A 56,474-nucleotide genomic window follows, 5' to 3' on the forward strand; every position below is an offset into this window, starting at 1 on the left:
ATTCATGCTCACGGGTTGGAATAATTAATGTTAAAATTACAACGCCACCCAAACAATTTACAGAGTCAGTGCAATCCCTATCAAAATACCAACGTCGTTCTTCACAGAAATAGAAAAAAAAAAAAAAAATCCTACAATCTGTATGGAACCACGAAAAACCCCAAATAGCCAAAGCGCATTATCGCTTCTTGATTGAAAACTCGCAGGCAGTTGCGGTTTTTCACCCGCGCAGAGATTGGCCGCTTCCCGCACATCAGGAAATCCTGCCGGCCTGAGGGACCCGCCCCGCCCTCCTGCCCAGGCGCCCGCTGGGTGGTTCCTGGCGGGCCCGACTCCGCCCGCCTCCCCACTCACTAGGAACTGATACCCCGCGCCGCGCCGACATCTCTATTCCCGCCTCTCCGACCAGGTCTCACCTCGCTCCTGGGCAGCTGCGCGGAGAATTGGGGTAGGTGTCTGGCTTTCGGAGCGGTTCCCACACGCGGGATTCGCATTATCTGCTCCTGAGCCCAGGAAAAGGGCTGGAACCTGCGAAAGGGAAGCCCAGTGAAGTGCTCAGCGCACCTGTTGTCCAGACCTTTCCCTGGGGCTGCCCTTCTTCACTTGGTCTCTGGCGGGGCGTCCCTAAGGGCAGGGACTTGGCTGCACCTGGCTGTGTGCCCTGTGGGTCCAGGCGCAGGGAGGAGAGGCCCGGGCGAATGGGCGAGGAGCTGGGGGGTGAAAGTCCTGCCTGGGCTCCACTCCTCCTGTCGGAGCTGGAAGTAGGTGCAGACAATGAGGCCTCCCACCCTGGTGAAGTTTCCGCTGGGCGCTGGAGGGGGCTGTGAGGCCTGGGACCTCCAGGAATAACAAGAGCAACAGTATTTATTTGTCGGTGCCGAAACATATGCTCTCAGTATTCAGAATTTGTACTTGGCATTCCTCCTCCTTTAAAAGAAACCAGGAGAGGCGTTGATGGTATGTTTTTGGACTGGAAAAAAATCAAAATGAGGAAGATAGTGTTGCCAGAAAGCAAGAATGTCGGGATGGTGTAAAAAGAAAGTAACCAATTTAAAGAGATTCCCAGTAGATAAGTAGAGAGAATTTGCTCAAGAACGAAAACCAGCATGTGTTAATTGAAATACATGTTACTACAAAGCCAAGAAAGAGTCGTTGAGTAAATTCAGATAAAACAAGTAAGATGGGTCGGGCGCGGTAGCTCACGCCTATAACCCCAGCACTTGGGGGGGGCGGATCACGAGGTCCGGAGTTCGAGACCAGCCTGACTAATATGGTGAAACCTAGTCTCTACTGAAAATACAAAAATTAGCCGGGCGTGATGACGTGGGGTAGTCCCAGCTACTCAGGAGGCTGAGGCAGAAGAATCGCTTGAACCTGGGAGGCAGAGGTTGCAGTGAGCCAAGATTGCACCACTGCACTCCAGCCTGGGGGACAAAGCGTGACTCCGTCTCAAAAAAAAAAAAAAGAGCAAGATGAGTTTAAAGGAAGCAAGACATAATTTCAGTGATGTTTACAAGAAATGCTGTGTGATGCATGTGATGATTCATATACGACTGCTGTGTAGGAATTGTGACTATAGGCACGTAGGTTGACAGGCACAGTGGTTATAAACCAACCTGAAGGCCTAAGTATTAAACCAGGAGACCTTGAAAGCCAACTTGTGTGATAGAACTCTGTGTTATGCAAACCAGATGCATGAAAACCTCAAATAGTATTTCATTTCAAGGAAAGGCATTTGGCAAAAAAAAAAGGAAATTTAATGGTTGTCTTTGCGAAATCCCAATATAGGACCAAATCACAAAACAGTCCTTACATTTATTTGGCTCTAAAAATATTGTTTGGCTATAAAAATAAATAGCAGTATGACCTGAAAAGTAGCAGTGTCAGGTCAGTCAGACCCCATGTCCTAATCATCAATCTGGCAGCCCCATCCTATTGTTTTTGTGAATAGGAGATGGTCTGTTATTAATTTAACCCCAGAAAAGTATTAAAATAAGCATTACCACCACCCTAGGAAATATAAAAAGATAGAGCGAAGATAAAGTAAATAAAACCCACAGTATTACTAGTGGTGTGCTAGAAATAAGTTTTATAATCATTGTTGTACAGTTGTATGTATTTTAAAACATGTTTGAAAGTCTTAGGAGAATCTAGTTTACCAGAATTATAAATGTTGATTTATTCAGTTTATTATTGTACAAATGCTTATATTAATGATATGTTGTTAACTTCGTAAGTTTGTTCTTTAAAGTGATTACAACTTTAAAACATCTGATACATTAAGCTTTATCATCAATGCTTAAATGTTTAAAATAACCTATTTGCTGTGTTAGCAGTGTGCTTTAAAGTTTAAGGAAAACAATTTGTTTACCAAATTAACAAGAAATTCATTGATCATTGACTAAATAAGGTATAATAGTAGAAAAAGTTGTTCTCTGTTTATGAAAATTCTGCTTTGGGAATGAAAATCTTCACAGACTAAATGAACCTGCACTCACTAGCAGAGGGGAAACTGTGGGAGATGAGAAACGGGACTGGTAAATTACCCATATGTGGTCGAGCATATGAAGAAGTTACTGAAAGGGCTTGAGTGATCTGTAGAATATTTGGTGGGAGGGGAATTTGCCATAGATTTTTAAAAAATGAAAACGAAAAAAGGGGGGAAAGCAATAGTAACATAAGGAAAAACAGACACGTAAAAAAAGAAATGCATCCATTATTCATTCATTGGCTTAGCAGTGAATACTATTTAGTCACAAGAAAGCAAACACTTGGAGAGAGGAAGTGAAGTGTGGTAAGTGATAAAAGAAAATTAATTATCAGCCCTAAATTAGGAAGGCAATTTATAATGTCAAAAATTGTGGGGTTAAAAATAGTTGTATACACAATTATTTCTAAATATGAAAGTAAATACCAAGAGAAAGGGTGCACTGAGGTTTATTGTTTCTGGGGAGGTGGGAGTAGTGGGAAGACACTGGTTGATTTGTGTAAGATCTTGCCTAGTGTTATCTCACTTTTCAACTAAGTGCAAGTCCATTAATTTCATAAAAGCAAAATTACCAAATGACACTACAACAAATATAGGCACATTGTAGGGAAAGTAGAAAAGGATATAAATAAAATTAGAATTACCCATTATCCAGAAATATGTGATGTTCAGTGTTCCCTGTAGTCTTTTTATCTATGAATTATACTTATGTGTAACTTTATTCTTAATTTATACTTAATATTTTCTCATGGCATTACTGTGATTTTTAATGTCTCCATTTATATTCCGTCATGGATGTGACAGAATCTAACTGGTTCTCTGTTGCTGGGTATTTAAATATTTTCTCTGTAGCATATAGAGTGCTTCAGTAGTCATCTTTCTGCATACTGTTTTTATCAGTACTTGTGAGCTTTATCTTTAGTGAAATTCTTTAAAATGGAATTTTTTATCCTGAAGGTATAAATATTTTCATGGCATTTTCTTTTTACTACCCTTCTACCTTCCCTGTGTTCCTTCCTTCGTTTATAAAAACATAGTTCTAAGTTACATTCTGAAAATACTGGTGTCCTAATTTACATAATCACATATGGAATATAGGAAGGAATACCTATTTTACCAGTATTGGAAATCAATAGTTTTTCTACTTACAAATTTCATGTTTTAAGCAAGTATCTTTTTTGCTTTCTGCTGCTTCTTTTGTTGGAAGTCCTCATACCGTGGTGATTAAGAGGTGCCCTAGAACCACAAAGACCTGGTTTCTAATGCCTGCTCTTCTGTTTGTAGTTGAGTGATCTCAGGGGAAACAGACTTAAAAAGTGAAGGCTCAATTTCTTTGCTTGTAAAGTGCAGACATTTACTCACAGCACCTACCTCATCAGCTTGTATGGATTAAATGACATCTTGTAAGAAAAGCCCTCGTACAGTTTTTGTGTGTGTACCTATTTGTTCAATGAAAACAAGTATCCATTTAACTAGTAATAGATAGAGTGAAAAGTAAATACACATGTAAGCCTATATTAATGTAATATTGTTTAAAAATCCATTGTTTCAGGCTCACTGTCATGGATGCTCTATCAGAAGGAAATGGCACATTTGCATTAAACCTTTTGAAAAAGCTAGGGGAAAACAGCTCCCCTAATCTGAAAATTTGTCCCTAATCTGAACAAGTGCCTAATTTGAAAACTTGAAATCTAAAATGCTCTAAAATCGGAAACTTTTTGAGTACCATCTTGATGTATGATTTGCAAGTCATTTCAAAGATTTTAGTTTTCACTGAGTCAGAAGGGTTTTCAGTTGAGGAACGATGTGACTTGTATTTTAACAGTAGCCCTCGGGCTCCTGGGCTGAGAACAATCATGGAGAGGATAAGGGAAGAAATAGGGCAATCTCTTGGGAGTTTACTGCACCATCCAGGACTAGGATGATAGCAGTGGAGGAAGGAAGTATGGGTTAGATTTTGGTTACATTTTAAAGATGGGGCTGATATAATTTATAATGGGTCAGATATGTGTTGGAGAGAAAGACGGGAGTCAAGGTTAGCTACAGGATGGCGTCCACATCAACTGAGACGGAAGATGAGAGATGGAGCAGATTTGGAATGGATTGTGAGGGACTCAGTGTTACATGTTGAATTGGAGGTTTCTTTTATACGTTATATGTTCAGGTGCAGATATCGCGTAGGCAGCAAAATTGATGAGTCTAGACTACAGGGGTGAGTTCCAGGGCAGAGGTGCAAATTTGGTTTCATATTTCAATTCAAGAGACTAAATGAAATTATAGGGGAGAAAAAAGTCTTTTTCCTCTATCTTCCCAGGATCACTGGCTAGGACCTTATAGTGTAACAAAAGAGAATTTACAAGAGAAAAGCAAACAGAAATTGATCAACCTGTGTGTCACACATACACTTGGGAGACCTCAGTTATGAGTAACTCAAATGGGTGGTTAGAATTGGTGGTGTATTTACCTAATTTAGGATGGGAAAGGGAGGGGGAAAAGGGAACTTAGGAAAAAGAAATGACATTTTTAAGAGAAAAATGGATCCTTTAGGGTAGAATGGATAGCTGATATAATAGTCGAGTCGTAATGTCTGGCTGAGTGTATACAGAGTTCTCAGCTTTGAGAAAATTAAAGTTGTTCCCAAAAAGCAAATTTATGACAATTGAGGGCTTCTGAGTCCTTTTGGGAGGCTCTGCTTTTAGGCAGATAACATATTTCAGGAACTCAAATGCCTTCACCTCAAAATAATTCTTAAACAAAAGTAGCATATTTTGGAGTGATATATTCTGATTCTTTTGAAGTCCACCAAGAAAAGTAAAGTAAGGATTGAACCATGGACACCCCAGGGTTTGGAAAGTGAGGCAACAATCAAGGGCCAGTAAAGGCAGAGGCCAATATGGGAATCTAGAGACTGAGGGAAGAAAGTGTTTCCAAGGGCAGAGAGTGACCAGCTCTGTTGATGTATGTACAGTGTATTAATGGTTGTGTTTCAAGTTAATTTTTACCTGTTTCTTTTATAGAACAAAGAAAAGCCTGTGCAAATGATGTTTAAGAAATAAACTTTTCAAATGACCTATGCAAAAGAAATATTAAACAAAATTCTACTGCTTCCTTATGTTGGAAAGGAGCTGAATATGCTTCCAGATGAAAACACTGATTTGAAAATGGTAATGAGTGTCCAAAGTATGCATTTTCTCATAGTAAATGCTCTCACAAGCTTTTAGGAAAAAAAACCTTTGAAAATTTGGTTTTACCAATGTTTTCTTGACATATTTGGTCACATGCCTTTTTCTCTTTTCATGGTTATATCCAGCGGGATGTTGTTCTAAGTGCTGAACACAATGTAGAAAATTCTTGGCCTGGCGCGGTGGCTCACACCTATAATCCCAGGGCTTTGGGAGGCCAAGGCAGGTGGATCACGAGGTCAAGAGATCGAGACAATCCTGGCCAACATGGTGAAACCCTATCTCTACTAAAAATACAAAAAGTACCAGGCGTGGTGACATGCACCTGTAGTCCCAACTACTAGGGAGGCTGAGGCAGGGGAATCACTTGAACCCAGGAAGTGGATGTTGCAGTGAGCTGAGATCATGCCACTGCACTCCAGCCTGGCAACAGAGCAAGACTCCGTCAAATTAAAAACAAAAGAAAGAAAGAAGAAAAAAAGAAAAGAAAATACTCTTATTCCAGAAAAGACTCAGGTTGGGGCCAAATCAGGTCAGCCCTCAAAATCTTGCTTTATAATTTTGACTTTTTTTCTCTTAGCCTTTTCCTTCCTGTGGAAAGTGATATCCATATCTTTCTATGAGAGTTATTGCAGGATAAAGGGGATTGCCTATATAAGGCATTTGTTTCAATGCACAGAGTATGACATTGACTAATATTAGTAGTCTTCACTCCAGCCTTGCCCACTAATTGTGAGTTTTCCCTTCAGAAAGCAGTCATATGGGGAAGAGCTGTTCTGAGTCTATACGTCACCCAAGCATCTTGTTAAAATATAGATTCTGGTTTAGTAGGACTGGGATGGAGCCTGAGATGCTGCATTTCCACCAAGCTTCCAGGTGATGTTGAGGCAGCTGGCCCATGGAGCACACTGAGTAGCAAGGTGTTAGAGAGTCAGTGAAGACTTTTAGCAGGGTAGCATTTTGCTTCTCTAGAAAGCTAATCCTTACGACTGCAACGGACAAATTGAAAGAAGTAAGAATGGAGAGAGATAAGAAAGGAAGCTGCTATAACATTTTAAACAAGACACAATTAGGGCCTGAATGAAGGCAGCAGCAACAGAGGCAGAGGAAGGGCCGAAAGATGTTGGAAGTTAAAAGAACAGAAAATGGTGATGGATTCATTGAAAGGAAATTTGGGTAAAAGAGAAGATAGGTCTGAGATACCAGCATGCTTTTGTTAAGATAGAACACCACACTTTAAGAGGACAGTCATTCTCCTACAAATATACTCTAAGTTGTAAGTTTCTGCATGAAGGAAAAGGTTTGACTAAGTTTCTTGAATCCAGGAATCAAGGCATTGAAATGTAAAGTCATCTCGAATGGTTTCGCATTAACTTGCTTTCTTCCGTATGTGTGCTGTCCAATATGGTAGCCACTAGCCATTTGTGATGATGTACACTTACATTAAAAAATTAAATTTACAAAACAGGCCTTTATTGCACTATCCACATTTCAAGTGCTCGGTAACCATATATGGCTCATGGCTACCACATTAGGCAACTCAGCCGGAGCACATTAACATCGTAGAAAACAGTCCCATTGGACAACACTGATTAGATTTTCAAATCTCCAACTCTCTTATTTTAGGTGGAAAAAGAACTTTCTTATGAGAGATTCATAGAATGGACAAGCCCAGACAAGATGCATGAACAAGAAATGGAAGTTTTCCTTCCTAGATTTAAACTAGAGGAAACTTACAACATGGAGGATGTCCTTTGCAGTATGGGCATGGCCGATGCCTTTGAACAGGACAGGGCAGACTTCACAGGAATGTCGTCTAAGAAGGATCTGTACTTGTCCAAGGTCATGCACAAGTCCTTTGTGGAGGTCAATGAGGAAGGTACAGAAGCAGCAGCAGCTACCACCCCAAAAATGGTTTGATGTTGTGCCAGTTACTCCCTCAGGTTCTGTGCAGACCATCCCTTCCTTTTCTTCATCCAGCACAGCAAAACCAATGGTATTCTCTTCTGTCGCTGGTTTTCTTCTCCATAAGGAAATAGTAGTCGTTGAATGTAGTCCTCTTTTCTCTAACTGACCTACTTTTTCTCTATACTTCATAGTGTGCCTGCAAACCCAAAATGACTTTATTATTGCAGTGGTCAAAAATGAGATATTAGGAGCCTAATTTGAAATTCCTTGTTCAGAACCCTTCTGTGTATATTTGTAGGTTAAATGTTTTCTAAAGTTGGAAGTTGACATTCTCCAAGGATCCTGTGGTCACTTCGGCAGTGATACCTCTAACCATTCAGCCAAACCACTCTGCTTGGAACGAGCTGTCTCCCTCTCCTTTGTTGCTACTTTTCTTTCTTCTCTGCTGAATAGTATTGACATATAGACCCATTTTTAATGAGAGAATAGAGAGTGAAATGGAGAATGGGTAGAGGAGGTGGGCAGGAGGTCTCAGAAATCCATAGAAGCAACCTCTAGTCTAGAACTATACCAGCAATTCCAAGGCCAGCACAGAGGATGAGAGAGCAGTTAACTCAGACCAGTGAGAAATCAGTCCAACTTCCTGTATGTTTCTGCCTTATTTGTAGTTTGCATTCATAGGGATCAGTAGGTCACAAACCTGTTCAAACATGCAACTATTCACTTTCTCTGAAAATGTACAATTGTTATCAGGAGGCAGAGATGAGTAGATAATGTTCTATTCACAGTTTGAGACACTTCATGGGTATACAGAACATGTCTTTCTATTTTATTTCAAATATTTTTGGAAAGGCACCTCAGGTTTCTGTAGCCATTTGTATTACAGGCTTGAAATGAAATTGCAGTGTTCAGTGTTAAGAGAACACACTGATTAGTTAGATTGAAGAGGGAGATTGGTACTGTTTTCTAGGGGACAGTAAAAAGGACTTATTCCATCAACACCCTTGCAGTCAGAAGAACCCTGGGCAGCCCCTTATTTCACTGACACCACTTATATTTTCATTCCACAGCTAGTTCACTTTTCCCTTTTGACCCAAGCTGGCGAATTAGCTGCAGGGAGGGAATAGGACTGAGGAGTACAAGGAAACATCCACGTTGTGTGCGGGCTGAGAGAGGAAAGAGGGAGTATCAGAGGTTGCCGGGTTTATCATTCTCATTCTGCTGCCTCCTCTGCCCAACACTTGCACTTGGAAAGAATAATCCTAGGTGGCGAATAATCAGTTAATGTGATTCTTTCACTGCGGAGAGAGCTTCTGAGTGTTACAGCCCGGAGCAATAGGCTGGTGCCCTGTTCCTTATGGAAAGGCATGCCTTCTTGCACAGCCTTGCAGGAAGTCCAGTTAAGTGGGTTAGTAGTTGGGAGCTGGAAGTGTAAATGGAGTAGCTGCCAACCATCCATGTAGGAATGTGTCTTTTTTTTTTTTCTTTTTTCTTTTATTGACAGAGTCTCACTCTCTCACCAGGCTGGAGTACAGTGGCACAATATCGGCTGACTACAACCTCTAGTTCCTGGGTTCAAGCAATTCTCCTGCTTTAGCCTCCTGAGTAGCTGGGAATACAGGCACGTGTCACTACGCCCAGTTAATTTTTGTATTTTTAGTAGAGAAGGGTTTTTACCATGTTGGCCAGGATGGTCTCGATCTCCTGACCTTGCGATCCGCCCACCTCAGCCTGCCAAAGTGCTGGGATGACAGGCGTGAGCCACCGCACTTGGCCAAGAATATGTTTTTTAAATCGTTCCTGGGATGAGTATATTCAGATCATATCAATAGTGAATTACAAAAGTTAATGATATTGATCTGTTATAGACCTATAATACAATCAGACTTTAGTCATGTAAATCACAATACATAAAAGGTAACAATAAGCATATTGGCCAAGAGGGTCTTATAAAATTATATGTTTATCAAATTCTCTTTGAAGAGTTATCACTCAATATTTTATTTCTGTCTTGTAAGGCCTGAAATCTGTGTGCTGCCTTGACATCTATGGGCTTCTCAGGGCCTCAGAGGCCTGGCCATGCAGTCCCCTGCTCTTGTCAGATATGTGTACCCTGTTCACCCACTGAGCAAGAAGCCCCCTCCTCCTTCTAAGTTCCCCTATCAGCCAGTCAGCAGTACCCCACCTGGGTCTCAACCTGGCTCACTTTCCTGCCAGCCTGGAAACTTATTCAAACAAGCCTGTCACATCTGGAGGATCCAGGAATTGCCTCTTCCTCTTGTTACTATAAAACCTGCCTTCCACAGCCCCTGCTGATTCACTCTTTTCCAAATGCAACTCTCCTGTGACCCTGCATGGCATGCGGTGACCTCTCTCCTTGGGCTGTGATTAATAAACTGCTGCCAGTTTCATCTGTCCAGTGTCTCATGCTATGTGTCTGGTTGTCTCCTACTATTTAGTGGGGGAGATCCCTTCTTCACCAACAAGGTGAATATGAGATGATCAAAACAACTACACTTCAGTGGACAGTCCAGCCACCCAAATAATGATTCCATGTCTATTATGAAATCGCACCAAAAGACATTTCCATTATGCTGAGCAGTGTTTCTTGTAAGTGTCCACAAAATGAATTCCATTTAGAATTTAATTCTAGGAAACAGTTGGTCTCACCTCTCCATAGGCCTATTCATAGATGTTTACTGGATAGCTGCTTTGTATTTGGGTATTTTAAATAGATTACTTTATTTAATCCACGGGAATAATAAACCCACAGGTAATCTAAGACTGAGAAGTTAAGTAGCTTGAGCAAGTTCTTGTAGCTAGCAAGGGGGTAGAACCTGGATCCAATATCTGATAATACCAAAGACTGGGTTCTGTGTAAGAAGCCAAGCTGCTACTTCAGCTCCTACCAGAGGGCAACTGTCAGCACAGTGCAGGAGGAGCAGGGACCAGAAACCTGTCTCCCTTTGACATGAAGTCTCATTTCTCTAGGTCTGTAACACTCTTATCTAAAAAGTGGGGCCTGGAAACCTAGCACCAAAAACACATCATCCTGGACCCGGGGATGAGGTTCCTGGAACAGAGAGCTAAGGTCAAGTTCATCTAGGCTATACGAACTCTGCAAGGGTTACTGCCCCCTCCAGGAGTCATAGATGGAAGTCCTGAGAGCCCTCCTTCTTCCTACGCATGAATAAGTGGGAACCCTAAGGCTTTCTCATCACTATTCTCTAAGAAAAGGCTGTAGGACCACAGTTGCAAAGGAGGGTTCCAAAGCCAGGGATGGTTTGAGGACTGAGAGCATAGAGGCTCTGCCTGCAGGAAATACCCCTAAAGGAGCTGATGCCCTTCTGCATGCAGCAGGTGACCTTTCCTTTCCTGACCTGCAGCTTCTGCAATGAAGGTGATGGAAGGGGCAGAGGACTAGAAGGAGGCTTCCAGTCCACTGGGTTTGCTGCACAAACTGACCCTGATCTGACATTCACAGGTCAGGGCATGGACCATCCACACCTGTTTGGCACATCTAGTGGCTATTGGTGAAAGCCTTGCTAGCGTTGCCTCCAAAAGGAGTTCACTATCCCTAGTTGTTTCTGACAAAGGATATAATGCTTTCTTAGTTCCTTACATATTGTCCTTGAAATGGAGGGTTCTGCAAAGGGTTAGGAAAAGAGAGACAGATTCAGTAGTTGCCTTTCAGATTTAATGACAAGTTCAACTGGGAACTCTATTCATTACCGTGCCAGGTATCAATTTATTGTCTGTCAGCTCTAAACCTACCTTTGTGGACTTACTTTGTGATAATGAACCTGGATCTTATAGCAAAAACTGAACTGGTTAGCCCAGTGTTAGGCTTTGCCAATAGAGGGAGCTGGAGGGACACTCTAACGAGATAGCAGTAGAAATGCTCTTTCTAGATTCTGGTCCTCCTAGAATTTCGTATTCAGTGTAAGTGGCAAGCAGCCCACTTGGTCATCTGTAGCCACATTCTCGGGCCATGCTTTCTCCACACAATGGCTATTTCCACATTTGGTCAAGACCCAACTTCTAGCAAGTGTATCCCTACTAGGCATTTACTTCTACAGACCAGCCCCTGCCTGCCCACACCCTCCAGCAAGGGCAGATAGCTTCTGTGAACCAGCTTTGGCCCTCTGGCAAGTTTCATTGCCACTGCAGACTGCATGTTTCTGTGGCAGCCACAGCTCCAAAGAGCTCCGAATCTCAGCCCTGGGGCATTCAGTGATTTTAGTTTGTTTAGGTTGGTATAATAAAATATCATAAACTGAGTAGTTTAAACAACAGATATTTATCAGAGTTTTGGAGGCTGGGAAGTCCAAGATCAGGGTGCCAGCAGATTTGGTTTCTGGTGAGGGCTGTCTTCCTGGCTTGTAGAAGGCTGCCTTCTAGCTATGTCCTCACATGGCAGAGAGAGCAATCTCTTTCTTCCTCTTCTTATAAAACCACTAATCCCATTCTGAGGGCCCCGCCCACTTGACTTTATTTTACCGTAATTATCTCCCAAAGGCCCTTTCTCCAAATACCATCATATTGGGGTTTAGGACTTTCACATAATAATGTTGTGGGGACACAAATCAGTCCATAGCCTATGTTTCCTCTAAGCCCTTAGTTCTTTCATTTCTACTCACCCCAGCCATTAGGTAGCAATTTCTCTTTAATATCTTCTGTTTCTGCTCCCATTAGAGTCTTTAAAAATAAGAAAGCTCCTATTGCTAGTTAATAATTCTTTGTATAAACTCTCCCCTGTTCAAATACTGATGTTTGTTTTGCTTGCAGCTTTGTTTGCAGTTTGTTGTTAGTTTCTATTTGCAGTATGAATCCTGGCTGGGGTAACAGAATGTGCTTCTCACACACTATCAGGAAAGACTGTGACAGATGCTTGAAGTATAAAGTGCAGGTCTACCAATCCCATCCTGGCTTGAGTTAATGTAGATATTAGAAAAATGACTCCATTAAAAACTGAAAATTCTGAGATTAATGCTGCACCAGAAAGGACACTAGGACAACTGGTATGAACTGGCACCGTTTCAGGCAAATCATCCATGGCCACTCTACTGATATGCCATATTCTTTTTCTGTTTTTTGTTTTTTGTTTTATTTTTTTTGAAACAGAGTCTCGCTGTCGCCCAGGCTGGAGTGCAGTGGCATGATCTCGGTTCACTGCAAGCTCTGCCTCCTGGGTTCATGCCATTCTCCTGCCTCAGCCTCCCAAGTAGCTGGGACTACAGGTGCCCGCCACCACGCCCGGCTAATATTTTGTATTTTTAGTAGAGACAGGATTTCACTGTGTTAGCCAGGATGGTCTCGATCTCCTGACCTCGTGATCCACCCGCCTCCACCTCCCAAAGTGCTGGGATTTATCAGAGATTCTATTTCCCATTCAATTTTCCTATCTGCAGTACAACCAATCAAGAATCCCTGAAAGGAAAGGACGCTTTCAAATGCCAAAGAATTCTTCGTAATTGACATTCAATTCCTTATCCTTTAATACTTCCTGATAACAGCCTTGAAATTAATGGAGAGAATGACAATGCGCTGATGAGGCACTAATGGCAGTTACCAGGCAATGTCATATCAGGAGATGTTTTTTCTTTCATAACTTCATTACAGTACAAAACCAGGCATACTGCTAATGTAATGGTTTTCAAATTTAATTCTATTGGGTTCTCCCTATCCTTGGTCAGCAGATGCTCTAATGGCACTAATGGGAGTTGCCAGGAGATATTTTTCTCTCTCATAAGTTCATTAAAATACAAAACCAGGCATACTGATTAATGTAATGCTTTTCAAATTTAATTCTGCTGGGTTCTGTATATCCTTGGTTAGCAGATGCTCTACAATACTTATGTTTCATTGCTTGCCTTTGTTTTGGTAATAGTCTAGATATTTTAAAAGAAACATTGCCTTAGTATGTGTGTTTGTTGCTATAAAGGAATATCTGAGGGTGGGTGCTTTATAAAGAAAAGATGCTTCTTTGGCCTAGGGTTCTCTAGGCTATTCAAGAAGTGTGATGCCAGCATGTGCCTGGCTTCCGGTGGGGGCTTCTGTGCCGTGTCTTAATATGGTGAAGAAGGTCAAAAGGGATGTGGATGTGTGCAAAGAGAAACCAAACAGGAGGACGAACCTCATTTTATAACAACCCATTCCCGGGGGACCTAATCCATTCTGAGAGAACTAATTCTGCCTCACCAGAATGAGAACTCACTCACTACCAAGAGAAGCACATCAAGCCTTCTTTGAGATACCCATTCCCTTAAGGCAAAAACATCTCACTAGGTCCAACACCAACACACCAGGGATTAAAGTTCAACGTGAATTTTGTTGGGAACAAACAAACCATATCTAAACCACAGCCAGAGTATTCTGAATGACTTAGACATCCACTTATCTCAGTACTCCAATCGAATTTAGGATTGTGTTGGTACTAAGCAGTAGTAATTTGGCTGGGGAATGTTAATGAAAAGGGACAGAAGAAGAACCTATATAGTGATTCATTAACTCAAAGGACTGGCCAAATAATACTCAAGAAGTTTTGTAATTGTTTGAATAGAGAGAAGTGATGGGAGTACTGGAAAGAGAATGTATCTGAGTAAACAGAATGTACCCAACTGGATAGGCACACTGGGCTCAGAAGAATTGGCCTTAATGCAGTCAGAATAAATTTCAAGTTAATAATAGGAATTTACCTTCAACAAAATAGCATCGCAGATCACACACAAGGAGACTCCATTTAGTCTTTTAGCCCAACTTCTCCTAGAGAGTTAAAACTCCATTCCTTAAGTGTTATCAACAATCAGATTAACTTTGTTGACATTTGTTCATTATAATTAAAATTCTCTTATATCACTGAATATGTGGAACATTCTTCAGTTGTATTATAACAATATTATAATATTACTGCAGAGTATGGCAGAAAAAGCAGTGCTCTGGGAATGTGGCCATACAGACTCTGGTCTCACTTCTTCCATGAATTCCTCATGGGACTCTTGGCAAATCACACGAACTACCTCTATTTCACCATCCTTCTCTGTAAACGTAGCAGCCACAATATGAGTCTTCCTAATGCTTACATTTTTCTCTGTGTCTCTGGACTTCATTATCAGAAGCAAGTGGCGTTTTTTGTTTTTTGTTTTTACCTCCCACTTCCTCAAAACCATGAAGGCTTGCTGGAAATCTCATGAGGAAACTGAAAGGTGCAGCAGGGTGTGTAAGGAGTGGCTGTTGCTGGTGAATATGGTCAGTCACTGAGTGGAAACATTTTTAAGGCCCAGGAGCCTCTTTAAGGTGGAGCATTTGTTCATTTAACAATAAGAAGCACAGAGATCTCAAATCATGCCAGGAAGTTCCAACTACATTTGGACTCTAGTTCCCTCCTGACAAGTGGAAGTCTAATTTGTAGACGCTCGTAGCTCAGCCTGAGACTAACCTAGGAGTGTGCCCTTCCTGAGGTCCACAAAGTCCGGAGCCAAGGGAGTCAGACAAAACTAGGTTAAGGTTGAGTCGGGAGTTGAGAACCAGCAGATACTCCCCAGTACTGACTGAAGAGATGAAAATTAGGTATGAGGCTAGAAGACAGAAGATGAAGCTGAGCACAGTTTCTGAGACACTGAATGATATAGTCCAGAACCTTCTTAACAGGTACCTGTCACCTCCCTAGTGGGGCAGGCAGAAGGGTTTGTGAGTGGAGATCCTGTTCAGGTTGTCTGAAATTAGGCTTTAGTTACCTAGAGGGATGGGTTCTCCTTTAGGGCCCAGTATTTAAATTGTCCATACTCAGAAAATAAATACAATTAATCCTCATAAATATAGATTTGCAGACAGGTTTCTTACTTAGGAAGACTGACCATTTTCACATTTCATTGCACTGTTACAAAAATTAGTTTCATTCTTTCTTGGATTCATCTTTGATACTTCCCACCCCCTCCTCCGTTCATGGCCCAAGAAGTGATGCCTCATCTATGTCCTAGAAATCCCTCCTCTCCATTTCCCTTGACTCTGCCTCATTTCAGCTTTCCTTATCTCTCACCCATGCTGTGTCCCCCTAACACCTCACTACATGTGATGGCAGCCTCCTACAATATCTTCCGTGATGCAGTCAAAGGAATCTTTGTAAAATACAAATATGACTATGTTTCTCCTCGGCTTAAAATATTTTAGTGATTTCCCATTGTCCACAGGGAATGAAGAAACTCCCCCTAGAGTTGACATGGCCCTTCATGATCTGCTCCTGTAGACACAACAGAGGCTTTTCTGTGGTGCCTCATTCCAATTGTCTGTGCCACTGAAGGCCTGAAATGGTCACAGTTATCCAACATCATGGTGCCATCTCAGCCCTCTCTGCACTTGCATGCACTATTTTTCCAACCTGGGACACTTGTGTTTATAATGAAACTCTCAGTTACCAAATTATGTCCTTAGTAAACAACTTTGAAACAACTGGGCAGTGGGAATAAGGTAAAAGTGTTTATCATATTTTAACTTGTTGAGCTGGTCAAGGAGAAAAAGGAGTGGATGAATGAAGTTGGGCCCAAAGTCTGGAGCTAGATCTGAACAACAAGGAGTAATTGGTACACAATTGGGGAGTGATATTGGCATTTTCCAATTGTAAGAGCAGGAAAGTTTGGGCACAGTTCAAATGTGAGTCTTTAGCTACTACAGAGAGGGCTTTTCAGAATCATGGAGAAAAGATGTGGGTGAATCCTGCATCAAGACTACTGAGGAGATGTTCTTGGGAACGGTTACTTTTAGGATTCCACACTGAAATCACCTGGAGAGCTTTATAAATTATTGCTGCCCAATTCCATTTCCTAAGATTTAATTGGGTTGAAGTGCAAAGTGGGCATGGGGATTTTTTAAAGTAGAATTACCAAACTGGAGAGTTCTGGGAAAGCTTTCCTCAGTGAGATTCATCCTGGGTATGCCAAGATGGTTGAATGTGCATGAATCAATACATGCAATACAGCTCATTAACAGAGCCAAAAACAAAAACTATATGATTATTTCAATAGATGCTAAAAAAGTACTTCATATAATTCTACATCCCTTTATGATAGAAGCCCTCAACAAACTGGGTATAGAACAAATATACCTCAAAATAATAAAGTTTATAGATGACAAATCCACAATTAATGTCATACTGAATGGGGAAAAATTGAAAACATTTCAATAAGATCTGCAACAAGACAAGGATGCCTAATTTCACCCACTTTATTTAATACCTTACTGGAAGTCCTGGCCAGAGCAATTAGGCATGAGAAAGAAGTATAAAGGCAGCCAAACTGAAAAGGAAAAACTCAAATTAGCTTTGTTTACACATGACATAATCTTAGAAAAACCTAAAGACTCCGCCAAATATCTGTTAAAACTGATCAGTGAAGCAATGAAGCTGGAGGATACAAAATTGGCTTGCAAAAATCAGTAAGATTTTTATACAACAACAGTGAAAAATCAGAAAAAGAAACCAAGAATGGAATACCACTTACAATAGCTACAAAAAATATAAAATAGGAAACACCTGATAATCAATTTAACCAAAGAAGTAAAAGATTTCTACAAGATAAACTATAAAATATTCATGAAAATAATTGAAGAGGACTCAGAAAAACTAGAAAGATATTCATACTCTTCAACATCATGGATTGGAAGAATTAATGTTGTTAAAATTACCACCCAAAAGCAATTTACTGATTCAGTGCAATCCCTATCAAAATACCAATGTTATTCTTCATAGAAATAGAAAAAACAATCCCACAATTTGTGGGGAGCCACAAAAGACCCCAAATAGCCAAAGCAATCCTGAGCAAAGAAAACAAAGCTGGAGGCATCAAACTACCTGATTTCAAAATATACTACAAAGCTATACTAAGCAAATCAGTATAGTCCAGCATAAAAACACATAGACCAATTGAGCACAGTAGAGAACCCAGATATAAATACACACATTTGCAGCAAACTCATTTTTGACAAAGATGCCAGGAACATAAAATGGGGAAAATACAGTCTTCAATAAATGGTGCTCTGAAAACTGGATAACCATTGTCAGAAGAATGAAACTAGACTCCTATCTCTCAATACACACAGCAAACAAATCAAAATGAGTGAAAGACTTTAATCTATGACCTGACACTATGAAACTACTAGAAGAAAACACTGAGGAAATGCTCCAGGACATTGGTCTAGGCAAAGTACTTTTTTTTTTTTTTTTTTTTTTTAATGTGCAATGGCTCAAAAGCACAGAAAACCAAAACAAAAATAGACAATTGGGATTACAACAAGCTAAAAAGCTTCTGCACAGCAAAATAAACAATCAACAAAAGGAAGAGATAATGCACAGAGTGGGAGAACATTTTTCAAAACTATCCATCTGACAAGGGATTAATAAGCAGAATATATAAGGATCTCAAACAATTTAACAGCCAAAAAAAAAAAAATGATTTAAAAAATGGGCAAAAGATCTGAACAGAGATTTCTCAAAAGAAGACATACAAATAGCCAATGGTGTATGAAAAAGTGTTCAACATCACTAATCATCAGAGAAATGCAGATTAAAACCACAATGAGCTATCATCTCATTCCAGTTAAAATGGCTTGTATGAAAATGACGAGGGGCCAGGCGTGGTGGCCCACACCTGTAATCCAGCACTTTGGGAGGCCGAGGTGGGTGGATCACCTGAGGTCAGGAGTTAAATACCAGCCTGACCAACATGGTGAAACCCTGTCTCTAATAGACATACAAAACTAGCCAGGCGTGGTGGCACATGCCTGTAATCCCAGCTGCTTGGGAGGCTGAGGCAGGAGAATCACTTGAACCTAGGAGGTGGAGGTTGCAGTGAGCTGAGATCACGCCATTGCACTCCAACCCGAGCAACAAGAGCAAAACTGTCAAAAAAAAAAAAAAAAAAAGAAGAAGAAGAAGAAGACGATGACAGAGAAAGAAAGAAAACAAAAAGGAATAATAAAATAACGAAATGCTGGTGAGTGAGAATATAGAGAAACGGAAACCCTCTTAGTGGGAATGTCAATTAGTACAGCCGCTATAGAAAACTCTATGGAGGTTTTGCAAAATCCTAAAAATAGAGCTGTCATATTACCATCAATTCCACTGCTGGGTATAGATCTAAAAGAAAGGATATCACTGTAGTGAGGAATATCTGCCCTCCCATGCTTCCATGTTTATTGCAGCACTATTCACAATAGAGAAAATATGGAACCAACCTAAGCACCCATCAATGGATGAATGAAGAAAATGTGATATATATACACAATGGAATATTGTTCAGCATAGAAAAGAATGAAATGAAATTCTATCATTTGCAACAACATAGATGGAACTAGGGGTCATAAGGTTAAGTGTTAATAACCCAAGTATGGAAAGACAAATACTGCATGTTCTCGCTTATAGGTGGGAGCTAAAAAAGTGGATCTCATGAAGATGGCAAGTAGACTGAAGCTTTCCAGAGGTGAGGAACGGTAGAGGGAAGAGAGTGTTGAAGAGAGATTGATTAATGGGTACAAATATGCAATTTCATAGAAGCTAAGACCTAGTGTCTAACAGATCAGTGAAGTGAAAATAGTTTACAATTTCAAAATATTATATTTTGTATATTTATTATATATTACATATATGTATTTATAATATATCTATTTTATATTTCAAAATAACTAGAAGAAATTTGAATGTTTCTGCATAAAGACAAATATTTAAGATGTTGGAAGCCCCAATAACAGATTTCATATTTATAAATTATATGAATGTATTAAATTATGCACCCTCAAACAATGTCAGCTATTATCTATTAATAAAAATAAATAATTAATAAATAATAAAAATCTGGCTAGCCTTCTCCCCACCCCCAGTCACCTGAAACCTTTCTGTTCCCCATGACTGCTCCAAAATGGGAAATAAGGTTTCACACTAATTTCTATAATTGTCAAATCCCCAAAGTCTAATTCTTATCTAATGCCCCAACGTCAATGCCCCAAAGTCTAATTCTTATCTAATTCTTATCACAAGACCCCTACATAGAGGGTTCATTTTAAATTTCTGTAAGGCAATGTGCACCTTACATCTATCTATGTACCAGGAATTGGCATTCTTCTGGTCCCTGAAATTATGATTCACAGTTCACTACAAAGACACTTTAACTCGGGGTGAGGTGCGGGTGGATTATCACTTCCTGATTGAAAGCTCCCGGAGAGTAGGGGCTTTTTTCTGCACAGCGAGTGGCCGCTTCTTGCGCACCAGAAAATCCCCTCCGCCTGCGGGACCCGCCCCGCCCTCCTGCCCACGCGCCTGCTGGGTGGTGCCTGCTCGGGTCCCGACTCCGCCCGCCTCCCCACTCACTAGGATCTGATACTCCGCGCCGCCCAGACACTTCTATTCCCGTCACTACCACCGGCCTCCCCTCGCTCCTGGGCAACGGTGCCCTCAGCTGCGGTATGTGTCTAGCTTTGGGAGCGGCTACCACAGGCAGGCATCGGGTTATTCGCTCCCGCCCCCAGGAAACGGTAGGAGCCCGGGAAAGCGGAACCTGGCAAAGTTTCCTGAGCTCCTTCCCGGGGCTCCCCTCTTTCACTTGGTCTCGGGCCGGGGCCTCCCCGAGGGCAGGGGCGTGGCTGCGCCTGGCTGCGACCCCTGTGGATCCTGGTGTGGTCAGGGCGGTTGTGGGGGGAGATCGCGTGGAGCTGGGGGATGAGCCTCCAGGCTCAGCTCAGCTCAGCACGCAGGAGCTGGGAAGCAGGGGTGCGGACAATGACGCCCCGCGATCCTCTGTGGTGAAGTACTCTTTGGGGTGGGAGGGGGCTGTGATGCCTCAGAACACTAGGACCCTAGGACCCCAGGACCCCAGGACCCCGGGAGCGCGCACCTCCAGGATCCAGGAGATGGGCCACCTGTGGGATGGGGGCGTCGCAGAATGTTGGTGTCATAGCTCAGGGCCGCTTGGCCATAGGTGATGCCGCAGAGAACAGTGCGTTGGGAATTTCTGAAGGTACCGAAGACCCTCGAGAGAGAACTAGGGGTGGGTCCCAAAGGCAGCCTGGACCCTGCGCCTACCCCAGCGCCTTTTCCAAGAATGAGCGCACGGGTTTCACAGCCCTCTCTGGCCCCCAGAGTCTGGCCAACACCACAGCACTTTTGAGAGTGTGCAGGCCTGCAAAGATCATCGTGAGGGACATTCCAGATCTTGTTTTTATTACATTCACTGACAGGATAAAATATTTCAAAAATCATTGTCCTTAAGGTAAGATGGTGGGGGCCTTTTAATCATATTTTAATTTTGTTGTATTAGATCATATTGCCACTTACGTTACTTCCTTTTCTCCTCCCACTGCCCTTTAAAACCAAGTTTGGTGAGAATCAAGGACAAAAAAACAAATACCACATGTTCTCACGCATAGGTGGGAATTGAACAATGAGAACACTTGGACACAGGAAGGGGAACATCACACACCGGGGCCTGTTGTGGGATGGAGGGAGGGGGGAGGGATAGCATTAGGAGATATACCTAATGTAAATGACGAGTTAATGGGTGCAACACACCAAGATGGCATATGTATACATATGTAACAAACCTGCACGTTGTGCACATGTACCCTGGAACTTACAGTATAATAATAAAAAAAAACTAAGCTTGGAAAACAGAACTTACAGAAAATTAATATTCAGATGCTGTCAGGCATACTTAGATGCTGGGGGAAACTGGGTGGGTCAGGTGAGGGTCCTCTTGCTTCTGGTGTCTAATTGTGTCTGATGACAGAAATGTGACCCAGAGCTCTCTCCTCCCTGTTGTGATTTATAAGACTGATGTGAAAAGTAACATTCGTATTTGGTCCCAGCGAACAATCAATAGTATCTAGTAGTAGAATAAAAATATTTTCAGATATGCAATAAATCAAAATTTATGTATTCTGTCTTAGAAAACTATTGTTCTAGCCAAACAAAGGAATAAACAACGAAGCAGAAAAGGCATTGAGGTTCAAAACAAAGGACATTGGCAAAGGGCTGTCTTAGATGAGACAGGGATGCTGCACACTAAAGAGAAGTGAGTTTAGAAAGGAATAGTCAGCAAAGTGAGTGATCAATAGCAATGGATGCAACACATTGGAATTATGAAAGAGAAGGTAGTACAATTACAGCCCAGCAGACAGCCTCTGAATGCAAGGATGTTTAGAAAAGAAAGGTATGTAACGTATTTAAACACCAATATAATTTACGTCATAATATATTTAGAAACCAAAATGGAACATCTATCTCAGTTTTGTCACTGGTATGGCCCTAGAAAAGCTTTTATTTTATTTTAAACATTTAGGCATTGATTACAAATCTTCATAATCAAAGATTTAGAATTATTTTATTTGCTTTTTTTGTTTAAAAATATTTTATTTGCTGTGTTAGTAGTGTGCTTTAAAGTTTAAAGTAAAAGTTTATGTTTACCAAATTGACAAACAATAAGTTGGCCACTAACTAAAGTATAATAGTAGGGAAAGTTGTTCTCTGCTTATGAAAATTCTGCTTTGGGAATGAAAATCTTACAGATTAAAGAAACCTGCACACCAGCAGGGTGAGAGACTGTGGGAGAAGAGCAATGGGACTGAGATTATTCATATGTGGTTGAGCATATGAAGAAATTGCTGAAAAGATTTGACTGATTGGTGGAACACTTGGGGACAAATTTGCTGTATATAAAAGAAAGCCAAAGAAGGTGAGGTGGAAGAAATATTAACATAAGGAAAAACAGAGTTATGTGAGAAGAGGAATGGATTAATTGTTCACTACTTGGCTTAGCTATGAATACTATTTAATTGCACTAAAGCAAACACTTGGATAGAGGAGGTGAAGTGCAGTGACTGAAGTAAGGGATGTAATTCCATAAATTAGGAAGGCAATAGATGATGTCTAAAATTGTTAGGTCGAAAACAGTAGTATACACCTATTATAGCTAAATATGGAGGTAAATGCCAGGAGAAAGAGCAAGCTGACTTGTGATTGATTGCTTCTAGGAAGTTGGGAGGAATGGGAAGGTGCCTGTTGATTTGTATAATGTCTCTCCTAGAATTATTTGACTTTACAACTAAGTGCCAGTTCATTAATTTCATAAAGAGCAAATCTGACTAAATCACCCTAAAAAGAATATACACACATTGCAGAAAATGCAAAAATACAGGAGAATATAACTAACATCAAAATTACCCATTGCCCAGAAGTATTCGATATTCAGTATTTCTTTCCAGTCTATTTGTGAATTATACTTATATGTAACTTTATTTCTAATTTACACTTAACATTAATCTTCATTTATATTCAATCACAGATATGACAGAATCTAACTGGTTCTCTATTGTTGGCCATTTAAAGATTATCTGTGTAGCATATGAAGTGCTTCACTAGTCATCTTTCTGCAAAACATTTCTTATCAGTACATGTGAGTTTTACTTTCAGTGAAATCCTTTGAAATAAATTTTTTTTTCTGAATGTATAAATATTTTCTTGGCATTTTCTTTTTTCTATCCTTCCTCCTTCCCTCTCTTCCTTCCTTCCTTTTTAAAATATGATTCTAAATTACACTCTGAAAATATTTACATAATCAGTTGTAGAGTACAGGAAGGAATACCTATTTTACCAGTGCTGGAAATTAATAGTTTTTGTACTTATGAATTTCATGTTTTAAAAAGATAGCTTTAACTTGCTTTCTGCTTTCTAAAAAAAAAAAAAAAACCTTGTACCACGGTGATTAAGAGACTAAGAGGAACCCTAGATCTAGATCTACAATGTTGCTCAGCAAGCACAGACCTGGTTGCTAATCCTTGCTTTGCTGTTTGTAGCTGGGTATCCTCAGAGGCAAGATACCGACACAGCGAAGACTCCATTTATTTGCTTGTAAAATGCAAATATTCGCTGCACCTACCCCATCAGGTTGTACAGATTAAATGAAATCACGCATCAAAAGCCCCAGTTTCGTTTTTGTATGTGTACCTATTTGTTCACTGAGGAAAAGTATCCACTCTATTAATAAATAAAGTGAAAATGCAATACATAGTAAGCCCATATTGATGTAAAATTGTTTTTAAATCCATTGTTTCAGGCTCACTGTCATGGACGCTCTATCAGAAGCAAATGGCACCTTTGCATTAAACCTTTTGAAAAAGCTAGGGGAAAACAACTCGAACAACGTATTGTTTTCACCCATGAGCATGTCGTCAGCCTTGGCCATGGTTTTCATGGGAGCGAAGGGAAACACTGCAGCCCAGATGTCTCAGGTACCTAAAGCCACTTCAAGACAACAATAAATGCTACTAATTTATCAGTAATGCTAGTCTAGAAGGTCCAAGAAGGTCTCACATATCTGGGCCTTGGTGCTGCTTGGTGACTGGGGTCTGAGTACCCTACAAGCAAGTCTTTTCATTCCTCCAGAGCCCTTCCACATGGCCTTTCCTCAGGGAAGCTTGTGCATTCTTACATCATGGTAGCTGGGTTATAAGAGAGTCAAAGTGGAAGCTGCCAGGCTTTTTAAGGTCTAGGCTTAGAACAGAGCTACATCTGCATTCTCTTGTTAAAAGTAAGTCACAGGCCCATCCCAGATCCTAACAAAGAGGAGGGAGACTCTATCTTTTGGTGTCAGGAACACCATTTATATGCAGAGACAGAACACATGTTTGGCAGCTGTGTTTTTAGACAAAGTACCACAAACAGTGAGCGTTTAAGTAACCTGAATCATTTTGTTAGGGTTTGCAAAAGGCATATCTAGTCATACCAATATTTAGATAACATTGATTTTCCACAGGAAGTGATTATAGGGAAGCTTAAGAAGAGCTATAGGTAGGGAGAATGGGTGGATTTCAACACATTTTCTATCTTTAATTAGTGTAATAGTGCATTCTCTTTTTTTTTTTTTTTTTTTTTTTTTGAGGCGGAGTCTCGCTCTGTCGCCCTGACTGGAGTGCAGTGGCCAGATCTCAGCTCACTGCAAGCTCCGCCTCCCGGGTTTTCGCCATTCTCCTGCCTCAGCCTCCTGAGTAGCTGGGACTACAGGCACCCGCCACCTCGCCCGGCTAGTTTTTTTTTGTATTTTTAATAGAGACGGGGTTTCACCGTGTTAGCCAGGATGGTCTCGATCTCCTGACCTCGTGATCCACCGTCTCGGCCTCCCAAAGTGCTGGGATTACAGGCTTGAGCCACCGCGCCCGGCCAGTAGTGCATTCTCATACTGCTATAAAGCAATACCTGAGACTGGGTAATTTATAAAGGAAAGAGTTTTAATAAACTCACAGTTCCACATTGCTGGGGAGGCCTCGGTAAACCTACAATCATGGCAGAAGGCAAAGGAGAAGGAGGCACCTTCTTCACAGGGTAGCAGGATGGAGTGAGTGCAAGCCGGGGAAATGCCCAACACTTATAAAACCATCAGCTCTTGAGAGACTCACTCCCTATCGTGAGAACAGCATGGAGGAAACTGCCCCCATGACCAATTACCTCCACCTGGTCTCACCCTTAACATGTGAGGATTATGGGAATTATAATTCAAGATGAGATTTTGGGGGGAGACATAGCCAAATCATATAAATTAGATTAATCGTCTTTTATGCTGTAGTAAGGATCTATAAATCTCTATAAATCTCTTAATGTTGAATTTAGCATTGTGCCTATTTTTGAAGTCAGAGAATACTGAAAATTTTATTTGTTTTTTTAAATTTCAGGCACTCTCTTTTAGTAAAATTGGAGGTGAAGATGGAGATATTCACCAAAGTTTTCAGTCACTTCTTGCTGAAATTAACAGAACTGGTACACAGTACTTGCTTAAAACTGCTAACAGGCTCTTCGGAGAAAAGTCTTATGACTTCCACACAGTAAGTTGTACTTTATGTTTTATCAAGAAAATAAAGATAGCAATGTGATGGACAGTAGTAGAAAGAATGTGGGCTATGAATTCATACAGGTGGGCCTGAATTCACAACTTCATTCCCTAACCTCATGGCTCCTCTGATTGTTTTATTGTCTGTAAAATAAGTCTTATAGCAAATACTGACAAGACTTTCATGAAGCTTAAATGACTTAATCTTTATAAAAGAACTGACACAGAGCATAGCACAATTGGAGATGAATCAGCTGAAACAAAGAAATGATCAAAATGAGTATTTCTAGTAATTGCTTTGCAGATGTTGTTAATTTTTTGTGCATCATGACACTTTCCTAACTTTTTATGCATTTAAATATTTTGATTGGATTTTTAGACACCGCAAATCTTTTAAAACATATTTTAGCTAACTACCTTGGCTCTATTTGTTGACAAGGCTTTAATGACTTGTTTATTTTTTAAAAACAAAGGTACTCGGTGGGGCGCGGTGGCTCACGCCTGTAATCCCAGCACTTTGGGAGGCCAAGGCAGGTGGATCACGAAGTCAGGAGTTCAAGATCAGCCTGGCCAAGATGATGAAACCCCGTCTCTACTAAAAATACAAAAATTAACCGAGCATGGTGGCGGGCACCTGTAATCCCAGCTATTTGGGAGGCTGAGGCAAAAAAATCCCTTGAACCTGGGGGGTGGAGATTGCAGTGAGCTGAGATGGCACCACTGCACTCCAGCCTGGGCGACAGAGCGAGACTCCATCTCAAACAAACAAACAAGCAAACAAACAAAAACAAAGGTACTCAAGTAATTTCTTACACAAAACTGCAAGTAATGCATATAAATCAAGAACCCTCATTAACCTCTAACTCCAATACTCCTCAATGTCTGAGCTTTTATAAATTTGAAGTCTATCCTGCTTCACAAACAGAAATTTTGCTTTGTGAGGTTCCCCCCTACATTGTTATTATACTATACATATTGTTTTATACTTTGTTTCCTTTTACTTAACAATACGTCTTAAATTCTTTCCATCTCAGCATATGCGTATCTATGTCACTCTTTTTACCCATTTTCTAGTATTCCTAAGTAGGACTGTACCGTGATGGAGCAAACCTTTCCCTTATTGCTGAGCATTTAGGTTGTATTTAATCTGGACCATTACAGACTCTAATATCCTTGTACAAGATTTTGTGCTCATGTGTATTCGTTACTGTCTAAAATGGATGTGCAGAAGGGAGGAAGGGAATGAAACTTTGAAGCTTTAATAAATATTGCCAAATTGCTGTTACTGGTATTATAGCCACTTACATTCCCCAAAGGATATGTGTAAAGTACTCATTTCCACCTACTATCAACAGCACTGCATATTATAACCCTATAAACTTTTGGAAGGGTAGAGCCAACCAAGATATTGGGCTAGAAGCAGCTCATGTGTACCGCTGTACATATGAGAAGAAATAGAAGGGGTAATGAACACTGACACTGCACACTGATCAACCATCTGAGAAATTACACTGGGTTCCATCAAGGTGGGAGGGGAGCACAGAGATCAGAGAGGAAGGAATCCAGGAACCAGCCTATGTGAGCTCAGCATGGAGCCAGGAGATTCTGTTCAACAAAGGAAAGGGTGAGTGAGTGAGAGCCCCCAGGGGAATTCACACAGTCCACCAGGACCTGTGTATGATTGAGAATGGGAGGATCCCCTGACCCCTAATACCCCACCACCGCACTTCTAGACTGAGGCAGAGAGCCACCTGGACGTATTGTGGGGGCAATTCTCGAATCCAAGAAGGCCGCTACAAGCCTTGGGCCCGGAAGCAGACTGTCACTGGTGTCACATCCCCATTAGAAGCCACAGTTGCAGTGCCTGGGATCCGTAAGTTTGCTCCGCCCCTTCTTACCAGACAGGGCTTGGGGCCAGCTTCTGCCCAGTGGTCCTGCTTTTGTGTGAACTGACCTGGAGAGCACAGCCTCACGTTTTCCCAGGAAACACTCAGATGACAGGGTGCATGACCCACCCACTCCCACCACTCATAGCCAGGAAGGCAATGCTTGGTAGAGCTTCTGGCCCAGCGGTCCCACTTCCGTGTGAACTCAGCTGGAGGGTGTAGTTTTATCTTGTCCCTAGAAACACCTGGATGGCATGCTGTGTGACCCCAACTTCCCCCACCACAAGTAACCAGGTGGACAATGCCTGCTAGAGCTTCTGGCCCAACAACCAGCCAAACTTCTGTGTGAACTCAGCTATTGGGCACAGGTTCCTATCGTCCCAGGAAACACCCAGGTGGCAGAGCATGCAACCCCACCCACCCCTGCAACTGGTAGCCAGGTGGGAAATGCTAGCTGTAGCTTCCAGCCCAGTGGTCACGCTCCCGTGAACTCAGCTGGAGGTCACAGTCTTCTGTTGTTCCAGGAATAACCTGGAGAGCAGGGCATGTGACCTGCCTACCCTGGCCATTGGTAGTCAGACTGGCAACACCTGCTAGAGCTTCCGGCCCAGTGCTGCTGCTTCTCTGTGAACTCAGCCAGTGGATGCAGCTTTTCTGTTGCCCCTGGAAGCACATGGTGAGCAGAGTGTGTGACTCCACCTGCCCCTACCACTGGTAGCCAGGCAGGTAATACCTACTAAAGCTTCCAGTCCAGTGATCTTACTTCTGTGAGAACTCATCTTGCAGTGGCAGCTTTCTGTTGTCCCAGGAAGCACCCAGAAGGCAGAGCAGTCATTTCCACCCACCTCTGGTTGATAGCCAGGCAAACCACACTTGCCAGAGCTTCCAGCCCAACAGTCCTGCTGCTTCCTAAGTTTGTCGAGAGGCACAGACCCCTGTCACCCTGGAAACACCTGAATGGCAGGGTGGACAAGTCCATCCACTCCTGCCTGTCACAGGCAGATGGGCCACACTCACTAGGGCTTCTAGCCCAGTGGTTCCACTTCCACTTGAACTCTGCTGGAAGGTGTAACTCTGTGTTTCCCCAGGAAGCACAGCGGCAGCAGATTAGGACTGACCTGGCAAGGATACAGCTTGTCTGCCAGCTGTGGGCCCTGACTGAGGGAGCCCTATGGACCAGAACACCCAACAAAAGAAACACAGGCATGGAGAAAGTGATCAGAAGGAGCACCCCCAAGACCCAGGAGTAGACTAGAATCAGAGTCCATCAACCAAAACCATCTTGTGCTGTAATCAAACCTCCAAGTTCATCAAAGAAGAAAATAGCAAAATAATCTATCCAAAGCACAGCAGCCTCAAAGACCAAAGGAACATCAGCCCACACAAATGAGAAAGACCCAGCAGAAGAACTCTGGTAACTCAAAAAGCATGTCTTCTTATCTCTAAACAGTCACACTAGTTCCTTAACAATGATTCTTAGCCAAGCCGAAACAGCTGAAACATCAGAAACATAATTCAGAATATGGATAGGAACAAAGATCATCAACATACAGGAGACAGTCAAAACCCAATCCAAGAGACCTAATGATTACAATAAAACAATACAAGAGCTCATAGACAAAGTGGCCATTATAAGAAAGAAGCAAATTGAATTGATAGAGCTGAAAAACACTCTACAATAATTTCACAGTGAAATTGCTATATTAACAGCAGAATTGACCACATGAGAAAACAGTCTCAGAGCTTGAGGACTGGCTTTCCAAAATAACTCATTCATATAAAAATAAAGAAAATAAGAATCAACAAAACCTTCAAGAAATATAGGATTATGTAAAGAAACCAAATTTATGACTCATTGACATCTCTGAAAGAGAGAGAGAGAAACCAAGCAACTTGGCAAACATATTTCAGGATATCATTCATGAAAATCTCCCCCAAACGCTAGAGAGGACAGCATTCAAATTTAGAAAATACAGAGAACCCCTGCGAAATACTACACAGGAAGACCATCCTCAAGACGCATAATCATAAGATTCTCCGAAGTCGAAATGAAGAAGAAAAAAACAGAAGGGGCAGGTCAACTACAAAGGGAATCTTATCAGGCTAACAGCAAACCTGTTAGCAGAAACATTGCAAGCCAGAAGAGATTGGGGCAGGGGGCAACATTTAGCTTTCTTAAAGAAAATAATTTTGAATAATTTTGAACCAATAATTTCATATCCAGCCAAGCTAAACTTCATACGCAAAGGGGAAATAAGATCCTTTTCAGACAAGCAAGTGCTAAAGGAATTCATTACCACCAGACCTACCTTGCAGGAGGTCCTGAAGGGAGTACTAAATATGGAAGGGAAAGATCATTACCAGCTACTACAAAAACAAATGTAAATACATAGATCAGTGACACCATAAAGCAGCCACACAACGAAGTCTGCATAATAACCAGCTAACAATATGATGACAGGATCAAATCTACTCATATCAATACTAACCTCAAATGTAACTGGTCTAAATGCCCCAATTAAAAGGCACAGAGTGGTACATTGAATAAAGATGCCCAACCCAGTGGTATGCTATCTTCAAGAGACAAGTCTCACATGCAAATACACACATAGGCTCAAAGTAAAGGGATAGAGAAAAAAAATCTATGAAGCAAATGGAATACATAAAAAGGCAGAGATTTCTGTTCTATTTTCAGACAAAACAATCTTTAAACCAACAAAGATCAAAAAAGGCAAATAAGTGTACTGCACATTGGTAAAAGACTCAATTCAATAAGAGGATCTAGGAAGAGGTCATACAATAATAATGCGAGAAAATAACACCTCACTGACAGTATTAGACAGATAATCATGGAAGAAAACTGACAAAGATATTCAGGACCTGAACGCAATAGTTGACCAATGGACCTAACAGACATCTACAGACCTCTCCACCCCAAAACAATAGAATATACATTCTTCTCATCTGTACATGGCACATACTATAAAATTGACCACACAGTTAGGCATAAAACAATACCCAGCAAATTCTGAAAAATGAAATCATACCAACCACATTCTTGGATCATAGTACAATAAAAATAGAAATCGATGTGATGAAAATTGCCCAAAACCACACAATTACATAGAAATTAAACAATCTGCTCCTGAATGATTCCTGGGTAAATAATGAAATTAAGACAGAAATCCATGAATTCATTAAAGCTCATGTAAACAAACATATACCATAACAGAATATCTGGGACACAGCCAAAACAGTGTTAAGATGGGGGGATTATAGCTCTAAACACCCACATCAAAAAGTTAGAAAGATTTGAAATTAACAACACAACATTACAATTGGAGGAACTAGAGAAACAAGAGCAAACCAGCCCCAAAGCTAGCAGAAGACAAAAAAACTAAAACCAGGGCCTAACTAAAGGCAATTGAGACATGCAAAACCATACAAAAGATTAGTGGTCTATCTATATGATTATATGTATTATATTAACAGATTCAATGCTATTTATATAAAACTATTTATATAAAACTACAATGACATTCTTCACAGAATTAGAATAAAACTATTTTAAAACTTACATGAAACCAAAAAAAAAAAAAAAACAGCCCACATAGTGAAGGCAATCCTGAGCAAAAAGAACAAAGCTAGAACTAGAAATACCATTTGACCCAGCCATCCCATTACTGGGGATATACCCAAAGGATCATAAGTCATGCTGCTATAAAGACACATGCACACGTATGTTTACTGCGGCACTATTCACAATAGCAAAGACTTGGAATCAACTGATATGTCCATCACTGGCAGACTGGATTAAGAAAATGTGGCACATATACACCATGGAATACTATGCAGTCATACAAAAGGATGAGTTCATGTCCTTTGTACGGACATGGATGCAGCTGGAAACCATCATTCTCGGCAAACTATCGCAAGAACAGAAAACCAAATACCACATGTTCTCACTCATAGGTGGGAATTGAACAATGAGAACACTTGGACACAGGAAGGGGAACATCACACACTGGGTCCTATTGTGGGGAGGGGGTTGGGGGGAGGAATAGCATTAAGAGATACACCTAATGTAAATGACGAGTTAATGGGTGCAGCACACCAACATGGCTCATGTATACATATGTAAGAAACCTGCACGTTGTGCACATGTACCCTAGAACTTAAAGTATAATAATAATAATAAAAGAATTAAAAAAAAAAAAGAACAAAGCTGAAGGCATCACATACCTGCCTTCAAATTATACTCCAAGGTTACAGTAACCAGAACAGCATGGTACTGGTAAAAGAACTGACGCAACGACCAATGGAACAGGATTCAGAGCCCAGAAATAATGCTACACACCTACAAGCATCTGATATGTGACAAAAACAAACCATGGAGAAAGGACTCTTATTCAACAAATGTGTTTGGGATAACTGGCTAGCCATATGCAAAATATTGAAACTGGACTTCTTCCTTACACCACATACAAAAATCAACTCAAAATGGGTTAAAGACTTAAATGTAAAACTTAGAACTATAAAATCTCTGAAGATAATCTAGGAAATACCATCCTGGACATAGGAACTAGCAAATATTTCCCAATAACAACACCAAAAGCAACTGCAACAAAAACAAAAATTGACAAATGGGACCCATTTAAACTTAAGATCTTCTGCACAGCAAGAAAACTGCTAAGATAACAAGCAGACAACATACAGAATGGGAGAAAATATTTGCAAAATATACATTCGATAAAGGTCTAATACCCAGAATCTAAAGAATTTTGTTTTATATGCAAAAAACAAATAACTCCATTAAAAAGTAGGCAAAGGACATGAACAGACACTTTTCAAAAGTTTGCCGACAAACGTATGAAAATGCTTAACATCAGTAATCATTAGATAAATGCCAGTCAAAACCACAATAAGATACCGTCACACAGCAGTCAGAATGGCCATTGTTAAAAAGTCAAAAAATAACAGATGCTGGCAAGGCTGCAGAGAAAAGTAAATAGTTGGTGGGAATGTCAATTAGTTCAGCCATTGTGGAAAGCAATTTGGCGATTTCTCAAAGAACTTGAAACAGAATTTCCATTTGACCCAGCAATCCTATTATTACCCAAAGGAATATAAATTCTTCTGCCATAAAGGCACATGCACACATATGTTCATTGCAGCACTACTCACAATAGCAAAGACATATCATCGACCTAAATGTCCATCAGTGGTAGACTGGATTTTTTAAAAATGCGCTACATATATACAATGGAATACAATGAAGCCATAAAAATGAATGAGATCATATCCTTTGCAGAAACATTGATGGAGCTGGACATCCATTATCCTAAGCAAACTAACACTGCAACAGAAAACCAAATACTGCATTTTCTCACTTATAAGTGGGAGCTAAACTTTGAGTACACATGGACACAAATGAAAAAACAACAGATACTGGGGCCAACTTGAGGGTGGAGGATGGAGGAGGATGAGGATCCAAAAACTGCTTAACAGGAACTGTACTAACAGGTACTATGCATATCAGTGATGGGTGACAAAGTAATCTGTACACCAACCCCCACAACATGCAATTTACGTATATAATAAACCTGCACATGTACTCCTGAACCAAAAATAAAAGTTAAAAAAAAAGATAGCCTGAGATAAAATGATTACAACGTGTATGATACACAAGGGCTAATATCCATAAAGCAAGAAAAGCACCAAAAACACCATTTTGATTATTAATGGAATTGAAGGGCTTTTGTTTTCTTTCTAATCAAACTGTTTAATCAGCTGTTTATATTACAGAGCAGAATGTGAAATTTAAGTGCATTTTTAAAAAGTTTTACTTTACGTTCCCAGGATACAAGAGCAGAACGTGTAGGTTTGTTACATAAGTGTACTTGTGCCATGGTGGTTTGCTGCACCTATCAGCCCGTCATCTAGGTTTTTTTTTTATTTTTTTATTTTATTTATTTATTTTTTTTGAGGCGGAGTCTCGCTCTGTCGCCCGGACTGGAGTGCAGTGGCCGGATCTCAGCTCACTGCAAGCTCCGCCTCCCGGGTTTACGCCATTCTCCTGCCTCAGCCTCCCGAGTAGCTGGGACTACAGGCGCCCACCACCTCGCCCGGCTAGTTTTTGTATTTTTAGTAGAGACGGGGTTTCACCGTGTTCGCCAGGATGGTCTCGATCTCCTGACCTCGTGATCCGCCCGTCTCGGCCTCCCAAAGTGCTGGGATTACAGGCTTGAGCCACCGCGCCCGGCCAACCCGTCATCTAGGTTTTAAGCCCCACATGCATTAGCTATTTGTCCTAATGCTCTCCCTCCCCTCACCCCCCAAACCCCTCCTGGCCCTAGTGTGTGTTGTTCCCCTTCCTGTGTCCATGTGTTCTCATTGTTGAACAGCATTTCCAACTTTTCTGTGACTCACCTATTTATATTTCCTTGGCACATTTTCCATGGGGCTGGATGTTTTTCTTATTGATTTACAAGAATTCTTTATGTTTGGGAGATCACTCTTACTGTGTTTTATGATTTTTTTCATTCTTTTTTAAACTTGTTTCAAAATAGAAATTAATTGTTTCAAAACCAGCTGGTATACAAGAAAGGCTGTGAAGCATAAAGTTGAATATTTATGAGAGTTGTACATTATAGTGTGATTTTATGATGCATTTCACTTATTTTTATAGTCTTAGCTACTATTTAGGTTATTACCACCTTTTATTAGCCCTCTGCATAAAGAAAAACAAAACTCCAACGTATAAATATATACTTTTGGTGGATATTTTTAAAAATTGATGTTTAACATGTTGTTTTGATATTGTAATACAAAATAAAGAAATGAGAAATACTTGTCAACTATTTATCATTAATTTCTTATTTATTTATTTATTCGTATCTCCAAAATTCAAGACCAACAGCAGTAGATAATTAGATGTTATTTTAGTTTTATTCTTCATGGCTTCTAAAATAGTAAGTTAATTTAACTGACAATTATTTTTAAAAGTTTAAAAGTTGAAAACATCACTTAGGACTGCAACAAGTCATCCATATGTGATTCACCAGTTTTCTTTCAGATTATTTTCTTAGATTGAGAAATTTAACCAATTTCCAAACCATTGAGAAAGAAGTGAGCCAGCAAAATTGGCAAAGCCTGAATTATGGGAGGATTAAATAAAATGATGTATACAGATCAGTTATGCAATGCATGAAGCATACTTAAAATTCAAAAATGTTACATGGTAAAGTGAAAATAATTCATCAGTTATTCACAGTTATCTTGTGAGGTGTAGCTGTTACTGCTTCCCTGTTCTGTGGGAGAGAACATGGAGGCATAAAAAGACTAAGCAATTTTTTGAATATCCCACAGTTAATAAGTTGCAGAACTTGTGTTCATAACTTCCGTCATATTTCCTCTCCAGTGCTGTACTGAAATGGAAGTATAAAATTTTGAAATAACCAAAACCTGAAAAGGGTGATTAAATATTTACCAGTGAGCAGTAGGCGAGACACATTAGGAAACAATTCCATAGTGCATGAACAACAAACTAATTATTTCAATCCATTTAATTTCCTCCACGGATTCTGCTTTTATATGGCATAATGTAGGTTTTCATGAATATCCTATAATTCCATAGAATAAATTAACAGATTGTAGTTTGGACTTTTTTTTTTTTTGAGCCTGGGCTCTTGTTACCCAAGCTGGAGTGCAATGGTGTGATCTCGGCTCACCACAACCTCCGTCTCCTGGGTTCAAGAGGTTCTCCTGCCTCAACATCCCCGGTAGCTGGGATTACAGGCATGTACCACCATGCCCAGCTAATTTTGTATTTTTAGTGGAGACGGAGTTTCTCCATGTTGGTCAGGCTGGTCTTGAACTCCTGACCTCAAGTGATCCGCCCGCCTCGGCCTCCCAAAGGGCTGGGCTTTTTTTGTAAAGTTGATCATACTCTAAAACAGCCAGAATCACAGCCACTGTCCACATGTGGCTATGAATGTTTCAAAACAATTAATTAAAGTAAATGTTTACCTCCTCACTCCCACTAGCCATATTTTTAGCATTCAATAGCCCTGTGTGGCACCACTCTGGACACTGGAGTTTACAACTTTCCTAGCATTGCAGCAAGGTCTGATAGAAATTGCTAGTATAGGAGTATATATTTTATTCATCTAATTGATGAAACAACAGACCCAGTTTCATACTCTGTTGTTCTAAAATGTAGATGCAGACATAGCACTTGCTGGTTAATCCTTAGTCAGCGAGTGTAATGGTTTACAAAAGTGACAGATTCTATAGTCACAGTGTCTTGAAGCCTTTTTTTATATAAAAAAAAAGACTTTATTTTTTAAAGCAGTTTTAGATTCACAGAAAAATTGAGCAGAAGGTACATGCATAGCCTCTCCCATTATTAACATGCCCACTAGAGTGGTGGGTGACAGCTTAGTTGTTTCCAACTTGGGCAATTATGAATAAAGCTGCTATGAATATTTGCATGCAGGTTTTTTTCCACACCTTTGGGTAAATGCCAAGGGTCATGATTGCTGAATCATACTTTTAGTTTTGTAAGAAACTGCCAGACTGTCTTCCAAAGTTACTGTGCAATATTGCATTCCCACCAGCAATGAATGAGAGTTCCTGTTGCTCCACGTTTTTGCCAGCATTTAGTATTGTCAGTGTGTTTTCACTTTCACCTAGCTCAAAATGTTTTTAGTGTCTTTTGAGATTTCTGTTTTGATTCGTGTGTTATTTAAAAGTGTACTGTTTAATCTCCAAGTACCTTTGAATTGTTCAGCCATCTTTCTCTTAATGATTTCTAGATTAATTCCATTGCACTCTGAAAGCAGACATCAAAATGATGTTTATTATTTTAAATATGCTAAGATGTGTTTTATGGCCCAGAATACGGTCTATTTTGGTGAGTGTTGCTTGTAAGCTTGGGAAGAATGTGTAATCTGCTCTTGTTGGATAAAGTAGTCAATGCCAATTATATCCATTTATTTGTTGACTGTTGTTGAGTTCAACTATGTTTTTACACATTTTCTGCTTTCTGAATCTATCCACTACCGATAGAGGGATGCTGAAGTCTCCAATTATAATAGTGGATTCATCTATTTCTTCTTTCAGTTCTATTTGTTTTTGCCTTATGTATCTTGATGCTCCTCTATTTGGTGCTTACATGTTAAGGATTGTTATGTCATCTTGGAGATTTCTCAGTGTCTTTTATTATCTCACTGATGCATTGCCACTCTCTTGAAAGATCCAGCAGTTGATGAAAATTAATTGATATGCAGATCACTGTATTACTTAGTTTATAAGCTAAGATTAGGAATAGCTGAAAAGAATTTGGACTTTATGTTAATTTCTTACACTTGTTTGGAATTTATATATGATAAATAATAAAATTATTGATTTTCTGAGGTGTCACAATGAAGAAGTAAGTTGTTAGTGTTAATTATGTCGTTAGCTGTCATATTATGTTGCTCAGTTTTTCCTAGTGTTTTACAGATTCCTGTGGCAAATTCTACCAAGCAAAGCTAAAGCAGCTTGATTTCCTGAATGATACAGAAAAGTCCAGAATACACATAAATAACTGGATTGCTGAAAAAACTGAAGGTGAAAACATATTGGTATTTTATTTCAATAATATTTCAAACAGTCTTAACAGTTAGTTTCTTCATAAAACTGTTACATATGACAAGGAGTGATTTTTTTTCTCTAAATAACTATGCAAACTTTAAAAACTTGCTTCTGAAATATTGCCAGAGTGTAGACCTTTTCTCTAGCTTTATCCCTGCTCTTATCATCTATCTGTGATATCTCTCAATATGCGGTACATCTCTTCCAGAAGAACCTACACATTTTTGTTGTTAATATTAGATAGGGTTCTATTCACACATAGCATTAACATTTGAATTTAAAGGCCTCCCTCTCTAGTATTGCCTATGCGCTATGGTTTATCTATGTAATGTGGCAGGATGCTTGGCCATGTCTTTTCTTTTCTTTTCTTTCTTTCTTTTTTTTTTTTTTGAGACAGAGTCTTGCTCTGTTGCCCAGGCTAGAGTAAAGTGGCACGATCTCAGCTCACTGCAACCTCCACCTCTTGAGTTCAAACAATTTTCCTGTCTTAGCCTCCAGAGTAGCTAGGATAGCTGGGACTACAGGCACCTGCCACCATGCCCAGCTAATTTTTGTATTTTTAGTAGATGCAGGGTTTCACCATGTTGGCCAGGCTGGTCTTGAACTCCTGACCTCAAACGATCCACCCATCTCGGCCTCCCAAAGTGCTGGGATTGCAGGCGTGAGCCACAGCATCCAGCCAGCCATGCCCTTTTTAGGCTTTAGTTCTTAAACTGTTCTTACGCTTGCTACAACTGCTCACGTTTTTGCCAGTCTTTTATGTTTATTTCTTTAAACCACAGGCACCAATCATTCCTTGCTATATATTATCAGGTCATCCTCTTCCCATTAATATCTACTTTTTTGTTTTATGCTTTCTCTTCAAATAGTGATGTTTTTATTACAAGAGCTCTATTTCGAGTTTTTGTTGCAGTGTTGTTACTATGGTCATTGTGAGGATAAGCATCCCTTTACATGGTTATATTTTAGGACACCACGAACTACCTTCATGCATACTTGCTTTCTCAAACAGATGACATAATCTGAATATCCCTAAAATCACCAGGGAATACTTTTAGCTGAATGGTTCTTTAATTCTTCTTAACAGGTAAAATTACAGAGATGCTCTCTCCAGATTCAGTTGATTCGTTGACTAAGCTGATTCTCGTGAATGCCATCTACTTCAAAGGAAACTGGGAAAGTCAGTTTGTGAAAGAGATGACCAGGGAAATGCCTTTTAAAATTAGCAAGGTAAATATTTTTCAATTGCAATGGTGATTCTTGGGAACAGTCTCTGTCTTCACGTTGGTTTTTTTTTTTTTTTTTGGAGACGGAGTCTCGCGCTGTCGCCCAGGCTGGAGTGCAGTGGCCGGATCTCGGCTCACTGCAAGCTCCGCCTCCCGGGTTCACGCCATTCTGCTGCCTCAGCCTCCCAAGTAGCTGGGATTACAGGCGCCCGCCACCTCGCCCGGCTAGTTTTTTTTGTATTTTTTAGTAGAGACGGGGTTTTCACCGTGTTAGCCAGGATGGCCTCGATCTTCCGACCTCGTGATCCGCCCGTCTCGGCCTTCCAAAGTGCTGGGATTACAGGCTTGAGCCACCGCGCCTGGCCTTCACGTTGGTTTTAAAACTTGACTCTTGGTAGCTTTGACATGACCCTTTGGTAGTCCAGCAGCAGGACTCCCCTCCACACCTAGGGGCCTTTCTCCTACCCTTCATCTCCTTTTTGTGTCTCATCAACAGTGGCTACATACTCCCAGGCTTCTGGTCCAGCTCCCTATCTCATCTGTATTCACATCTATACCACAAATCTGAGTCTATAGCCCTTGGCTTCCCAAAACTTGTGAGATAAAGTTCAAATGAGTGGTATGATGTGTGAGGCTCTTGGATCTCGCATATTTCTCTATCCTCATTTCTCAACAGTACCTATATGTGCCTTTCTTTCTTTCATTGTTCCTTCTGGAAAGCCTTTTCGACAGTGCACCTCCCTAAGCTGTCTCTTCCTCCAAGCCATCACAGCGATCCCTCCCGCTCCATGGTGGCATTGCAGTGACTGAATCAGGTGTCCCTTTTCCCACTTTGTTGCCATTTGAGTGTGGATACTGCTACCTTACCAGTGCTTATCTCTCTCACACTTGTGCTCAACAAGTACTGAACCAATGAATTATGTTCAGTCTTCTGTTGATAATAAAGAGGAATAAGCACAAATTTTAACCTAAAAACTAGGTGAGCAAAAACACTTACACAGGACAGACATAGAGTTCAGCTACCTCCAACTTGGAATACATTACTTGCAAAAGGCCCTTTATCTTTCTCTACATCTGGTTTATTCTTTCTTTTGTTTAACTCTAGAGATTTCAGGATATTTTCAAAAGTAGACAGAATATATTAAGTTAATTATTAATCACTAGTTAAATCTTCTGTGCCCACCTGAGCCTGATTGAGTCTTTGGTTTCTCAAGGAATGTATGTTCTTTCTGGCTTTATTTTAAAATGAACTGTTCCATTTTCCCGTGGAAAACTATTTCTGTCCTTAAATTTTGTTTGTTTGTTTGTTTGTTTGAGACGGAGTCTTGCTCTGTCGCCCAGGCTGGAGTGCAGTGATGTGAACTCGGCTCACTGCAAACTCTGCCTCCCAGGTTCATGCCATTCTCCTGCCTCAGTCTCCCAAGTAGCTGGGACTACAGGCGCCTGCCACCACGCCCGGCTAATTTTTTTGTATTTTTAGTAGAGACGGGGTTCCACTGTGTTAGCCAGAATGGTCTCCATCTCCTGACCTCAAGATCCGCCTGCCTCGGCCTCCCACAGTGCTGGGATTACAGGAGTGAGCCACCCCCCCTGGCCTCTGTCCTTAAATTTTTTAAAACAAAATTTGTTTTGTTTTAAATTTGTATTAGGATTTCGTTAAACTGCAATTGACAGAAAACTCAACGCTCAAGGTTTAAACTCTTGATATTCTTCCTCCACAATAGGAATTCTGGAGGTGGGCAGAGGCCAAGGCTGATGTGGGATGTAAGTGAAAGTTTCAGGGAATCACTCTCTCTTCTGCTCTGCCTTCATTACTTCCATGACTTACTTCCTCATGGTCACAAGCTGGTTCAGACATTAGATACACAATCCAGGCAAGAGAAAGCAGCAAGGACAGAGGAAGAAGAGTAAATCTTGTCTTTCTAAGGTTCTGCCATTTTTCTCATGAAGAAAAACTTTTTTTCTTTATCTCACAGGCCAGAATTATTTTATGCTATAAGGAGATGAAGAATTCTGTTTTGCTTTCTAGTCTTTACACACACACAGACACACGTACACACACGTACGCACACACACACACACACACAAACAAGTTGCAATTAATGTTAAGTGCACCAACCTATGTACTTTCTCAAAGGGTGAAGATTTTGAGATGATATACATTTTCATTTTAATTGTTTAATTACAAAATAAAATAAAACTTACCTATACAATTGCAAATTTAGTGAATCATTGAGTTATTACAAATGACCAAGATTGGATCCTTTTGTATCACAAGACTAGAGGTTTTGGGATTTGAAAGTGGGGAGAGGAATTTTCCTAGACCAGTAGTTGGCAAACTATGCCCAATGGTCAGGTCTAGTCCATCACTTATTTTTATAAATAAAGTTTTATTGAAATACAGCTGTGTTCATATGCTAAAATACTGTCTATAGGTGCTTTCATTTTACAACAGCAGAGTTAAGTACCATTGAGTGCCCCTAACTTGAAAATACAAAATCTGAAATGCTCCAAACATCTGAAACTTTCTGACCACCAACATGATGCTCAAAGAAAGTGGTCATTAAAGCATTGTGGATTATAGATTTTAAGATTAAAGATGCTCGGGACAGGCTCGGTGGTTCACACCAGTAATCCCAGCACTTTGGGAGGCAGAGGCAGGTGGATCACGAGGTCAGGAGATCGAGACCATCCTGGCTAACATGGTGAAACCCCGTCTCTACTAAAAATACAAAAAATTAGCTGGGCATGGTGGTGGGCACCTGTAGTCCCAGCTACTTGGGAGGCTGAGGCAGGGAAATCGCTTGAACCTGGGAGGCAGAGGTTGCAGTGAGCCGAGATCACACCACTACACTTCAGCCTGGGTGACAGAGCGAGACTCTGTCACAAGAAAAAAAAAAAAGATTAAGGATGCCCAACCAGTAGGTATAATACAAATATTTCAAAATCTGAAAAAAATCCAAAATCTGAAACGCTTCTGGCCCCATACATTTCAGATAAGGGATACTCACTCTGTAGTTGCAACAGAAACTGTACAGACACCAAGCTGAAAATGTCTACTGTTGGGCCATTTCCAGAAACAAGTTTGCTAAAACCTGGCTTAAAGTGACGGAACTAAAGAAGAGGATATTTATGGTTGAGCATTAGTTTGTGTGAGCAACAATATGAAGATAACAGCTGAAACACAAATATTTTGGAGGTCATTTACTTAATATAGAATTATGTGATAAATCTGAGAACTGGGGACTATAAAGTGTTTTTGACTATTCCTCTAGTATTCAATAAATTCACAGTAGCTGCTATTATTATCTTAGAAAAGACTCAGCAATTGAGCAGAATTATTGCGTAGAATATAATCATGGTCCTCGAATCATTCTTACTGTTTGAGGATGCATTAGCAACAGATGCGGTGTTCTTCTAGTAAGTTGTGTTAATTTTTTTTTTCAGTATTTTTGTTGTTGTTTGTTTCTTCATTTATTTAATGAACAGTGATTGAGCGCTCACTGTATGTCATGTATTGTGCTAGGTACTATTCCAGCCGTGTTCAAAATCTGCAAAGTGTCCCTCTCCTCATGAAGCTTACGTGTTCTTGGGGGAGAAAGACAGTAAACATATATTTAAAAGCAGTGCTATGGAGACAGGTACAAAGAAAAGGTGATAGAAAGTTGAGGTGGGGCAGCACAATTTCCGGTAGGGGTCTCAAGGAATCCCTCACTGAAGGAGGTGGTATTTGAGACAAGGACAGAAGGAGGTGAGGCCGTATGTGTTACAGGTTCTGGGGGAATCATTTCAGTGGGCAGAGTTGAGATAGTTTGCCTATGGATCCGTGAAGCAACCACTCTGAGTGTAGCAGACAAGCAAAGGGAGTGCAGTAAGAGATGAGATCAGAGGAAGTGGAGGACAAGCTCCTGACATGATTTGCCAGTTTTTTCAAAGACTTCAGCTTTCACTCTGAGTCAGGAGGGTTTTCAGTTGAGGAGTGATGTGACTTATGTCTTAACAGGGTCTGTTGGGCTCCTGTGTTGAGAATAATCACAGGGAGGATAAGGGCAGAAATAAGGCAATCACTTACGAGTTTATTGCACCATCCAGGACTAGGATGATAGCAGCGGAGGTAGGATGCACAGGTTAGATTTTGGTTATGTTGTAAAAATGGAGCTGATATAATTTACTAATGGATCAGATATGTGTTGTGAGAGAAAGATGGGAGTCAACATTCATTCCAGGGTATCTGACAACTGGAAAGATGGTGTCCCCCTCAACTGAGATGGGACAGAAAACAGATGGAGCAGATTGGGAAGGGGTTGTGAGGAGCCCAGTGTTACAAGTTAGATTGGAGGTTGGTTTTATATGTTCAGATGCTGATGTTGAGTAGGGCAGTGAAATTTATGAATTTGGACTACTGAGGTGAGCTCCAGGCCAGAGGTGCAGATTTGGATTTTATATTTAAATTCATGACACTAAATGAAATGATAGGGGTGAAAAGGACTCTTTTTCCTCTATATTCGCAAGTTCTTTGGCTGGGACCTTGTAGAGTGACAAAAGAGAATTAACGAGAAAAACGAACAGAAATTTATTAACTTGTGCATCACACACGTACATGGGAAAACTCAGTGATAAGTAATTTGAAGAGCTCATTAGAATTTGTGGTGTTTTTACCCAACTTCATAGGAGAAAGGGAGGGGAACAAAGGGCACTTGGGAAAAAATGCCTTTTGTGGAAAGATAAATGGATCCTTTTGGAGCAGAATCGATGGCAGAGGTAATAGGCTTGTGACAATATCTGGCTGTGTGTGTGCAGACTTTTCATCTCTAAGAAAATTAGAATTGTCACCAAAGAAGAGAACAATGAAAATTGAGTTTTTTCGGGGAGATTCTGCTTTTAGGCAGATAGGCTATTTCAGGAACTCTAATGCCTTCAGTTCAAAATATTCTTAAACCAAAGTGGTATATTTCAGAGTGGCATATCCTGATCTCCTTCAAGATCACCAACAGAAAGCAAGATAAGGATTGAGCCCTGGGTAGCCCAGTGTTTGGAGACTGAGATAATGACCATGAACCAGTAAAGGAAGGGTCTCATACGGGGTTCTAGAGACCAAAGAAAGAAAGCATTTGTAGGGGCAGAAAGTGACCAACTCTGTTGATTATGCTCAATATTCAACTCTTGTGCTTCAACTTAATGTGTATCTGTTTCCTTTCTAGAACAAAGAAAAACCTGTGCAAATGATGTTTAAGGAATCCATCTTTAACATGACCTATGTAAGGAAAATATCCAGCCAAATTCTAGTGCTTCCCTATGTTGGAAAGGAACTGAATATGATCATTTTGCTTCCCAATGAAAACACTGATTTGAAAATGGTAATGAGTGTTCAAAGTATGCATTTTGTCATAGTAAAGGCTCTCACAAGCCTTTTAGGAAAAAAAAGTTGAAAATTTGCTTTTACCAGTGTTTCCCTGACATATTTGGCCACATGCCCTTTTCTCTTTTCAGATTACATCCAGTGGGGTGGTGTTCTAAGTGTTGAACACAATTTAGAAAATACTCTTATCCTAGAATGGGCTCGGGTTGGGGGTCAACTCTGAACTCTGAACCAGGTCAGAGTTCAATGTCCTGCTTTACAATTTAGAAATCTGTACTCTTTCAGGCTGTTTATTCCTGTGGAAAATGGTGGCAGTACCTCCCTATGAGGGATGTTGTAGGATGAAAGACATAGTATATATAATGCATTTGTTTCGATGCACAGAGTATGCCATTGACTAATATTAGTAGTCTTCTCCACAACCTTGCCCCATAGTTGTAAGTTTGCTCTTTAGAAAGCAGTCATGTGGGGGAACAGCTGCTGTGACTCCGTGCATCATTTGAGGATCTTGTTAGAAAGAAGATTCTGATTTAGTAGGACTGGAATGGAGGAGCCTGAGAATCTGCATTTCCACCAAGCTCCTCGGTGATGCTGAGGCTGCTAGTCCATGGACCACACTGAATAGCAAGGTTGTAGAGCGTCAATGAAAAATTTAGCTGGAGAGTAATTTGAGTTTCTAGAAAACTAATCCTTTTGCCTGCAATAGATGAGCTGGAAGTATCGATAATAGAGATAGGTCAGAAGGGATGTTGCTATGCCTTTCAAGCAAGACATGACAAGGGCCTGAATGAAGGCAGTGGCAGCAGAGATGGAGTAAGGGCCAGATGAGAGAGAGATTTGGAAATTTAAATTAACGGAAAATGATGATGGATTCGTTGGAAGAAAGTTTGGATGGAAGGAAAGGCAAGTGTGAGATGTCCTACCTCAACATGCTTCTGTTAAGCTACAACACCAAACTTTGTAAGAACAGCTGTTCTTATACAAATGCAGCCAAACTGTAAGATTCTGCCTCAGGGAAATGGTTTGACTAAGTTTCTGGAAATGAAGAGTCAAAGCACAGAAATATAAAATCAATTCATATTTGAATGGTTTAGCATTACTGTGCTGTCATCCAGATGTGTGCAGTCCAATATGGTAGCCACTAGCCACCTGTAACTATTTACATTTACATTAGTTAAAATTAAATAAAATTTTAAAAATCAAGGCTTCCTTTGTACTACACACACTTCTAGTGCTCCATAGCCATATTTGGCTCATGGCTATCACATTTGGCAGCATGGCCATACATCGTTAACATCATAGCAGAAAACTGTACTGGGTAACACTGATCTAGACCCTAAAACATCCAACACTCTTCTTCTAGGTGGAGAAAGAACTTTCTTATGAGAGATTCATAGAATGGACAAACCCAGACAAGATGCATGAACGAGAGATGGAAGTTTTCCTTCCTAGATTTAAACTAGAGGAAACTTACAACATGGAAGACGTCCTTCGCAGTATGGGCATGGCCGATGCCTTTGAAGAGGACAGGGCAGACTTCACAGGAATGTCATCTAAGAAGGATCTGTACTTGTCTAAGGTCATGCACAAGTCCTTTGTGGAGGTCAATGAGGAAGGTACAGAAGCAGCAGCAGCTACCACCGAAGAAATAGTTTTTTGTTGTGCCAGTTACTCCCTCAGGTTCTGTGCAGACCATCCCTTCCTTTTCTTCATCCAGCACAGCAAAACCAATGGTATTCTCTTCTGTGGCCGGTTTTCGTCTCCATAAGGACATAGGTAGTCATTGGATATAGTCCTTCTCTTTTCTCTTAGTGACCTACATTTCCTCCACTCTTTACAGTGTGCCTGCGACCCAAAGTGACTTTATTATTGCAGCAGTCAAAAATGAGATGTTAGGAATCTAATTTGGAAATTCCTTGTTGAGAACCCTTGTGTGTGTGTTTGCATGTTAAATGTTTTCTAGGGTCTGAACTTGATTGTCTCCAAGGATTTTGTGGTCACTTTGCAGGTGGTATCAATGACCACTTAGTCAAACCCCTCTGCTTGAAATGAGGTGTTACCCTCTCCCCACTGCCCACACCAACATATTCCAACTGTCAGAGTTATCTGCTGTCTCTTCACTTTGTATATGGTGCCACCCTCACAGTCTGCTATGCTTCTGTTTTCCCAAACACAAGAAGATACATGTTATTTTCTGTCTTCTCTGTTCAATAGTATTGACAAATGGGCCTATTTTTAATGGAACAATAGAAAGTGAAATGGAGACTGGGGAGGAAGTATGGTGAGCAGGACTCAGCAGTTCTCAGGAGTGGCCCAGCACGGTGGCTCACACCTGTAGCCGGCACTTTGGGAGGCCAAGATGGGCAGATCATCTGAGGCTAAGAGTTTGAGACCAGCCCGGCCAACATGGTGAAACCCTGTCACCACTGAAAATACAAAAAGTAGCTGGGCATGGTGCTGCACACCTATAGTCCCAGCTACTTGGGAGGCTAAGGCAGGAGAATCACTTGAACCTGGCAGGTGGAGGTTGCAGTGAGCTGAGACTGTGCCACTGTGCTCTAGCCTGGGTGAGAAGAAAAGAAAAGAAAAGAAAAGAAAAGAAAGAAAGAAAGAAAGAGAAAGAAAGAGAAAGAAAGAAGAAAGAAAGGAAGGAAGGAAGGAAGGAAGGAAGGAAGGAAGGAAGGAAGGAGGAAGGAAGGAAGGAAGGAAGGAAGGAAGGAGAAAGGAAAGGAGGGAGGGAGTGGGTCACAAGGCTATTCAAATGTACAACTATCCACTTTCTCTGAAAATTTACACTTGCTATCAGGAGGCAGAGGTGATTATATGTGTTCTGTTCACAGTAATGTAGTCTGAGACAGCTTCACGGGTAAACATCACATGTCGAAATATTTTTTGAAAGCAAGTTAAGCTTTCTGTGGCCATTTGTGTTACAGGCTTGAAATGCAACTGCTGTAATCAGTGATAAGGGAATACACTGATGATTTAGATTGAATAGGGAGGGTTATATTGTTTTCTAGGGCACAGCTAAAAAAGACTTATTCCATCAACCCCCTTGCAGCCAGAAAGACCCTTAGCCCTCAGAACTTCACTGACACAACCCATATTTTCTTTCCATAACTGGCCCACTTTTCCCTTTGCACCAAAGCCAGCTACCTAGCTTCAGGGAGAGAATTGGACTGAGGATTATAAGGAAACATCCACGTTGTATGTGGGCTGAGAGAGGAAAGCGGGAGTATCGGAGGTTGCCGGGTTTGCTACTCTCATTCCTCTTCCTCCTCTGCCCAACACTTGGACTTGGAAAGAGCTCTGAAAGGTGGGGAATAATCAGCTCATGTGATTCTCCCACTGCAGAGAGCCTCTGAGTGTTACAGCCGGGGGCCACAGGGTGGCGCCCTGTTCCGCAAGGAAGCACATGCCTCTTTGCACTGCCTTGCGGATAGTCCAGTCAAGTGCAGTAAGAGGTGGGAGTGGGGAGTGTAAATGGAGTAGTCTCTAACTATCCAAACAGGAAGGTGTTTTTTTTTCTCTTTCCTGGCATGAAGATAATCAAATCATTTCAATAGTGAATTATGAAACGAATAATGGTTTTATCTGTTATAGAAATATAATCAGACTTTAGCCATGTAAATCATAAAACATAGAGATAACAATATGCATATTGTTCCTAGAGCATTTTGTAAAATTATGTTTGTCATATTCTCTTTGAAGAGTTATCACTCAATATTTTATTTCTGTCTTGTAAAGCCTGAAATCTGTGTGCTGCCTTGACATCTGTGGGCTTCTCAGGGCCTCAGAAGCCTGGCCATGCAGTCCCCTGCTCTTGTCAGATATGTGCACCCCGTTCAGCCACTGAGCAGGAAACCTCCTCCTCCTTCTAAGTTCCCCTATCAGCCAGTCAGTGCTACGCCACCTGGGTCTCAACCTGGCTCACTGCCCTCCAGCCTGGAAAATTATTCAAACAAGCCTGTCACATCTGGAGGATCCAGGAATTGCCTCTTCTCTTGTTATTGCAAAGCCTGCCTTCCACAGCCCCTGCTGATTCACTCTATTCCCAAATGCAACTCTCCTGTGACCCTGCATGGCATGCGGTGACCTCCCTCCTTGAGCTGTGAGCAGATGTGACTAATAAACTGCTGCCAGTTTCATCTGTCCAGTGTCTCATGCTATGTGTCTGGTTGTCTCCTACTATTTAGTGGGGGAGATCCCTCCATCACCAACAAGGTGAATATGAGATGATCAAAACAACTACACTTCAGCGAAAGGTCCACCCTCCCAAATAATAACTCCATGTCTTTTGTGAAATTGCACTAAGACATTTCCTTTACACTGTGTAGTGTTTCTTGTAAGCAGCCACAAAGTGAGTTCCATTTAGAATTGAATTCTAGGGAAAAAAGTTTATCTCACCTCTTCAGAGATGTTTACTGAACACCTTCTTTGCATTGGACATTTTATATAGATTATGTAATCCTCAGGGATAATAAACCCATGAGGAATCTGAGACTCAGAAGTAACTCGAACAAGTTCTTGTAGCTGGCAATGAGGTAGAATGTGGATCCAATGTCTGGTAACGCCAAAAACTGGAACATTACTCAAACAAGCCTGGTACCTCCAGAAGAGCCATGGGTAATCTCTTCCTCTTGTTATCATGAAACTTGCCTATATCAGCTCCTACCAGAAGGGCAGCTGTCAGAATAGTGCAGGAAGAGTAGGGACCAGAAACCTGTCTCCCTTTAACATGAAGTCTGATTTCTTTGGCTGTGTTATCCCATCTGAAAAGTGGGACTCAGAAACTTCCGGCACCAAAAGCACATCATCCTGGACCCAGGGATGAGCATCCTGGGATACAGAGCTCAGGTCAGGTGCATCTGGGTGCTATGAACTCTGGAAGCATTGCTGCTCCCTCCAGGAGTCCTGAATGGAGGTCCTGAGAGCCTTCACTCCTCCTATGCATCAATCAATGGGAACTCTAAGGCTCTTGCATCCCTCTTCTCAAAGAGGGCTGCAGGGCCACAATTGCAAAGGAGAAGTCCAAAGCAGGGGGTGGTTTAGAGACTGAGAAAATGCAGGCTGTACCCGCATGAGGCACCCCTCAAGAAGCTGATGCGCTTCGGCATGTGAAAGATGGCCTTTCCTTTCCTCACCTGAAGCTTCTGTGTTGAAGGAGATGGAGGGGGCAGAGGACTGGAGGGAGGTTTCCAGTCCTGTGGGCTGGCTGCACAAGCTGACGTTAATCTGATACTCACAGGTCATAGCATGGACCATGCACACCTGATTGGCATATCTAGTGGCTGTTGGGGAATGCAGCATAAAATTCTTCTCCCACCTATACTAGTCTTGAACTCCTGTCCTCGTGATCCGCCCCCCCTTGGCCTCCCAAAGTGCCGGGATTACAGGCGTGAGCCATCGTGCCAGGCCGGAAGTAGTTTGCTTTCTCTAGCTACTTGTGACCAAGCATACAATGTTTTATCAGTGAATTCCTTACATATTGTCCTTGAAGGATTCTGGAGAGGATCCGGAACAGAGACAGATTCACTAGTTATCATCCCAAATTTAATGACAGGTTTGCCTGATAACTCCATTCATTGTTGTGCCAGGTATCAATTTGTTGTTTATCAGCTCCAAATCTACCTTTGTGGACTTTATGGTAGTAAAGCTGGATCCTATAACAAGAACTTGACTGACTGGCCCAGTGTTAGGCTTTGCCAGTAGAGGGAGCTGGAGAGACACTGTAAGAAGATAGCAGTAGAAACGCACTTTCTGGATTCTGATCTGAGGATTATTCAATGTAGGCACTCAGCCCACTTGGTCATCTGTAGCCACATTCTCAGGGCATGCTTTCTCCACACAGTGGTCATTTCTGCCTTTGGTCAAGATGCAACTTCTGGCAACTATATTCCTACCAGGCATTTGCTTCTACGGACCAGCCACAGCCTGCCCACACCCTCCAGCAAGGGCATATGGCTTCTTGTAAGCCAGCTTTGGCCATCTGGCAAGTTTCATAGCCAGTGCAGACTGCATGTTCCTGTGGCAGCCACACCTTCAAAGAACTCTGACTATCAGCCTTGGGATATTCAGTCACATTAGTTTGCTCAGGTGTGTATAATAAAATACCATAGTCTGGGTGTGGTGGCTCATGCCTGTAATCCCAGCACTTTGGGAGGCCGAGGTGGGCAGATCACCTGAGGTCAGGAGTTAAGAGACCATCCTGGCCAACATGGTGAAACCCCGTCTCTACTAAAAATACAAAAACAAAAACAAAAACAAAAAAATTAACTGGGCATGGTGGCACCTGCCTATAGTCCCAGCTACTCAGCTGGCTGAGCCAGGAGAATCGCTTGAACCCAGGAGACAGAGGTTGCAGTGAACCAAGATCATGCCACTGCACTCCAGCTTGGGCAACAGAGTGAGACACTGTCTCAGAAAATAAAAATAAAAATAAAATACCATAGACTGGGCAGTTTAAGCAACTGGCATTTCTCAGAGTTTTGGAGGCTGGGAAGTCCAAGATCAGGGTGCTAGGAGATTTGGTTTCTGATGAGGGCTCTATTCCTGGCTTGCAGGCCACCTTCTAGCTATGTTCACATGGCAGGGAGAGCAATTTCTCTCTTCTTCTTCTTTTAATGCCACCAATTCCTTCTAGAGGGCCCAACCCTCCTGACTTTATTTTACCCCAACCAACTCCCAAAGGTCCTGTCTCCAGATACTATAATCTTAGGGGTTAGAGCTTTTACATAAAAATTTTGTGAGGACATAATACAGTCCATAGCATATGTCTTTTCCTAAGTATCTAGCTCTTATTTTTTCCACTTACCCCAAGACATGAAATGACCATTTCTCTTTTGTACCTTCTATATCTGCTCCCATTACAGTGTTTTTTAAAAAAAATCTATTACTTAATAATTCTTTATATTAATTCTCTTCAAATCTCTGATGTAGTTTCTGTTTGCAGAGTGAACACTGCCTAATATAACTGAATAAACAGCTTTCATACTATTATGAAAGAGTGTGGCAGAAGCTTGAAGTCCACAGTGCGGGTCTACCAAACACATTCTGGCTTGAGGGAATGCAGATATTAGAAAAACTACTCCACTAAAAACTGAAAATTCTGAGATTAATGCTGAACCAGACAGGACACTAGAACAAGTGGCATGAACTCACACTGTTTCCACAATCAATGGTAACTCTATTGATAAGCTAAAATCTGACAGGATATCAGGATATCTCCCATTCAACTTTGCTATCTGCAACACATTCAATCAAAGCACAAAAACATACATTTAGAAACCAAAGAGACCTTTCTAATTGCCTCCAAACTCTGTTACTTAATACTTCCCCTTAACGTCCTTCAAATTAATGGAGAGACTGACAATTCACTACTGAGGGACTAATGGCAGTTTCCAGCCAATGCCATATCAGGAGACTTTTTTCTTTTATAAGTTCCTTGAAATACAATACCAGGCATATTAATGTAATGCTTTTCACATGAAGGTCCACCGGGTTCTCCATACCCTTGGTCAGCAGATGCTCTACAACATGTATGTTTCATTGCTTACATTTGTCTTGGTAACAATCTAGACATTTTAATATAAGCATTGTCTTAGTCTGTTTTGCGTTGCTATACAGGAATACCTGAGTCTGGGTAGTTCATAAAGAAAGGAGGCTTATTTGGCTTATGTTCTGCAGACTATACAAGAGGTATGGCACTGGCATCCCCAGGCTTCTGGAGAGCGCTTTTGTGCTATGTCAAAAGACATTGAACCTTGGGAGGCGGAGGTTGCAGTGAACCTGCATTGAACCTGCAGGTTCAATGAGGAAAAGGTCAAAGGGGATGCAGGCATATGTGAAGAGGGACCAAATACGGGGGGAAACCTTACTTTATAACAACCCATTCTTGGAGGAACTAATTCATTCCATGAGAGCTAATTCTACCTCACTGACTACCAGGAGAACAGGACCAAGGCTTTCACAAGGAATGCACCTACATGACACAGACACCTCTCCCTAAGTAGAACACTGGCACACCAGGGACTAAATTGCAGTGTGGGTTTTGGTGGAGACAAAAATCCATACCCAAACCACAGCCAGTATATTTTGGATGATCTAGACATTCACTTTATAACTCAGTAGTCTTTAGAATTTAGGATTGTGCTGTTAGTAAGCAGTACTAATTTGTCTGAAGCAGATCCTGTAAAATGATTCATTAACTCAAAGGACTAACCAAATAATAGTCAAGAAGGTTTTAATTGTTTGAACAGAGAGAAGTGGTGGGAGAACTGAAAAGAGAATGTACTTGTGTAAATTGAATGTACCCAATAGGATAGGTACACCGGTCTCAAAAAAATTGGCACTAATGCAGTCAGAGCACATTTGAAGTTAAAAATAGGAATTTACCGACAGCAAAATAGCACCAAAGATCACATACAGGGACACTCCACTTCATCATTTAGCCCAACTTTTCCTAGAGAGTGAACACTCCATTCCTTAAGTGTTATTACAATCAAATTAATTTTTCCTGACATTTATTCATTTCAATTAAACTCTTCTTCCATCACTGAATGAAACACCGTCCAATTGTCTTATGACAATATTATTACTGCAGGGTGTGGCAGAAAAAAGCAGTTCTCTGGGAATGTGGTCATACCAACTGTAGTCTCAGTTCTTCCATGAATTCTTCATGGGACTCTGGGAAAATCACACAAACTACCTCTATTTCACATCCTCCCCTGCAAAATAGAAGGAACAGCATCAACAATATGGTTCCTTCAAATGCTTACATTTTATGATGCTATCTTTGTTCCTTTAGCATTAATTAGCTGAAGCAAGTGTGCTTTGTTTTTGCTGTTTTTTTTTTTTTTTTTTTTTTACACTTTCTCAAAACCAGGTATGCTTGCTAGGAATCTCATGGAAGATTGAGAGGTGTGGCCGGCATATATGAAGTAACTAACTGTTGCTGGAGTATATGGTCAGTCACTGAAGGATACGTTGGAATTCCAGTGAGACTCTTTTTGTTTGTTGGTTTGAGACGGTCTCGTTCTGTTTCCCAGGCTGGAGTGAAGTGGTGCAATCTCAGCTCACTGCAACCTCCCGAGGTTCAAGCAGTTCTCCTTCTTCAGAGCCTCCTAGTAGCTGGGATCACAGACACCTGCCACCATGCCTGGCTAATTTTTGTATTTTTAGTAGATATGGGGTTTCAACATGTTGGCCAGGCTGGTCTCGAACTCCCGACCTCAGGTGATCCGCCCGCCTCGGCCTCCCAAAGTGCTGGGATTACAGGCATGAGCCACTGTGCCCCGCCCCGTGAGACTCTTTAAGGTGGAGTATTTGTTATTTTATAACAAGGAATACAGAGATCTCAAACTACCCTAGGAAGCTCCAATTATGCCTGGACTCTACTTTCCTCCTGACAAGTGGAAGTCTAATTTGGAGGCGCTGGTAGCTCAACCTGAGACTAGTCTAGGAGTGTGCCCTTCCTGAGGTCCACAAAGTCAGGAGCCAAGGGAGTCAGACAAAACTAGGTTAAGGTTGAGTCGGGAGTTGAGAACCAGCGGATACTACCCAGTACCAACTGAAGAGATGTGAAGTTAGGTATGAGGCAAGAAGACAGAAGATGAGGCTGAGGACAGTTTCTGAGGCACTGAATTATATACTCTGGAACATGATCAGTTACCTGTCTCCTCCCCAGTGGGCCGGGAAAAGCTTCATGAGTGGGGAGCCTGTTCAGGCTCACTCTGAAATTGGGCTTCAGTTACTCTGAGAGATACGTTTCCCTTTAGGGACCAGCATTTAAATTGTCCATACTCAGAAAACAAATACAATTAATCCTCATGAATATAGACTTGCAGACAAATTCCTTCACTAGGAAAACAGACCAGTTCCACATTTCATTGCATTATTCCAAAAATTAGATTTGCTCATTCTTAGATTCATCTTTGAATCTTCCTGCTCCCTCTTCCTTTCATGGTCCAAGAAGTGAGGCAAAATTTATGTCCTGGAAATTCCTCAAGGCCATGTCCTCCTGTCCATTTCTCCTGCCTCTGCTTCATTTCAGCTTTCCTCAACTCTCACCCATTCTGTGTCCCTAACATCTCACTGCAGGCAATGGTGCCCTTCTGCAATATACAACATGATGCAGCCAGAGGGATCTTCGTAAATACAAATATGACTATGTTTCTCCCTAGCTTAAAATCCTTTTGTGTTTTCCCATAGTCCACAAGGGAACGAAGAAACCCCACCAACAGAGTCCACATGGCACTTCATGACATGGCCCTGTGGACACATCAGATGCTCTCTTGCAGTGCCTCATCCACACTATCTGAACCACTGCAGGCCTGGATACGTCATGGTTCTCATGGTGCTATCTTGTGCCCCGTTGCACCTGCATACACTGTTTCCTACATGGGATATATCTGTGTTTACAACCAAACTCCCAGGGGCCAAATTATATCCTTTGTAAAGGTGTTCAAACCACCAGACGTTTGCTGGAAGTTTCATGGAGGAGACAAGCATTTTTCATCATTTAATTTGTTTTGCTGGTCAAAGAGGAAAAGGAGTGGATGGACCAAGTGGGGCCCAAAGTCTGGATCTAGTTCTGACCAGCAAGGAGAAATTGATGCACAATGGAGAAGTGACCTTGGCATTTTCAACTGGCCGAGCAGGTAAGTTTGGGCACAGTTCAAATGTGAGTCTGTAGCCACTAGAGAGAGGGGTTTCAAAGTCATGGAGAAAAGATGGGGGTGAATCCTGCACCAAGACTTACTGAGGAGGGTTCTTGGGAACAGTTACTTTTAGGATTCCACAGGGAAATCACTGAGCGGGTTTTACAAAATACTGCGGCCTGGTTCCCTCCCCCAAGATATCTTGACTTAATTGGTTTGGGGTGCAGAGTAGGAATGTGGATCTTTATTTTTTTTTTATTTTTATTTTTTTTTTGAGACGGAGTCTCGCTCTGTCGCCCAGGCTGGAGTGCAGTGGCCGGATCTCAGCTCACTGCAAGCTCCGCCTCCCGGGTTTACGCCATTCTCCTGCCTCAGCCTCCCGAGTAGCTGGGACTACAGGCGCCAGCCACCTCGCCCGGCTAGCTTTTTGTATTTTTTAGTAGAGACGGGGTTTCACCATGTTAGCCAGGATGGTCTCGAACTCCTGACCTCGTGATCCGCCCGTCTCGGCCTCCCAAAGTGCTGGGATTACAGGCTTGAGCCACCGCGCCCGGCGGAATGTGGATCTTTAAAAGCAGAATTCCCAAACTGAAGAGCTCTGCGAAAGCTTCCTGCAGGAGATATTATTTGAACTGAATTTTGAAAGACAAGCTTGTATGCCAGCAACCCCATGTATATGAATAGAGGATATGAAGGAATGTAAATAATTTGCTAAGGCTCTAAAGAAAAGAAGGGAGAAATCAAGACGTTAAAAGGCTTACACTCCTTCCTCAATAGTTTGTAATTTATCTTTTTGGATAAGAGGATGTTATAAAGGATTTTAAACTGAGGTATAAAATAATTAGAATTGGAATGTTTACCTGAACTTCAGCATAGGCAATAGGTTGGCATGGATCAGAACTGTAGGTAGGAAAATTAATTGTTTAGGAGAGACATGAGACATGATGGAGTTGAGAATATGGATGGGAGGAACACAAAAGTGATAGAAATAACAGGACTTTTGATCATTTAGTTAAAAGAACTGGGGAGGGAAACACCCAGGTTTCGGAGAGATGTCCAGTACTACACAGGTAACATCTATGGCTTGAGACAGGTTAGAGATTTTGAAGAAATAAGTTAAAAGTTGAAACATGAACCTATGAATATAGTGGAGGTCATACAAGATCATATTACAGTGAAAAGAAGAGGGCTTAGAATGGCAGGAAAGGAATCAGGATACCAGGCAAAAGAGTCAGGAAATAAGGGAAGGGTGCTCTGGACATCCTGGGAAGGTCAAAGAGGAAAGGACTAAATGTCGCCAACAGACAAAATCAAATAAGACCTGGGATGTATCTTTTGGCCAAGGCAATTAGAAGATGATTAGTATCCCCTTCAGGAGCAATTTCAGAGAATGTTTGGGTGGATGTCTAACTGCGGTGGAGTCAAAAGTCAGTTAACGGTGAAAAAAGGGCAACAGCCTATGGGTACCCTTTTTATAAAGAAACTGTGAATGGAGAAATGAAAAAGCCAGGTGGTAGCTACAAGGTATAAAAGGTAAAGAAAGCACATTTGTTTTTAGTATGTGAGATACTGAGCATATTTACATGCTAAGACTTTGCAAAACGGTGAAGAAATTAAGGATGTAGGAACGAAGGCTACGCATGCACTTATGTCCTGGGAAGGAGGAAGGAGGAGGTCTACTTCCTTCCTTAAAACAGAGGGTTAGGATAAGCTAAATCTAGTCAAGGGGACAGCTGGCCACTCCTCCATGGTGGGAGTAGAGTGGAAACCCGTGTGGTATTGATGTTTCAGATTAAGACCTCCCCTTCACCACCATTTGCCTTGAGACCCTTGTACTTGAGAAATAGTCCCTGTGTACTTTTTATCCCAATCATGTTCAGTCCAAGACGTGTTAGGGCTGAGATTTTTGAAAGATTTTCCAGAGTAAGAACCCTCTGAAAAGTAGGGGTTTAATATAAACCTGAAGTGGCAAAGATTACTTTTCAAAATTGTTCTGTAAGGTTCTAAACTTGAGTGTCCATGCCTATCTCTGATTCCTGTTTAGGCTGCCCAGTTCCTCTCTGGAAGCAGAACAGCACAGACTTTGGGATCTAGGATAACGGTTTGAACCAAAACTTGGTTCTTTGAACCTTTACATAGACACTGAGGAGCACTGTTTTCATGAAAAATAGGGTTGAGAGTAGCATTCTTGTGCGTTCACTTTCAGCAAGATATTGCGAGGAATGCTTGCCACCAGATGGTATCACTGCAGTTTAAGAAAACAAAAACCTGGG

The 56,474-nt window shown here is 41.2% G+C and overlaps 1 protein-coding gene and 1 pseudogene across 5 annotated transcripts; both read left to right on the plus strand.

Moving 5' to 3' along the window:
• The first annotated feature begins 324 nt into the window (after positions 1–324).
• LOC117062052 (serpin B6-like) lies at positions 325–45,517 on the plus strand. 5 transcript variants are annotated; one of them, XM_033175196.1, is made up of 7 exons: positions 325–448; positions 23,673–23,847; positions 25,285–25,434; positions 36,820–36,937; positions 38,049–38,191; positions 43,389–43,544; positions 44,910–45,517. In XM_033175196.1, the coding sequence occupies exons 2-7, from the start codon at positions 23,683–23,685 to the stop codon at positions 45,312–45,314; spliced, it is 1,137 nt and encodes a 378-aa protein (XP_033031087.1). In that variant the 5' UTR covers positions 325–448; positions 23,673–23,682; the 3' UTR covers positions 45,315–45,517. The 5 variants fall into 5 exon arrangements, with proteins under 5 accessions (XP_033031087.1, XP_033031080.1, XP_033031071.1 ...); XM_033175189.1 differs by lacking the exon at positions 325–448 and adding an exon at positions 5,538–5,652; XM_033175180.1 differs by lacking the exon at positions 325–448 and adding an exon at positions 19,811–20,097.
• LOC117098758 lies at positions 1,473–9,142 on the plus strand (annotated as a pseudogene).
• Positions 45,518–56,474: the final 10,957 nt, after the last annotated feature.

This window comes from Trachypithecus francoisi, unplaced genomic scaffold (assembly GCF_009764315.1).
Source record: "Trachypithecus francoisi isolate TF-2019V2 unplaced genomic scaffold, Tfra_2.0 Contig01474, whole genome shotgun sequence".
Lineage (NCBI taxonomy): Eukaryota > Metazoa > Chordata > Mammalia > Primates > Cercopithecidae > Trachypithecus > Trachypithecus francoisi.

Bases quoted from the DNA above. Each gene is read 5' to 3' on its own strand.
- LOC117062052 (XM_033175159.1), top strand. The intron at 38,192-43,388 runs GTAAATATTTTT...TTTCCTTTCTAG, and splicing joins TGCCTTTTAAAATTAGCAAG to AACAAAGAAAAACCTGTGCA. The intron at 43,545-44,909 runs GTAATGAGTGTT...CTCTTCTTCTAG, and splicing joins AAAACACTGATTTGAAAATG to GTGGAGAAAGAACTTTCTTA.